The sequence below is a fragment of the Dermacentor variabilis genome, chromosome 6, assembly GCF_050947875.1.
Source record: "Dermacentor variabilis isolate Ectoservices chromosome 6, ASM5094787v1, whole genome shotgun sequence".
Taxonomy (NCBI): domain Eukaryota; kingdom Metazoa; phylum Arthropoda; class Arachnida; order Ixodida; family Ixodidae; genus Dermacentor; species Dermacentor variabilis.
In genome coordinates, this window is record NC_134573.1 from 13913271 (window position 1) to 13985359 (window position 72089).

The following is a 72089-nucleotide window of genomic DNA, read 5'->3' on the forward strand; positions in this document are numbered from 1 at the left end:
GCACCCGCTCAAAGCTATTCCAATGTCGCGCCGATGTGTGGCACGCGCCCTGGTGTTTAAAAATGGCGGGCGGAGTTCAGAGGCCGGTTTGTTTATTGTTGTCGTTCGTGATTTTCTTCGTTATGGCGTGTTTTTTTTTTTTGCTTGTGTGCTTGTGGCAACTAAATGAGACATCTATCCAATCGTAGCAATTGCCACAAAGGAAACCCATACACGTTCCTCGAAAGAAAAGCCTCGCAGTTGAAGAAAAATTTGTCCTGGTCCGGGGCTCAAACCTGGGACCATTGCCTTCCCGGGGCAGCGGCTCTACCATATGAGCTAACCAAGCGGCTAGAAGATGGCAGGGCGAAGTGGAATTTGTCAACAACTCGAAGCAAAGGCAAGAGTTTGCCGCAATAGTCCGCTGTAGAAAAGAAATATTCAAGCTATTGAATTGAGACGACTTAGGGGTAAGGATCAATGGAGAATATCTCGGCAACCTTCGGTTTGCAGACGACATCGTCCTGTTCAGCAACATTGGGGACAAGTTACAACAAATGATTGATGTCCTTAACAGACGGAGTATGAGAGTGGGGTTGAAGATTAATGTGCAGAAGACAGATAATGATCAAAAGCTGGGCAAGGGAACAAGAGTTCAGGATCGCCAGTCAACCTCTAGAGTATGCGAAGGAGTACGTTTACCTAGGTCAATTACTCGTAGGGGACTTTGATAACGAAAAGAACGGAACAATAAAAATGAGTTGGAGCGCATTCGGCAGACATTGTCAGATGCTGAGTGGAAGCTTACCTTTACCATAGAATAAATAGGTGTACAATCAGTGCATTTTACCGGCGCTGACATATGGGGAAGAAACTTGGAGACTGACAAAGAAGCTCGAAAACAAGTTAAGGACCGCGCAAAGAGCGATGAAACGAAGAATGTCAGGCCTAACTTTTAGAGAAAGGAAGAGAGTGGTGTGCATACAGGAGCAAACAGGGATAGCGAATATTGTAATTGACATTAAAAGAAAGACATAGAGCTGGGCAGGCCATATAATGCGTAACTTAAATAAACGGTGAACCATTAGGGTTAAAAGTAAAGGGAAAAGGCCGCCGCCGCCGCCGCCGCCGCCGCCGCCGCTGCCGCCGCCGCCGCCGCCGCTGCTGCTGCTGCTGCTGCTGCTGCTGCCGCTGCCGCTGCTGCTGCTGCCGCTGCTGCCGCTGCCGCTGCTGCCGCTGCTGCCGCCGCCGCCGCCGCCGCCGCCGCCGCCGCCGCCGCCGCCGCCGCCGCCGCCGCCGCCGCCGCCGCCGCCGCCGCCGCCGCCGCCGCCGCCGCCGCCGCCGCCGCCGCTGCTGCTGCTGCTGCTGCTGCTGCTGCTGCTGCTGCTGCTGCTGCTGCTGCTGCTGCTGCTGCTGCTGCTGCTGCTGCTGCTGCTGCTGCTGCTGCTGCTGCTGCTGCTGCTGCTGCTGCTGCTGCTGCTGCTGCTGCTGCTGCTGCTGCTGCTGCTGCTGCTGCTGCTGCTGCTGCTGCTGCTGCTGCTGCTGCTGCTGCTGCTGCTGCTGCTGCTGCTGCTGCTGCTGCTGCTGCTGCTGCTGCTGCTGCTGCTGCTGCTGCTGCTGCTGCTGCTGCTGCTGCTGCTGCTGCTGCTGCTGCTGCTGCTGCTGCTGCTGCTGCTGCTGCTGCTGCTGCTGCTGCTGCTGCTGCTGCTGCTGCTGCTGCTGCTGCTGCTGCTGCTGCTGCTGCTGCTGCTGCTGCTGCTGCTGCTGCTGCTGCTGCTGCTGCTGCTGCTGCTGCTGCTGCTGCTGCTGCTGCTGCTGCTGCTGCTGCTGCTGCTGCTGCTGCTGCTGCTGCTGCTGCTGCTGCTGCTGCTGCTGCTGCTGCTGCTGCTGCTGCTGCTGCTGCTGCTGCTGCTGCTGCTGCTGCTGCTGCTGCTGCTGCTGCTGCTGCTGCTGCTGCTGCTGCTGCTGCTGCTGCTGCTGCTGCTGCTGCTGCTGCTGCTGCTGCTGCTGCTGCTGCTGCTGCTGCTGCTGCTGCTGCTGCTGCTGCTGCTGCTGCTGCTGCTGCTGCTGCTGCTGCTGCTGCTGCTGCTGCTGCTGCTGCTGCTGCTGCTGCTGCTGCTGCTGCTGCTGCTGCTGCTGCTGCTGCTGCTGCTGCTGCTGCTGCTGCTGCTGCTGCTGCTGCTGCTGCTGCTGCTGCTGCTGCTGCTGCTGCTGCTGCTGCTGCTGCTGCTGCTGCTGCTGCTGCTGCTGCTGCTGCTGCTGCTGCTGCTGCTGCTGCTGCTGCTGCTGCTGCTGCTGCTGCTGCTGCTGCTGCTGCTGCTGCTGCTGCTGCTGCTGCTGCTGCTGCTGCTGCTGCTGCTGCTGCTGCTGCTGCTGCTGCTGCTGCTGCTGCTGCTGCTGCTGCTGCTGCTGCTGCTGCTGCTGCTGCTGCTGCTGCTGCTGCTGCTGCTGCTGCTGCTGCTGCTGCTGCTGCTGCTGCTGCTGCTGCTGCTGCTGCTGCTGCTGCTGCTGCTGCTGCTGCTGCTGCTGCTGCTGCTGCTGCTGCTGCTGCTGCTGCTGCTGCTGCTGCTGCTGCTGCTGCTGCTGCTGCTGCTGCTGCTGCTGCTGCTGCTGCTGCTGCTGCTGCTGCTGCTGCTGCTGCTGCTGCTGCTGCTGCTGCTGCTGCTGCTGCTGCTGCTGCTGCTGCTGCTGCTGCTGCTGCTGCTGCTGCTGCTGCTGCTGCTGCTGCTGCTGCTGCTGCTGCTGCTGCTGCTGCTGCTGCTGCTGCTGCTGCTGCTGCTGCTGCTGCTGCTGCTGCTGCTGCTGCTGCTGCTGCTGCTGCTGCTGCTGCTGCTGCTGCTGCTGCTGCTGCTGCTGCTGCTGCTGCTGCTGCTGCTGCTGCTGCTGCTGCTGCTGCTGCTGCTGCTGCTGCTGCTGCTGCTGCTGCTGCTGCTGCTGCTGCTGCTGCTGCTGCTGCTGCTGCTGCTGCTGCTGCTGCTGCTGCTGCTGCTGCTGCTGCTGCTGCTGCTGCTGCTGCTGCTGCTGCTGCTGCTGCTGCTGCTGCTGCTGCTGCTGCTGCTGCTGCTGCTGCTGCTGCTGCTGCTGCTGCTGCTGCTGCTGCTGCTGCTGCTGCTGCTGCTGCTGCTGCTGCTGCTGCTGCTGCTGCTGCTGCTGCTGCTGCTGCTGCTGCTGCTGCTGCTGCTGCTGCTGCTGCTGCTGCTGCTGCTGCTGCTGCTGCTGCTGCTGCTGCTGCTGCTGCTGCTGCTGCTGCTGCTGCTGCTGCTGCTGCTGCTGCTGCTGCTGCTGCTGCTGCTGCTGCTGCTGCTGCTGCTGCTGCTGCTGCTGCTGCTGCTGCTGCTGCTGCTGCTGCTGCTGCTGCTGCTGCTGCTGCTGCTGCTGCTGCTGCTGCTGCTGCTGCTGCTGCTGCTGCTGCTGCTGCTGCTGCTGCTGCTGCTGCTGCTGCTGCTGCTGCTGCTGCTGCTGCTGCTGCTGCTGCTGCTGCTGCTGCTGCTGCTGCTGCTGCTGCTGCTGCTGCTGCTGCTGCTGCTGCTGCTGCTGCTGCTGCTGCTGCTGCTGCTGCTGCTGCTGCTGCTGCTGCTGCTGCTGCTGCTGCTGCTGCTGCTGCTGCTGCTGCTGCTGCTGCTGCTGCTGCTGCTGCTGCTGCTGCTGCTGCTGCTGCTGCTGCTGCTGCTGCTGCTGCTGCTGCTGCTGCTGCTGCTGCTGCTGCTGCTGCTGCTGCTGCTGCTGCTGCTGCTGCTGCTGCTGCTGCTGCTGCTGCTGCTGCTGCTGCTGCTGCTGCTGCTGCTGCTGCTGCTGCTGCTGCTGCTGCTGCTGCTGCTGCTGCTGCTGCTGCTGCTGCTGCTGCTGCTGCTGCTGCTGCTGCTGCTGCTGCTGCTGCTGCTGCTGCTGCTGCTGCTGCTGCTGCTGCTGCTGCTGCTGCTGCTGCTGCTGCTGCTGCTGCTGCTGCTGCTGCTGCTGCTGCTGCTGCTGCTGCTGCTGCTGCTGCTGCTGCTGCTGCTGCTGCTGCTGCTGCTGCTGCTGCTGCTGCTGCTGCTGCTGCTGCTGCTGCTGCTGCTGCTGCTGCTGCTGCTGCTGCTGCTGCTGCTGCTGCTGCTGCTGCTGCTGCTGCTGCTGCTGCTGCTGCTGCTGCTGCTGCTGCTGCTGCTGCTGCTGCTGCTGCTGCTGCTGCTGCTGCTGCTGCTGCTGCTGCTGCTGCTGCTGCTGCTGCTGCTGCTGCTGCTGCTGCTGCTGCTGCTGCTGCTGCTGCTGCTGCTGCTGCTGCTGCTGCTGCTGCTGCTGCTGCTGCTGCTGCTGCTGCTGCTGCTGCTGCTGCTGCTGCTGCTGCTGCTGCTGCTGCTGCTGCTGCTGCTGCTGCTGCTGCTGCTGCTGCTGCTGCTGCTGCTGCTGCTGCTGCTGCTGCTGCTGCTGCTGCTGCTGCTGCTGCTGCTGCTGCTGCTGCTGCTGCTGCTGCTGCTGCTGCTGCTGCTGCTGCTGCTGCTGCTGCTGCTGCTGCTGCTGCTGCTGCTGCTGCTGCTGCTGCTGCTGCTGCTGCTGCTGCTGCTGCTGCTGCTGCTGCTGCTGCTGCTGCTGCTGCTGCTGCTGCTGCTGCTGCTGCTGCTGCTGCTGCTGCTGCTGCTGCTGCTGCTGCTGCTGCTGCTGCTGCTGCTGCTGCTGCTGCTGCTGCTGCTGCTGCTGCTGCTGCTGCTGCTGCTGCTGCTGCTGCTGCTGCTGCTGCTGCTGCTTTTCGAACAAGGTCACCAGCTACTTGCCGACAATGGTGGTAACTGTGGCATTAGTGTGCCTCAGACGATGTATCGCTGAGGACAAATGAAATGCAAACAGCGGATCCTGTGGCCAAAGCATAACTAAAGGTACAGTGCATGTCATTGGCCAGTCATTGTGCACATGCGTGGGCATGTGGCTCTTGCGCGAAGCGCAGAGCTGGTCACCCTACCATGATATATGTCACCTTTATTTTATCCGAAAGTTGTTTTGTCGTCTCTCTGCGGTAGTGCCATTCCCACCTGGCAGTACGTTGTTATGGTGGTGGGCACCATCGCCGCATCTGTACCATGATATAGCTGGCATGTGCCGTTTCCCAACATCCAGTGCTTTACTTTTGTTACTGCCATCAAAGCTGCCAGTGTCTAACAGTAATTTGAGTAGCACCAAAAATGTATTGCGATGGAGAAGCAACAACAGTGCTAGCCACCTTAACCGTAATCGTAGATAGGAATGTCACTGCAATGGCAGGGTGAAAAAACAAGCTTCAAACAAAATACAGGTGACGTAATCGCACTAGGACAAGCATCCCCGCATTTCGCGTCGAAACTACATGCGCATACATGTGTACAATGAGAGTTGGCCGACATCGCACACTGTGTTCAGTTATGCTTCGGCCACACGCTCAGCTGTTTGCATTTCATTTGTATTCGAAAGTACCCCTGCTGTGGCACTTGCAGCATGCGGCTCACTATAGCCTGAAGAGGAAAGATCCATTAGATGTTCTATGAACCTCCTGTATCTCTAAAACGAACATTTATTAGAGATCACTTATGTCCAGCTGCGACATCCTTTCAACATGACAGCAACATGATTTGGATGAGACTTGGATTATTCATAGTACGTATTTGTAGTGTTGTTTGGAGAAATATAGAAATCTAGACGACGCGTGCAATGTTTAAACATGATGTTCTATGGACATATATGGGACATACATAGTACACTGGGTCGTTATAACTGATATGTGGCATCGGGGCATTGTAGTGAGTGGGTTAAATTAATGTAATTAAGTAAGTGGTTAAAGATGCAGAAAGTGTAATTAACAAGAGTGACAAATAGCAGCAAAGGTGAGCATGGATAAATCTTGAAGATGGTTGCCGCCGCTGCCACAGCAGGCCAGCCTTCGTAGGAGAGCACTGGCTGCCCACAAAAGCTTGCTGTAACAGGCCATGCGTGAAGGTTCTTGTAGACATAGGCAAGCAATACCTGCACAGAAGAGGGAAAAAAGGCGAGAGAGGAAATGGGAATGTTGAAATTGGAACTTCAATTAGCAATATGTGCTAAGAAGTTGGGCTCATATTAAAAATAAATTTAAGCGCTCCTTTCTCTTAAATTACGGGTATATAAAAGTACGTATGTGATGTTTAAAGTGACTAGTATATTTCATGGAATATAGTTATTAAATTGCAGAGCAGAGTCAGACAAAGTCAGCCTTGAAATTAATCTATGGTGTTTTGTGGCTAAAAAGATACTTATAAACTTGTCAAACAAGTCTGAGAAGCTTCCTGCAAAATATAATCAGTTTAAAACAATAGTATATTCTGCAAGTAAATGTACTAACTTAGTTAAGAAGTTATATAGCGTTTTATACTGTTAAAGCAAAAGCAAGTTTGGCATTTTGCACTGCCCAGCTGTTGCCTTTTTTTTCAAACTTAAACATGACACAGTACAGAGTAAGCAGGTAGCATGCAAAGGAGGACTGGTGATAAAGTAGTGTTCCAAAGCAACATTCCTAGCTGGATCAACCACTTTTATTGACATATTTTCATGGGACTTTAATTGGCTTAGGGAAATCCCTCATACAAATGACGCATCATCTTGGATGATGCGTCATACAACGTTGAAATTTTCTCATGATGTGATCAAACGGTAACATTGCCCTCTGTCTTGGAAGTGTTGACATGCTGTTTGCACGAGAAAGTGCAAAGTGATTCGTATAGGCAGCAAATTTAGTGCATCTATAGCCTCAGGTAATTCCGAGCATCTAGGTTGACCCGCAATTGAGAACCCACTGCACACAAAAAGGTGTATTCAAGTAATGGTCCATGCTGAATAATTTCCCACATAGTGAAAAGTCAAATGTGGCAGGCTAATGGGCCACGGCAAATAAATTGCTAAATTCTGATAACACCACCAATGATATCATTGAAATAGGTCACAAAAGACAGCACAGGTAAAATTATAGTTATGGCAAAATTTAAAAAGCACCTCTGCAAACTGCTGGAACCCTCAGCATCATGCCTGTTCTACACGCACATCAATTGTAGCGGCAAAGCATACCTTCTACAGCACACATAAATCTTAAATTAGACTGCTTGCTGATGATGTACAGTAAATTCCTCTAAAGAAACAAAATCATACAGCAAACATTTAGAATACAGAACTGATCACAGACTGGCTTGAGTACAGTTGTGCATTAGGGAAGCGGTGTAATGTACAGTGTCGCAGCAAATTTTACTCATGTATGGAATACTCATATGACACAACAGAGTTAATTTGTGAGTTCTTACATAACAGTGACTACCTACAAGTAAATTTTGTAAAGCTTAGGGAAAGTAATTATTAGTAGAACTGTGTATGTACACTGGCACTGAGAAATTGGTTATAATAGTGGCAGCTTAAAGGTACGAGTGCAAGAAAATGCCCGTTTGTGAAGCACCAACTAGCTGTTTTACCACGAAGCGCTCCCTGGCCTTAACGCATATACAAAGCACTGGGAGGACCAGAGAGTGTACAGGCTTACACTGATCATGATGAGGTCCCGTCATCCAGCTAGCGCCAAGGTACAAGAAGGATGTCTAGCCGTCTACGAAGTGAAAGGAACAAAATAAGAGAGCATCAAGTCAGTTGAAAGATAGATTTGCAATTTCAAATGAGGTAACCCAGTCACAGTCATTCATTAACAAATGCCAAGCAGTCGTGATTGCACTTCCAGATGAAGCACCTACTAGGCTAAACAAAACACAAGTGTAATTTGTACATCAGCACACGATTGCATTTGGAATTGTATACATGAAGTAAACATTGCAGTTATATTTTTCTCTTGCCATAAAGTGGGAACGCTACAAGCTGCATAGCCACTGACACACGCGCGCGCGCTCGCAACGCTGTAACCCATGCAAGAACAAAAGGACACAAAATAGGGCGAGTTCAGTCTGGTTGAGGATTACAGCTAGCGCGTCGCCTTCGAATGCACTCCCTTCGGTTGGTTCGTGCTACGTTAACCACAAAGACTAAGAAGCAGGGCAAAGCTCTGACTGGTGCTGCGGAAGTCGTGGAGCGCGGTAGTTCTGAACGGCTGAACACAAGCAGAACCCTCGTATAAAAGTAAAGATGGCGAAAACCCGCAGGGCGGAAGAGCCCATCCATCAAGAGTTATCGCGGATAACGCCTAAAAATATTCACATTGTTGACGAAAAACGAAGTGCAATGTATTTCATTTACCGGAAAAAGTGTTATCCGAACGTGCGACGTACAAAGACGCACCGAGACACGAAGGCGGCGAACGCAGATCCCGCCATTGCGGTAGTAAGCCGTCGGCGAAAACACGCAATACAGCCGATGTCACGAAGCACTGATGCAAAACACACGGCAAACAGCATCAGCACAGCTAAATGACTCCAGTTAAGATCCAGTATAAATGTACAGAACGGCTTAGAATGACGCACAACTGGCATAACGAACCCACGACCCAGACAGTTGCGGGCGGCAGTGGCCGTCTTTTAAAACTTCCTGCCACCCAGTGTTTCCAGCACAGAATGAGATGTCTGACATTTGTAGCTTGCCTACTTGACGGCCGCTGAAGTGATCGCAGCGCAGTGGCTCTGTGACACCGTGGGGTCACTGCCACACCGGCATTTCGCTCTTGCTGCTGTCAGTACCTACGCGAGCATAGAACAGTTTCCAGGCGTCGTGTGCGCGCCCCGTATGGAAAACAACAACACGCCCTTGATTGTTGAAGTGCTGGTGCGAAATTACTTAACATGAAAGCCAACTTATTATGTTGCTTGCAACGACGTCGGTTTGTCTGTGGTGTCTTTTATTCGCTAACGCCAACGGCCGACGGTAAACGCACTTTTAACACGTCGTTTGACATTTTATGCACTTTTAGACAAAAAGATCTGAAAAAGTTTTGGGTTAGTCGTTCTGAATGTGTTTACCAAAATAGACTCTAGTGAGTATATAGTGGGTTTTGCCGCAGATAGTATACTAGCACATTCCAAGTGCTGAGGTTATATGTTGAGAAGAAATTCTATTTTCAGTCTTATCATAGACCAAGACGTCTGTAGCCGTTCGTAGCCATTTCAAGAAGTTTTCAAGAGGTTCTGTGTTTCGTGGGCAGTACGGCAGCCAGCCCTTTCGCCAATACGCCGCGCTCCTTCTCCCCAACTGTACGCTCGTGCTGACCTCCCAGAATATCCTTCGCGTCACTCGCCATCCCCTCGCCGACGCCCGCTCTCCCCAATGCGTCGGCGACCCGCACCACCTGACCAGGAAAACTAAACGTCGCAGTTCAAGAGGCAAGAACTGTCCCATTCGAACTGTCCAAGTCCTCGCGCCTCTCCTGCTAACGTGGTCGAAATTTGCGTAGAAGGTGTTCCTGCACTCGCTCTTGTGGATACCGGCGCAGCCGTTTCGGTGATAGCCGCCAAACTGTGCCGTTCGGTGCGCAAGGTGACCACGCCGCTTTCTGGACTGTCGCTTCGTACGGCAAGCGCTCAGCACGTCACTCCGCTCGCAGTCTGTACTGTACGTGTGCTTATTCACGCCATTGTTTACATTGTCGAGTGTATTGTTCTTCCCACCTGCTCGCATGACATCATCCTCGGATGGGACTTCTTATCCCGTCATAAAGTCGTGATTGACTGCGCAGCCGCCCAAGTTGAATTTTCCCTGTGTGACGCACCCTTGGACGAAGATTGTGACCGGCCTTCTAAACTTACCGTGCGCGAGGACACAGATATTCCACCTGGCTGCTTCGCCATCGTACCCGTCTCTTGCGATGCCATCTGTTGTAATCGCGCCGCTGGCACGAGCTGTTGGGAACTCGGCGCTGACGCCCGTTGTTGCACCTGGGTCGCAAGCCCCAAGGGTAGCGTTGGCCTGGCGGCCTGGGGTACAACTGGAAGCATCCGAAGGTCCCGGCAAAGCCTGAGTCGACTGGTAACAACAAAACAACTTGTTTATTCAAACATCGCAAAGAGTTGGCGGTCAGGTCGACCGAAGTAGAGAGACGGGAGTGCACGTTACTCAACAGAAGAAATCGGAGCCCTCCTTTGGCGTCCGGGGGCAGCTGCTTTTATACTCTCGCAGTTGAGGGCAAGAAGGAACCCCTCTATAGACGAGCACGTGACTGTGCCGCTCGGGTACAATGGGATAAGGTGACGCAGCCGTCGTGCCGGCGCCGTTCGGGCACAATGGGGAGGAGAAGGTGGCTCATACTGTCGTGTCGGCGCCGGTCGGGCACAATGGGGAGGAGAAGGTGGCTCACACTGTCGTGTCGGCGCCGGTCGGGCACAATGGGGAGGAGAAGGTGGCTCATACTGTCGTGTCGGCGCCTGTCAGACCCCCTCGCTTCACAGTTGTTGGGAGCTCCTCTCCCCGGCTGCCGCGCTTCGACAAGCGTGGGCACCAATATGCACATACACTCACACACGCACATGAAGACACGTGGCATCGGAACATGCCTGGACGCGCTTGGCGGGGAGGCGTAGCGGCGGCGCCGAACAGGCCAAAATGTCTGCCGCTTTGTTGCAGCCGCGCCGGCTAAACCGCGCGTCGTAGGCGAAACGTAACAGACCGCCCCGCCGGGGGAAGGAGATCCCGATGGTCAGGGGACTGCATCCGCTGTCCGGAGGGATGTCGCTCGATGATGCTCATAACCGAAGTCGGGCGTCCCTCGACGTTTCTTGAGCGCAGCGCACAGAGAAGGCCTCGTTCTCTCGTTCAGGTTCGCACAGGACACTGCAAAGTGACTTCGGGAGAGTTCACATTTTTGTTCTCGTTCCCGGCAAGCGTTAGAACCACGCTGAAACTCAACCGCTCAGTCAGCAAGCACGGCACAACCCTCACTAAGCCCTGCCAGGCTCTTTCCCCTTCTATACCACTGCCTAGTTCCTTACAGTAGTCTAGCAGCACTTAGAACGCGTCCACAAATTGGAAAATTGCACTACAAAGCATGTCATCACTTTGAAACACTAAACAAAAGCAATATGTTAAAAATCCTGCCTCAGGAAGAAAAACATCAGTAACAAACAATTTTGAGGCTGATTCCTACGTTAGGGGCTTCGACTTAAGCCATCGGCGTTACCGTTGAGACTCCCCTTTTTGTAACGCACCTCAAAGGAATATTGTTGCAAAGCGAGGCTCCAGCGCAGGAGGCGGCCATTTTTGGGAGAGATGGTCTGCAGCCATTGGAGAGGGCAGTGATCCGTCTCAATGATAAACCTCGAGCCGGCTAGATAGCATGACAATTTCTGAACGGCCCACGCGAGACACGCACACTCTTTCTCGGTGGCGCTGTACGCCTGCTCACGACTGGTCAGCTTTCGACTAGCATACAGGACGGGGTGTTCTACTTCTCCATTTTCCCGTTGGCACAGTACAACGCCCATGCCTCGCTCACTAGCATCGCACTGAACTACGAACCCTTTTGTGTAGTCTGGCGATCGTAGCACAGGCTGGCTTGTTAGGGCGCTCTTTAGGGCGCTAAAAGCTCTTTCCTTTGTCTCGTCCCAGACGACTGTTTGAGGCTCTGACTTTCTTAGAGCATCCGTCAGGGGAGCCGCGATATCAGAGTACCTGGGGATGTACCTCTGATAGTAGCCGGCGACACCTAAGAACGACCGAATATCGGTCTTCGTGCGCGGTTGCGGGAAGTCTCGCACAGCGGCCACCTTTATTTCAGAGGGGCGGCGACGACCCTGACCAATCACGTGACCGAGGTAGACAACCTGGGCCTGTGCTAACTGGCACTTGGGAACCTTGACTGTCAAGCCCGCTTCGCGCAGGCGGGTTAGCACTGCCCGCAAGTGTGCCATATGCTCAGACCAGGATGCGGAGAATATCGCTACGTAGTCTAAATACGGTAAAGCGAATTCTTGCTGTCCCCGCAACACTTTATCCATGAGGCTTGAAAAGCAGTATGGCGCGTTCTTCAAACCAAAACTCAACACTTTAGGACGGAATGTTCCCATTGGGGAAATGAACGCCGCATGCCTACTAGCCTCTTCTGTAAGTGGAACCTGATAATAACCCCTGACAAGATCTAGGGTGGAAATAAACTGAGCGCTACTAACTTTCTCAAGGCGCTCCTCGATGTTAGGGATCGGATAAATTTGATCCTTAGTGATGGAATTAAGCCTGCGGTAGTCGACGCAAGGACGAGGTTCCTTGCCCGGTACCTCAACTAAAATCAAAGGGGAGGTATAATCACTCTCACCTGCCTCAATAACACCGAGCTGTAGCATTTTCTCTACCTCAGCCTCCATAATATCGCTCTGGCGGGGTGACACCCGATACGCCTTGGATCGTACTGGCTCTGGGGAGGTAAGTTCTATATCATGAGTAAGTACAGAAGTCCTACCAGGCCTCTCAGAGAACAGACCTTGAAACTCTTCTAAGAGCTGGTGTAGTTCGGTTTTCTGCTCAGGCGACAGCGATGCTTTACTGATTAAGTCACTAATGACTTGATCGGTGTCTTCCCTGTTCGTCACTGAGCCTAGTCCCGGAAGCTCGACCGGAAGCTCTTCAGGAACGTTTACCATCATGCACACCACTGCTTCCCTTTGTCTATAAGGTTTGAGCAGATTACAGTGGTAAACTTGCTGTGCTTTCCGCTTTCCTGGCAGACTCACCACGTAGTTAACGTCCGACAGTTTCTGAACAATTCGTGCTGGGCCCTCCCACTGCACGTCTAGTTTGTTGTTTAGCGATGTGCGCAATATCATGACCTCATCGCCCACCTCAAAACGACGGACCCTGGCTGTCCGATCATAATAAACCTTGGCCCTCTGCTGGGCCTTTGCCATTGCTTCACCTGACAACTCCTGTGCCCTTCTTAAGCGTTCGAGGAGCTTAAGCACGTACTCCACCACGACAGGGTCGTTACCCCTGCCTTCCCATGATTCTCGAAGCATGCGAAGCGGAGATCGCAGCGAGCGACCGTACACCAGCTCAGCTGGCGAAAACCCCGTAGCCGCATGCGGCGCGGTCCGTAATGCAAACATCACCCCAGGCAGACACAGCTCCCAGTCAGTTTGATGTTCAAAACACAAGGCTCTCAACACGCGCTTCATGACGGAGTGGAGCTTCTCAACGGAATTCGACTGTGGGTGGTACACTGAGCTGTGTAACAGCTTTACCCCACACCTTTCGAGAAAAGTTGTCGTCAAAGCGCTAGTAAACACTGTGCCCTGATCTGATTGGATTTCCCCAGGAAAACCAACTCGCGCAAATATGGACAGTAGTGCATTGACTATCTCAACTGAGCTGAGTTCTTTAAGCGGCACTGCTTCAGGGAACTTTGTCGCTGGGCAGATCACAGTCAAAATGTGTCTGTACCCCGTGGCTGTTACCGGCAGAGGTCCCACTGTATCAATAATGAGCCGTCTAAAAGGCTCTGTAATGATAGGTACCAATCTCAACGGCGCCCTCGATTTGTCCCCTGGTTTGCCCACCCGCTGACAGGTGTCACATGTCCTCACGAAATGGTCTGCGTCCCGAAAACACCCTGGCCAATAGTACTCTTGCAAGAGACGGTCCTTAGTTTTCTTAACTCCTAGGTGTCCGGACCACGAACCCCCGTGCGACAAGCGCAACAGATCCTGACGATAGCATTGAGGAACGATCAGCGGATCGAACTCCACTCCCCTGCGGTCTAGATACTTCCGGTACAGGACTCCACCTCTTTCCACAAAACGCGCATTTTTCTTGGCGATACCTTCCTTGACATTGCAGCGCACGTTTTCTAGGCTGCCATCCTTCTTTTGCTCGGTTATCAAAGCCGACCGGCTGACTTTTAGCAACCTATCAAGTCCGTCTGACGTAGGCGCGATGAGCAAATCTGCAGATAGCTCTTCTAACTTTCCCGCATCGGGAATTTCCTCTCCAGTATCTGGTGCCTTTAACGTTACAGACTCAATTTTATTCAGTTCAGGCGTGCTCTGAATATCAGCTTGCTGCGCCTCTGACCCTTTCTCATTGTTCGACAACGTCGGCCCCGCAACTACCGCCTTTGCAGCGAGCTCCCGAACCTTCGATCTGGTTAAGGCCTGAACGCTAGCCTCACCAAACAAAAGCCCCTTCTCGCGCAGGAGGTGATCGCACCTGTTCGAAAATAGGCACGGGTACTGGGGGGGGGGGGGGCAGCATAGATGACACTGCCGCCTCCGTCTCAAGCGCTCCGAAAGGTCCTTCAATAAGCACTTTTGCTACCGGCAGACACACGCTATGAGCTTCCACGGCTTGCTTGATCCATGCGCACTCGCCCGTGAACATATGGGGTTCTACGTAAGACGGGTGAACTACATCCATTGTAGCTGCGGAATCGCGAAGCACTCGGCACTCTTTCCCGTTCACGAGGAGGTCTCGCATGTAAGGCTCGAGAAGCTTCATGTTCTCGTTAGTGCTGCATAATGACAAAAACACAACTTTTGGTGTTGTTTTCGGACACTGCGCCGAAAAGTGACCCGGCTTCTGGCACGTATAACAAACGCGCGCTTGCCTCGTCTCGAACCGCTTTCTGCGTTCGGCTTCGGCTGCCGCCGTCTCCTTAGGTTCGGTCGCACTGCTTTCACTCGCATCCGCACTACGTGTGTTCCCCTTTGCTCTCATGGGTGTGAACTTCGGCCTCTAAACTTCGAGCCAAATTCACCCTTTTGACCGTCCTTAGCTCCGCGAGCCCGACGCGTCACAAACTCCTCGGCTAGCTCAGCGGCTCTAGCCACCGTACTAACGTCTGGCCTATCCAAGACCCAGTACCGCACGTTCTCAGGTAACCGACTATAAAACTGTTCTAGCCCGAAGCACTGCAGCACTTTATCGTGGTCACCGAACGCTTTCTCTTCTTTGAGCCACTCCTGCATGTTTGACATTAGCCAGTACGCAAACTCTGTGTATGACTCACTTCTGCCTTTCTCATTTTCCCGAAACTTCCGACGGAACGCCTCCGCTGACAGCCTGTACTTTTTTAGCAGACTCGATTTCACTTTGTCGAAATCCTCTGCCTCCTCTCTATCCAAGCGAGCGACTACGTCGGCCGCCTCGCCGGGTAACAAAGTGAGCAAGCGCTGTGGCCACGTTTCCCGAGAGAACCCCTGCTTCTCGCACGTTCGCTCAAAGTTAACCAGGAACAAACCAATGTCCTCTCCAAGCTTAAACGGCCGCATCAGGTCAGTCATTTTGAACAATACGCGTTCTCCTGCACCGTGTGCCTGACTTCCATTACGAGCGCGTTCCATCTCTACCTCAAGACGCTTCATTTCCAAAGCGTGTTGACGGTCGCGCTCTTGTTCCTCTCGCTCTTTCTGTTCTTTACGTTCACGCTCTTCTTTTTCTTTCTGTTCTTTAAGTTCGCGCTCCTGTTTCTCTTTTTGCTCTTTAAGTTCGCGCTCCTGTCTTTTTGCAGTCTCCCTCTCCTCAATGGTCTCAAGGCATTCCGACAGCTCGTCATCCTCAGCTTCTAACTCAAGAATAGCCTTTAGCAGTTCAGGTTTTCTGAGTTTGTCTGAGACATCCAGACCCAACTCTCTTGCAAGCTCCAGCAATTTCGGTTTGCGCAACGACTTCAAATCCATGGCTGCTCTGAATGCTGCTTTCTCTACTGCTTACTATTGTCTTGCCGCAAACTAACCCGGCAGCAACGACAACCACAATTACCAGCTCTGTTTCTGACACTAACAAAAGCCTGGCAAAGCTCAGAAGAAGAAAGTCCCGCACTCACCAAACCTCGTAGCCAAGAATTCAGCGCAGTCGTTCCGCTGCAGGCAACCAGTCATCACACAGGGCTCGTTGCACTGCTCCCGGATCGTTGTTGAGCTGCTCAGCATACAGTCAACTGCATATCTTCGCTGCTGGCCTCCGTTGTCGCGATCTCACCGCATGCAGACAGTTGTTGTAATCGCGCCGCTGGCACGAGTTGTTGGGAACTCGGCGCTGACGCCCGTTGTTGCACCTGGGTCGCAAGCCCCAAGTGTAGCGTTGGCCTGGCGGCCTGGGGTACAACTGGAAGCATCCGAAGGTCCCGGCAAAGCCTGAGTCGACTGGTAACAACAAAACAACTTGTTTATTCTAACATCGCAAAGAGTTGGCGGTCAGGTCGACCGAAGTAGAGAGACGGGAGTGCACGTTACTCAACAGAAGAAATCGGAGCCCTCCTTTGGCGTCCGGGGGCAGCTGCTTTTATACTCTCGCAGTTGAGGGCAAGAAGGAACCCCTCTATAGACGAGCACGTGACTGTGCCGCTCGAGTACAATGGGATAAGGTGACGCAGCCGTCGTGCCGGCGCCGTTCGGGCACAATGGGGAGGAGAAGGTGGCTCATACTGTCGTGTCGGCGCCGGTCGGGCACAATGGGGAGGAGAAGGTGGCTCACACTGTCGTGTCGGCGCCGGTCGGGCACAATGGGGAGGAGAAGGTGGCTCATACTGTCGTGTCGGCGCCTGTCAGACCCCCTCGCTTCACAGTTGTTGGGAGCTCCTCTCCCCGGCTGCCGCGCTTCGACAAGCGTGGGCACCAATATGCACATACACTCACACACGCACATGAAGACACGTGGCATCGGAACATGCCTGGACGCGCTTGGCGGGGAGGCGTAGCGGCGGCGCCGAACGGGCCAAAATGTCTGCCGCTTTGTTGCAGCCGCGCCGGCTAAACCGCGCGTCGTAGGCGAAACGTAACACATCCCTGTTGCAACGGTTCTCTTCACACCGTCCGACGTCTTCATGAGCCGTAAATCTCTCCCACTAGCGTTCGCAACGCTTGACATGGCCGGCAGCTGCAGCAATGTATACTTTTACAATCCCCTCTGTGCGCCTATTCCGTTGCTCGTTGGTGAATGCCTTGGCTTCGTGGAACTCCTCGACTCTTTTGATGTCGACTCCGGCCAACTATCTTCGATTTCCACGCTTGAGGAGACGTCCAGGGATGCGTTCTCGAGTGCCATCGCCGATACCCTCACACCTGCCGAACGCGCCGACCTTCTTGATCTCCTGCACCACTTTAGAAGTTCATTCGACGTTTCACAACCTCACCTGGGCCGCACGTCGGAAGTGCAGCACTACATTGACACCGGTTCACATCAGCCGTTACCGCGTGTCTGCCGAAGAGCGTCGTGTCATTACCACCCAAGTCCAAGATATTCTGCGCCGTGACGTTATTCAATTAACCTTCGCACAGACCCTGAGCATCTCCTGTCGTTCTCGTTCGCAAGGACGGGTCTATTCGCTTTTGCGTCGACTACCATCCATTAAATAAGGTAATGCGCAAAGACGTCTATACTTTGCCTTGCATCGACGACGCCCTCGACAGTCTTGAGGGAGCAGAATTCTTCTCGTCCCTCGACTTGCGTTCACGGTACTGGCAGGTCCGGATGGCTGCGGCCGATCACCAGAAAACCGCAATCATTACGCCTGACGGCTTATATGAATTTAACTTGATGCCTTTCAGGCTTTGCAACGCCTCTGCCGCTTTTGGACGACTCATGGACAACACGCTGCGTGGCCTCAAGCGCTCTATATGTCTGTGTTACCTCGACGATGTCGTGGTTTTCTCGCCTGATTTTCCGAGTCATCTGCTCCGCCTCAGACTTGTTTTGAAATTTCTATCGAACCCTGGCCTCCAACTCAACCTCAAGAAGCGCCGCTTCGCCGCGTGAGAGCTCACCATTTGAGGCCATGTTGTGTCCAAGCACGGCGTTTTACCCGATCCTGCAAAACTTCGAGCAGTCGCTGAGTTTCCCAAGCCTCAGACCATCAAAGAACTTCGACGCTTTGTGGGCCTATGCTCATATATCCGGCGCTTTGTTCGGAATTTCGCATCGATCATGGCGCCATTGACTCAGCTTCTACGCGGTGACGCCGCCCTTTCCTCCTGGTCCCCTGCATGTGACTCCGCCTTTGCTACGCTGCGTCGTCTTCTCACCTCCCCACCTATTCTTCGCGATTTCGACTCCTAAGCTGCAACAGAGGTACACACAGATGCCAGCGGGGTCGGTCTCGGCGCCGTCCTCGCCCAACGAAAGCCCGGCTACCCCGAATACGTACGTAGTCGCCAATGCGAGTCTTACGCTGACGAAGCCTGAGGCCAATTACAGCGTGACCGAAAAAGAGCGCTTGGCCTTACTATGGGACTTGGCAAGTTCCGACCGCACCTGTAAAGGCGCCCATTCGACTTGGTCACAGATCACCACGCGCTTTGTTGGCTCGCCAACTTGAAAGATCCCACTGGCCACCTAGCCCGTTGGGTACTACGCATCCAGGAGTACGATATTCGCGTCGTATACCGCAGCGGACGCACACACTCGACGCAGACGCCCTGTCTCGTTCACATTTACCTCCAGACTCAGCCTGCGGAACAACCGCAAATTCCGTGTCATCTCACGACATAGACTCCTTTGCCGCCGCACAACGTCGTGACCTATGGATCGCTTCTCTTGTCGACTATCTATCTGGATCATCGACAATCCCTGTATCCCGAACCCTCCGACGCCAAGCAGTTCATTTCACCATTCGTGACCAGCTACTCCACCGACGCAATTACACTCCTGAAGGCCGTCGGTGGCTTCTGGTGATTCCCCACAGCTTAAGGTTACAAATATGTGCTTCTTTCCACAACGATCCGCAATGTGGCCATGCCGGAGTCTTCAAGACGTACGAACAAATTCGCCACCGCTACTACTGGCGCGGCATGTACAATTTTGTACAAAAGTTTGTTCGGTGCTATCTTGACTGTCAAAGCCGCAAATCGCCACCTTTACGCTCGTCAGGTGCCTTGCAGCCGCTCCCATGCCCTGCCACACCCTTCGATCGCGTCGGCATCGACCTATACGGCCCGCTTTCCATGACGCCAGACGGCAATCGGTGGATCGTGGTTGCTGTTGACCATTTGACACGCTACGCCGAAACTGCTGCTTTACGAAGTGCTACAGCGCGGGATGTAGCCTCTTTCGTCCTACATCGCTTGGTGCTTCGACATGGCGCATCTCGAGAACTCCTCAACGATCGAGGTCGCGCCTTCCTCTCTGAAGTCGTCGAAAGTTTGCTTTCGGAATGGCATATTATTCATAGGACAAGCACGGCATACCATCCCCAGACTAACGGACTCACAGAGCGATTTAACCGCACACTTGGTGATATGCTCTCGATGTACGTGGCATCTGATCATGGTAACGGGGACCGCATCCTTCCATTCATCACGTTTGCGTACAACACCGCGATCCAGGCCACTACGGGATTTTCACCTTTTTCCTCCTGTATGGCCGCGAGCCTACGCATACCATCGACGCGCTCCTTCCATACCGTCCCGACGCCTCCGATTGTTTACCTGTGTCCGACGTCGCCCGACAAGCCGAAGAATGCCGCCAGATAGCGCACTCCTTTACGGCAGAGCAACAGCAGCGCCAGAAAGAAAACCGCACCGACACGCTTCCACCTACGCTCCAGGCGTTATTGTGTGGTTGTCTGTCCCTTTCCAAACGCCGGGGCTTTCCTCGAAACTCGTCCCCAAATTCGAAGGGCCTTGCCGAGTCTTGGAGCAAACATCTCCCGTGAATTTTCTCATTGAGCCACTGTCACCACCTGTAGACTTGCGCCGGCGTGGACGTGACATTGTCCACGTCTTGCGTCTCAAGCCGTACCACGACCCTCTGCCTCCCGCTTCTTAAGGCGCCAGGATGGCTCTTTTTGTCCGGGGGAGATTGTGAAGAAGAAGACGCGTCTCGCGGCACAGCCACATCGCCAACGCGCTGCTCGGCTCTGCTCGCGCTGTTGATTGCTGGCGTCTTTTTTGGACAGTGCTTCGGGCTGTCTCGCCGTTTCCGGTCACTGCGCCTTTGCATTAGGAGCCGCCAATAAACCTCTTCTCAGTGTCCTTTGTTAATCTGAGGTCTGTGGTGTCTGCTTCATCAAGGTGGCATCCTCTTGGCCATACGTCTTTTCATCCCGAATGTGGGTGACGCGCATTGAGCTCACCTTGACTCAGTATTCTGTGCTCGGGAAAGAAATTTGAACATGTCAAAGCCAAGTGAAGTCGCCTCGGCTGCGGTGTCTGGTTTTAGGAGAGAGGTAGACCAATGCCAAAACGGCTTCCTTTCACTGCCTTAGCCTGCAGCACGCCACCACAACTTTCTGATCAGACCCACGCCCACCGTCATTCTAGCACAACCCCGCGACCCAGGAACCTTTTCTTGCACCGACGACAATGATGTTGAAGACTGGCTTCAACTATATGAGCGGGTGAGCTCCAGCAACCACTGGGATCAGACCATCATGCTCGCTAATTTGATAGACTGTTCTGCTGGTGTTGTGCAACTCGCTTTACCTGCTGCTATTGACCCGCCCGATAGTGCTCCGATACGGCTATGTTCCACAGAGCATATTCGCCTCCCACACCGTGCCGTTACCTACACAGGTGTCTCCCTCGTTCCACCTACACCAGACGGTGACTACATCGTATCCCCTAATCCGGATGTCCTGCTCTCGCATAACGTCGCTTTTCCTCACACCGTCATTACCATTTCGGACAAGGTGTTCTGCCTTCCACTTGTGAACTTGGACTTTGTACGCAAGTACTCCCGCGTGGAATATCCCTCGCGCAAATAACGCCGGCCAGAGACTACCACATTTCGACTTTAACTTGTAACAGCTCCTCGTGTTCAACTCTTGCTTCGCCCCCTGTCCCTTCAGACTTGAATGCCTTAACAGAAATGATTGCTCCCGACCTTCCGCCCCAGCGTGCTAATGAACTACGTTGCCTCCTTGCCTCATAGTGGGACATATTCGACCTTGGAGAGCGCCCTCTAGGACAAACATCTCTCCTAAAACATCGAATAAACACCGGTGATGCGAGCTCGATCCATCGGTGACCCTACCGCGTCTCACCTACTGAGCGACAAATCATGGAACATGAAGTTGACAAGATGCTTTCTCGAGACATCATCGAACCTTCTTGCAGCCCATGGGCATCCCCTGTTCTACTAGTTAAAAAGAAGGACAACAGTTGGCGAGTTTGCGTGGATTATCGACACCTCAACAAGGTAACCAAGAGGGACGTCTATCCGCTACCACGCATTGACGATGCCCTGGATTGCCTGCATGGAGCACAATATTTTTCGTCTCGACCTTCGCTCCGGCTACTGGCAAATTTCCGTCGACGACATGGACCGCGAGAAGACAGCATTTATTACTCCCGATGGCCAGCATCAGTTCAAAGTGATGCCTTTCGGTTTATGTAATGCCCCGGCCACATTTGAACGAATGATGGACGCCCTCCTACATGGTTTCAAATGGTCCATCTGCCTCTGTTACTTGGACGACGTGATCGTTTTTTCTTCGACTTTTGCGGCACACCTCAAACGCCTATCGTCGATCCTATCAGCTTTCCGTCAGGCGGGGCTACAATTAAATTCGTCCAAGTGCCACTTCGGTCGTCGGGAAATTTCTGTGCTCGGGCCTCTCGTCGATTCTTCTGGTGTACGTCCTGATCCCGGTAAAATACGGACAGTCAAAGACTTTCCCGTGCCAACATGTGCCAAGGATGTTCGCAGCTTCTTGGGCCTTTGCTCCTACTTCCGTCGGTTTGTCCGAAATTTTGCGAACGTTGCGCGTCCTCTCAATCAGCTCCTCAAGAAAGACGCCGCATTCATTTGGGGCCCTGAGCAAGCTGGTGCTTTCACCGAGCTGACTGGGCTGCTTACGTCCCCGCCCATTCTCGCTCACTTGGACGCGTCAGCTCCAACGGAAGTCCGTACCGATGCCAGTGGCCACGGTATTGGCGCTATCTTGGCACAGAAACAACAAGGGCGAGAACGTGTTATTGCCTACGCCAGCCGCCTTATTTTCCTCTGCTGAGCGCAATTATTCCATCACCGAACGCGAGTGTCTGGCTCTCGTTTGGGCAGTGGGTAAATTCCGCCCCTATTTGTACGGCCGCCAATTCGCAGTCATCCCTGGTCACCACGCTCTGTGTTGGTTTTCGTCCTTCAAAGATCCTTCAGGGCGCCAACTATTCAGTTGTATACAAAACCGGCCGGTTACATCAAGGTGCGGACTGCTTGTCGCGCCATCCTGTCGACCCTCCTGACATTTCTGCGGCCGGCATACCTGTCACCATTCTCTCTCTGGCTTCTTTTCGCGATATTGGAGCCGAACAACGTCGGGACGCCTCCTTACAAGACCTTATTCAACGGCTCACTTCAATGACGCCTGATCCTTCCCTTCGCATGTTTGAACTCCAAGATGGTATATTGTGCCGCTCGAACTTGCGCCCGGTCGGCCCTGCCCGACTCTTCGTTGTGCCTGAGCATCTGCGTCAGACTGTTCTCGTCCAGCTTCATGATGTCCCGACTGCTGGTCACCTTGGCGTGTCACGGACCTATGACCGCGTTCGTCGGAGTTTCTATTTGCCTGATATTTACCGTGACGTCTACCGTTATGTCGCTGCGTGTGACATTTGTCAACGACGCAAAAAGCCGACCACACTCTGCTGGTCGCCTTCAACCACTTGACGTACCATCAGAACCATTCTTCCGTGTAGGTGTTGATCTTGCAAGCCCTTTTCCTACGTCTGATTCGGGAAACAAGTGGATTGCTGTAGCAACAGACTACGCCAACCGATATGCAATCACATGGGCTCTTCCGACAAGCAGTGCAACCGATGTCGCCGACTTCCTCCTAGAGAACGTCATTCTTCACCACGGCGCCCTTCGACAGCTCCTCACCGACCGCGGCCGCTACTTTATTTCTAAAGTTCTCAACGACATTCTGCACTCGTGTGCGACTAAACACAAACTTGCTACTGCTTACCATCCACAAACGAACGGTCTAACCTAGCGCCTTAACCGCACCCTCACTGACATGCTGTCCATGTATGTGACTCCACTGACCATCGCGACTGGGACGTTGCGCTGCCGTTCGTTACTTTCGCCTATAATTCGTCTCGCCATGATACCGCCGGCTTCTCTCCACTCTTCCTCTTCTTTGCCGCGACCCTACGCTACCTTTCGACACCATTCTGCCTGCTAGCCTGAATTCCACGTCCGAGTACGCCCGGGAAGCCATACTCAAAGCTCAAGAAGCATGCCATATTGCCCGACGTCGACTTGTGGCGCCGCAGGACAATCAGCGGCGCTTATATGACGCCCGCCATCATGACGTCCATCACGCACCGGGCACCCTGGTTTTCCTTTGGTCGCCGTCGCGACGCGTTGGCCTCTCGGAGAAGTTACTTTCACGCTACTCTGGCCCTTACCGTGTATTGCGTAAAGTAACTGACGTCACGTACGAAATCGCCCCTCTTGAGCCAACCGTGGTTCAGCATCGCTCCGACGTGGCAACAATACAGAACAATAATCAGCGACTCCAAGACGGCTATTAGGAATTTCACAAAGGGCTAGATCTCCACCGAGGCGGCCAAAATCCTGAACCGCAGAGCAGCAAACCTTAAAAACGGCACAATTACACCCAAATACCTCAAATGGATCCCGGCACATATGGAAGAAGTTACCATGAATGCCCCTCCCAACCTCAACAAGAAAGCCCACCGAGTCGCGCGAAAACTAACCCACTGCGGCACGGACAGTGACGGCCCAACACCCCGCAACCCCCGGGGAAGGGGGAAGGGGGAAGGACGTGGTCCATGTCGCGCGTCTTAAGTTGTATCACTCGAACGAAAAAACCAGTCAAAAACACAAAGGACAAGAGGAGAGGTTCACACCACAACGACTGGACTATCAACTGAGGTTTATTAGAATCGGTGTAGTCCCAGCAAGGCCAGCAGAGCATGCGCAACTGCATCATCGCTAATCACATAGCATGAAAAGACAAGAAACGCTTCTATCGTGACCGACTTAGAAATTCAAATTCTTTTCAAGTAAGCGCACCGAGGTTGTACTAACGCAGTCATCACCTAATAAACTGTTGTAGTACGCTTCCAAGATTTCTCGCTCTTCTTTGCCCTTGCCCCTACCAAGAATCGTCACATTGATAAACAAAGGATAACAACCACACTCTGCAATGGCGAGGCAAGTTTGCACCGTTATCTGACCCCAGGGAGGAGTGGTGCTCACGCAGTCGGTCATTAATACATCGACCGGTTTGGCCTATGTAAAATCTTTCGCACGTGAGAGGGAACTTATAGACAACCCCTGCAGCGCATGCGGTAAAACGGTTTTCATGCTGCGTTGTGCAAACGTGGTTCCTTGCCCTGCCTCGAGAAATGCGCGAGCACAGACCCGAAAGCTTACAAGGGGCAAAAAACACAACACTTAGTCCCTGCTTAGCGACAACCTTCTTGCTATTGTGGCTCACTTTATGCACATACGGCATAACTTCAAGTTTCCTACGTTCAGTTGCCCCACCATCTAACAGCTTCGTACGTTCCTTAATTCCTTAGGAATGTTAGTTGCAGTTCTAGGAACCTGATGGAATGATTGCTAGGAAGTTCATGAGTAAAATTAAGAGTGCGTGAAGAAGCTTCAAAAGCAACTAACATTCTTTGATGACGGGCATTTGTGCTGGATGTTTTCACCTAGGGGCATGAAAGCTCTTTTGCCATTTGGATCTGCACATTCAAAGATTGTAAAAAGAGGGATTGCAATCAATTGTTTCCGCAATGCACTTGAAAGAAGCTGTCACCACGCCATTAAAAGTAGCCTTGACGCACAATCCCAACGTTTACAGGCCGCAGGGTTCCCTCCGCCTCTTTTGAAAGCGGTGGCTGAATCGCTGCTTCAGAGGCAGGAGCGTACGAAGCTGGTAGATGGTGAGGTAACTGAACGTAGGAAACTTGAAGTTATGCCGCATGTGCATAAAGTGAGCCACAATATCAAGAAGGTTGCCGCCAAGCAGGGAGTAATTGTTGTGTTTTCTGCCCCTTGTAAGCTTTTGGGTCTGTGCTCGCACATTTCTCGAGGCAGGGCAAGGAACCACGTTTGCACAACGCAGCATGAAAACCGTTTTACAGCTTGTGCTGCAGGGGTTGTCCATAAGTTCCCTCTCACGTGCGAAAGATTTTACATAGGCCAAACCGGTCGATGTATTAATGACCGCCTGCGTGAGCACCACTCCTCCCTGGGGTCAGATAACGGTGCAAACTTGCCTCACCATTGCAATGAGTGTGGTTGTTATCCTTTGTTTAGCAATGTGACGATTCTTGGTAGCGGCAAGGGCAAAGAAGTGCGAGAAATCTTGGAAGCGTACTACATCAGTTTATTAGGTGATGACTGCGTTAGTACAACCTCGGTGCGCTTACTTGAAAAAGAATTTGAATTTCTAAGTCGGTCACGATAGAAGCGTTTCTTGTCTTTTCATGCTATGTGATTAGCGATGATGCAGTTGCGCATGCTCTGCTGGCCTTGCTGGGACTACACCGATTCTAATAAACCTCAGTTGATAGTCCAGTCGTTGTGGTGTTAACCTGTCCTCTTGTCCTTTGTGTTTTTGACTGGTTTTTCGTTCAAGTATGTACCAACTGGCCCAAATTTCAACCCTTTCGTATCACTCGCCCGCCTGCTAACCAGCACCGAGCCGGTGCTTCCGCCGCCGGTGGTCATGTGACACGCTGACGATGTCAGCTTGGTCGGAAGAACACGACGCTCTGGACTTCGCGCGCTGTCTACCATCTTGTCGGCCGCTACGATTATTGTAAATATCCTGTAAATATACGTCTGACTGTTTTTAACCCCTTAACATTTTGTTTGTTTAAGCTGTTCTTTCCTTCCCCTAATTCAATAACAGCCAATTTTAGGAGCTGCAAATCAAGCTGAATTCAGAAGACTGCTTATTTTGTAGTTAATTCTAGTAGCTTATTGCATGCTTAGTTTTCTAGTTGGGCATGACACGCCTCGTGCTTAAAAAATGAACTGTTTAAAGAATTCTTGGAGTAATATAAGACAGGCAACTCTGAGTGTTCACTGCTTTTGTCGCAAAATGTGGCAACAAGCTAGGCATATGCTTTCACGACAGCGTAGTGTTCAGGTTGTATGAGTATAGAAGAAACAAAATTGGAGTTGTGAAGTTCAAAGCCCTATTCTTACAGCCTATCTTAATACTGCTGACATTAGAGAGCTTTAGAATAGTGGACGGAAGCAGCATGCGTAAGCAAGAACCCTGTCTGCGTATTTCTGGGACCCATGTGGCTTGCATAACCAAGCAGCACACGAGTCGCTTGCATCCTCTTATCCAATACTATTATTTTTATTCTAAAGCAACCAATATCGCAACCAACCTGAATCAGTATGCTACAAATTTTTAAGCACTTATGGTGTGTCGGGTTGAGTGTTTAAAGCACTTCACCACACCCTTGGCCACTAGACTTGTGCTTTCTAGTATTACTTGCTAATCAACTCTTGAAGTGTTTACATTGTTTTTCTGTGCTGTAAGATTAGTTTTACAGTCCTAATAAAATTGTTAAAGTGAAGGTCTGGGTTGTTGTATTGGCCATGTCATTCTAAAAGTGTTATGTCTGACACTGTCAAAGCATTTGGCAACTTTAATAAGCTTCACCTCACTACATATATGTATTGCGGTGAGACCTTTCAGCATGTGAAAATAAAAATACCGGCAAATAGAGAGTTCAAAAGCACCTGACATTGTAGTAAAGCGGGCCGGGCAGTAGCTTCAGGGTAACGGGGACATCAAAGCCGGAACTAGGGCTGCCATACATCCCGTCACCGCAACGCACTGTTTGCTCCATCGCATTACACAAAAGTGTTGCGGTGAAGTTATTGAAGACACACATATACACATTCATTCATCCTAATTTTACACAGAACCTTGCATCCCATTGCTAAAGCTAAGCGCGAAAAACGGGCAGAGATGCAGCTGAACATAACGGCACAGTATTAAGCTCCACTTCACCGTGTTTATCGCGCCTTTAGTACGAATAATATTAAACATCTACTCTGGATTTTAGTTCGTGGAATTCTGGCAGACCATGTGATGTCACTAAAGCTCCGTTAAGTTCACAGCACTACGCGATAACTGTCGTAAAGCCCACAATAAAAGTAAATCACATGAAGTCACGGATGGCGCACGAGCTCTGAACACGATTGAAAACATGCGCTGCCCCATTTCAAGGACGCATGAACAGTTGTGATCAAACACCACCTTAAGCATTATATTACTTACGTAACGTAAGTCGTGGCGAAGAACACGTACAATACCTCCGCCTACGACGCCCGTCAAGTAAAGGTGCATGTGCGATGTGACGACGCTGCTGCACAGCGCCGGTTCGCAAATTGCATTGCCGAGGCGCTACGCCTACTGAATTCTTCAGAAATACGGGTCTCACACCACCAGAGTTCACCGAGACCAAAAGCCGACATGCCAGACCACTACTATTGCACGACTTTTCGCCAACAAATACTGAACCCACTGCGGAGACATCATACGACCAGCGGTCAGCGTGGGCCGAAGATTCAACGTGCCGCAAACCAACTTTGGCGCCACGGCATCACTTGGCGCCATATCATTACAGTGTACTGGAAGAGTTACAGTGCGCTCACGTCGCGGCAGAGCTCAACGCACTTCGTGTCGACGCCGACAGGTGGCGCGCTTCGCAGCGTCACCTGAAACTTTCCTACGCGTGACGGTAAAGCGGCTATCGCGCGTTGCTGTTTTGACCGTAATTAAAGTGAAATGCACGACATGCAACACACGAAACTTCTTTTTGTGTACCTCCGCAGTGTGCACTGAACTAAATTACTATTGTTGCGGTTGATCTACAGATGGTTGGCGATGTTTTGTTGCCGGAAGCACGAATGAACTAACCTTGCTATTAATACTGTTCTGTTAATAGCTTGATACGGGCGCTGCAGTCACCGTAGCAAGGCACACTCGAGTGTTTTCTTTTGCTGATCGACAAAATTGCGAGCTTGGTTTTGCCACAACGACCGTGCATCCGCGTTTCCAGCACCACCGCGCCGAATTTACCCACCACTTCGTTTTCTATTTTTCTCAGGTAGGGCGCGTGCAGCGCGGAAGTATGTCATACTATAAAGCAAACATTTTCACGTTGCCCCACCTATATCACACTCTTACGCGAAGGTACAGCCCTTTGGGTCTATATCTGCCAGACAACGATAATCGTCATCTGCCTTCAATTGCTTGCGTTTCCTTTCTTGAAAACGCCGCGCGCGCTACTTTCTTGTCGGGAATGATGTCATGCTGACAACGCGAATGCCGTTCGTTACTGGGAAGTACTGGGCTCGCGGCGTTAAAGAAAGGAAATACGGATAAGACATGACGATTATTATTGTGTGGCAAGATACGACTCAAAGGGCGTAAACTTTTCTTAGAGTGCACGTTGCCCTGTCCACGCTTTTCAGCACGTTCTCTGCTTATTCCTGAGATTTCAGGCTGAGTCGGACGTGCAATAAAGCACTCCGTCAAAGTCGGGGAGTTGATGTGAACTCTTATACTTGAAAGGAGTCTTTAAATCAAAAAGAAACGACAAACAGAGTTGACGCTCTGCCGTAACGCCCTCCTCTTGCGCCGAGTCATGGTCTATCCCGGAAGCGCCGGTGAAAATTCCGAATGGTTATTGTCCAGTGCGCATCGGTTTGTTTTCTTCGCGGGTGCTTTGTCATTTTCACACCTTTTCCTTTTGTTCCCGGGCTTCGGTGTCGTCTTCGTCAGCTACTGTGGTAAATTCGGAAGTATCGTGGGAACAGCGTTTTCTGATAGCTGTGGCTTCTCACAAGGGATGCGCACCTCTTTGCCGTCTATAAGGTGCACGAAGTCCCTAATTATGAATCGCAGTTGGAAGTTCAGCTCACAGACGGCGCAAGATTCATCCAGTGTCTTATCTACACGGTGGAGGTTCCTCACCCATTCCTTTCGTTCTTCTTCATCACGTGGAGCGCTGAAAAAATACGCCTTCAGTGCATCTTTCACGCGACTGTAGCTAGTTCTGCACCCGGGTGCAAAGTAGTAATTTCGACGGCCGCTTGTCAGTCTCACTCACTCACAGTGCACATTGAGTGAAGCGTCAAGCACAGAGCAAGCACAGAGGATACTGCTGAAAACGCCGGCTGGACTTGCAGTCGACAGCACGTCGATCCGACAGAACACACTCCACACGAATCGAGGGGAAGTCAGGGAAGTTTTCAGGATGGATGGATGGATGGATGATTGTGGCTCAACCCTTTGAATCGGGCGGCGGCGGCGCGCGCCACCTAGCCTTTAATGGTTCTATATGCATGCATACCTATGTATTTACTCCTTTACTTTTGCGTTGATATTGTCCACCAATCAGATAGCCTCCGTTTAGTTATTTCTACCTGTTCAAAGTCTATTCTACTTTCACTGTCTTTAAAACCCAAGGCTTTGAATAGTTCCCCGTTAGATTCAACTGCAGGGTGAAGTTGTTTACAAGCAAGTATCAGGTGTTCCGCCGTTTCCTCCTCCTCTCTACACGCCTCACACACCAAATCTATCTCCTGGTATCTGGCTCGGTACGTTTTAGTCCTCAGTGCACCTGTCCTGGCTTCGAACAACAATGAGCTTCCCTTAGAGTTATCGTAAATATTTTCTTTGGCTATTTCTTGCTTAAACGTCCTGTATGTCTCCAATGCCGATTTGGTTTGCATCTCTGTAGTCCACATACCCCTCTCTGCCTCCTTAACCTTTTTCTTGACAGATGATTCCTTACTTGTTCCCCCGCTACTGCCCAAGTATTTGCTTGTCAATTTTCTAGTTCGCTTCCTCCACCTCGTGTCAACATTCCTCGTGTATAAGTAACTGAAAACCTTCCTAGCCCACCGAATTTCCCCCATTTTTCTCAATCGCTCCTCAAATGCTATCTTGCTACTAGCCTCTCTGCCCTCGAAAGAAGACCATCCCAGATCCCCCTGCACTACAAGATTATGTGTCTTGCCATGTGCTCCCAGAGCGAGCCTACCCACACCACGTTGCCTAATTTCCAACTGTTGCCGGGTCTCTGTTCTAATACATAGAACTGCATTGGCAAAAGTCAGGCCTGGTACCATTCCCCCCTTCCATATCCCTCGTACTACCTCGTACCTATTGTAGTTCCACAGTGCCCTACTCTTCATAATCGCTGCACTTCTGTTACCTTTAGTCGTTAGATATTTTTCGTACTCTGTCAGATACTCAATGCCATTATTTATCCACACCCCAAGGTACTTGTATTTATCGACTATCTCGAGCGTGGCCTCCTGTATCTTATGCTCGCCGCAACTGTTATCATTAAAAATCATGACTGCTGATTTTTCTTTGCTAAACTTCAAGCCTAACCTGTCTCCTTCTGTACCACATATGTCCATTAATTCCTGCAGATCTTCTGCATTGTCAGCCATTAATACAATATCATCCGCGTACATCAGTCCTGGTAATGACTGTTCAATCAATTTTCCTTGCTTGAGAAATGATAGGTTGAAGCCGAGTCCGCTTTGCTGTATTTTGGCCTCTAGACCTTGTAGGTACAGCATAAACATCAGAGGTGACAATGGGCACCCCTGCCTAAGCCCCCGCCGAATCATCACAGGCTCCGAAACCTGCTTTTCCCATTGTATAATCACCCGGTTACCTTTATAGATATCTTTTAAGAAATTGGTTACTCCATCTTGCACTCCTAAAGTTTCCAGAATGCCCCACAAGCCCTCTTGAAGTACACTGTCATAGGCTCCCTTTATGTCCAAAAAAGCCAGCCATAGGGGTCTGTGTCCTTTTCAGCTATTTCAATGCACTGTGTTAGCGAGAACAGATTGTCTTCTAGCCTCCTATGCTTCCGGAACACATTTTGTAGCTCTCCAAGTACCCCCTCGTTCTCTACCCATGCCTGCAGTCTGTCCTTTATAATCTGTATAACCACCCTGTAAACCACTGACGTCACTGTTATAGGCCGGTAGTTATTTATGTCAGCTTTGTCCCCCTTTCCCTTATATATCATTCTCATCCTACTTAGCCTCCATTCGTCAGGTATTTTACCATCCACTAGCATTTTGCTCACCACCTCCCTCAATGCTTTCTTAGATTTCGGGCCCAATTTCTTTATTAACATAATTGGAATACCATCGGGGCCTGCCGATGTGCTACTTGGTACCCTCTTCTCCGCCCTTTCCCACTCTTTTTGTCCAAGCGAAAGCAGTGGGTTGACCGGGCTATCCCTCTCCGACGTACTGCATGTACCATTTGTCTGTTTTGTAAATTTTTCCCTCATCATGGTTCCTATATGCTCCATTGCCGCCTCTCCTTCTAACCGAGTACCTTGAGCTGTTACTATATACCTCTGCTCTAGGCTTGTCCTATTACCCAAGGAGTTCAGATGTTGCCAGAATTTTCTAGCTGCCTGTTTATCTTTTTTATTGCTTATTTTTGACAGCCATTGGGACCCTTTTGTCTTGATTTTCTCGTTGATCAAATAAGATGCTTCCCTTTTGCATTTTATGTAGTTTACCCATTTCCTCTCTACTTCTGCTTCAGGTTCTCCCTTACTTTTGGAATACCTGTGTTCCCTGGAGGCTTCCTGACGTTTCTTTATGGCCTTCTTAACCTCTTCATCCCACCAGCTCTTGAGTTTTCGTATCCCTGGCCTTGTTTTCCTGACTCGCGCCATACCTAGCTCACGCTCAAATAGTCTCATTAATTTGGGTAAGTCCAATCAGTTTCAGTACTCTCTGATATTTCCTCTTCAATTTGTTTGGCCGCTATTTCCACTTCGTCTTCTGAGTAAAAAATCACATCTGGCGTTTCCTCGCGCGTCGTTCGTGCTTTAGTTTCCCTCTTAAAACTCAACTTGATACGTTTGTGGTCGCTACCTATACTTCTGGAGCCCTGTTCATCTATAATCATGGCTCCTAATCTATCGTACATCCTATGTGACATCAACGCATAATCTATTGTCGAGTGTCGACCCCCTACCTCCCATCTTATGATCCCGTCACACTTTTCAGTAGAGTTACAGACAACTAAGTTAAGCCTCTCACACATATCCAGCAGCATGTTACCTGTGGAGTCTGTGTACCCATCCATATCTTCAACATGCGCATTCATGTCTCCTAATAAAATTACTTCACATCCTTTTCCTAGCTCATTGATGTCCGTTGCTATACAGTCCAACATTTTTTTGTTTTCCTCTTTAGCATTTGATCCTGTCCAAAGGTATACAAAGCCCAGAAGTGTTTTCGCCCCTGCTACTTTTCCTTCTAGCCATAAATGCTCCTTGCATTCCTGTTTGACCCTTTGCCAATTTGTATTTTTATGAATGAATGCTCCAATTCCCCCACCCTTTCTGCTACCCTGCACTCTGTTGCAGTATTCCCATGCATAATCAGGGTTACAGGGCGGTTGTTCCATGTCCCTAAGATGTGTCTCTACAAACCCATAAACCATTAAGTTCTCCTGCCTTAGTTGTTCTTCGATTTCCTCCCATTTTAGCCTATTTCTGCCACCTTGCATGTTAATGAACCCTATGTCTGACTTAATTTGGCTCTTGCGCTTATTCCTGTCACCTCTCCTACAGTACCGATGTTCGCGTGTTTGTGGCTCCTGCCTCGAAACGTCCACGCCTACACTGCTTCTTTCAGGGCTCTGGGTCCCCCTAAAAAAGCTGTTGCCTGGCGACCCATCCTGCCCCCTATCCTTTTGCCAGTGGCACCACTGTAGTGAATACCATCCTGCACAAAAGGTCGGAAGCCGGCTCCGTTCACGTCCCTGTTAACCTCCATCACGCTGTACCCGAGTCGTCCCCTCAGACTCCTAATGACCCGATTGGCCTCAACCACCCTCCTTTCTACCTGGTAAGCCTGGCCCTGGACCTCTGGGATAGTGCATATGGTCACATGCACCCTCCCGGAGGCCTCTCTAAGCTTACTCAGCCCAGTCTCAATGTGCCTCTCAAGTTCCTGGCTTCTCCCCTTAAGCACGTCATTGAGCCCAGAATGCATAATGACCAAGCTGTCGCTCTCCGTGCTGACCCCAATTACTTCCCGCGCCTTGGTCATTGCTTCCGCCATACCCTTGCCCGCTTGCACCTCCACCTGTACTCGCCCGTCCGCCTTCACTCTCGCCATCACGCCCTGTTGGGCCCTCCCCACATTGGAGTCCCCTATCACCAGGACCCTTCTACGTGCAAACCGTTCGACTGCAGCCTGTGCCTGCTGCCCCTCCCTTTGCGCCCGCTGGCGCCCCTGTGGCTGCAGCGTCGCCTCACTCAGGGCGCGTTGTGCAGCTTCACTATGACTACGCCGTTTCACCGGCGGCGAGCTGACGACGGCTTGCTTTGGATCCCTGCCTCCCACTTCGCCTGTAGGGTCTACCCTACTTTCCGAGTTTTTGCCAACAATTTGTTGTCCTGGCCATGAAAATAGGCGGCAGAAACAGGCGGCAGCGCCTCTGGCGGGCGCCAGAGCAGTCGACGCTGAGTGCGCCACGGCGACGCGGCGCAGGGATGCGGCAGTGAGCACACTGCCCCTATTCAAGTACACTGTAATATCATCGCGCCTTCGCAAAAGTCCTTAAACGATCCTGTCCCTAGGCACCTAGGATCAGGTCACGTGAAGGATTGCTAGACGCACGCCAGACGGCGCGCATGGTTGCAAGATGATTGACAGGAGCGTGTCGTCATTTTGACGTCACCAAAAACGCGGCCGCGACCCCGCGGCCAGCGAAGTCGGCGCGGCCGAGGCTAATCGCGCGCGCCGAACATGCCGACATGCCGAACAACCATCTCTGATCCCGCCCAAGGCAGTGGGTAGTCAGCGTGGTCATCGCTACTAGATACTTTTCAGTTGTAAAACTCCGCCTGGGAGCGGCGCGAGCATAGAGTTCCTCACTATAACACCTAGAGGGAAATCTGGCGCCACCGTCTATGGGAGTTTCTTACGGGGCACCGTGCCGTCATGGGAATGACGGTATATGTGTCTGCGAGGCTCGTGTTGACTGGTGTTGTGAGAAGCTTCGTCTAAAACGTGGATATGGCTACACAAATAACGCGCTCTCAAAGTACAATCTTCATCAAATGTTTCCATTCACGCATATTACATCTTTACTCACTACAATGCATGACCAAGCGAAGAAAAGCAAGAACAGACGACCAACGTACTGTTTCAAAGCGAGCGCGAACCTTGTCTTCTGTCCTCCAACTTTAGCGGCCCGCTGATACTTTTTACGTAACATATAGTCGTACACGCAATAACAAGTTCTCATAGTTAAACAAAACATGTTTTCGCGTAATAATAAAGCTAAAACAGCTTTTTACGTGCTCTTTTAGTAGAAAATGAATCATTGTGACAGACGGAACGGTACTTGCCAAGGGCGTAAAGTGTCTGCGTTCACCCGGTCGACGGAACGCAGGCGTTAGGTTCACCCAAACGTCACGTCCGGGATGTTGCATTCATTCTTTGTTTTTCGCGTCCATGATGTCACATCCGTCTTTGGTTTTGGCGGCAGAATGGCAAGCTCAAAGGGGAGCTACGCTCAAACAACTGCACAACGATGCGGATCGTTTATTTTGGGGGGCTTGTGCTAGCGTAAGCTATCGTAAGTACTTCCTTTCTCCATTCCATGTGCATCTACTATGCAAACCTACGCTTTCGGCTGCCTGATACTTCATTTCCAGGTTCCTTACCAGCTTATTTTCCTTGTGACGCATCCCACGGACCGCCGCACCGATCAGCCAGTGCTACAGTGTACTAGCGCCGAGAATGCATAGAAATAAGCTTCATTACAAAGTGCATGATCAAGCTGCTTGGTCGTCCGTTCTACTAGAGCGGGACAATCAATAAACGATACAAGCATGGACATACACATGCTGTTTCGAAGTAAACCTTAAGGTGGGTCCATTTAACACTGGTGATGTAATCATGGATGAAAGACTGGGATCTTCTCTTTATGTGCTTGCTTCAAAGTAGGATAAATCGAAACTTGGCCAACCAATTTTACTAGTGTTATAAGGTTTTCTGAGAAAGGGTGTTGTGTATTGCTTTGTAACGAGCACGGTGTTAGAAGTATTTTAGGTGGACGAACGGCGCCTCCGGAAAGGGGGAACTTCGGTCCGCGTCTTGTGCAGAAGGCCCGAGATGGCGCCACAGTACTCGTGGCCGATGTGAGGTGTCATGCGTGGTCGCTTCGGGGCCGTGGAGTCCTGTCTCTCCGAGAACGATGCCAATCCGAAGTCACAATATACCGGCATTCCCATGCATACCACAGCGCAGCAGCGCCAGAGTTCCCTCTAGGTAATGTAGTGAGAAACTCTATGGGCGCGAGAACGTGACCCTCTGCCGTCTCCTCTCGCGAGGTGGCGCTGCCGCCATGGTTGGCCTAGGGCGCCTCGATGCGCGCGCGCCCTCTCTAGGGTGAGGTCACCCTTTGGGAGGGCGAGTGCCGCCTCCTCGGCCGGGACGCGCATTTACATTCGCTCGCCTGTGCAGCCGGTCGACTGCAGCGCCGCCCCCGCGGCACCAAAGGGAACTATATATCTAGGTAACTTTTCGCCCTAGGGGAGTCTAGGTCCCTAGTTGTTGTGTAAAAAACGCGCCTAGCTCCTGAAACGCCCTAGTCCCCATGCGCGCGCCACGGGGCCCATAGAAATATGCGCTAGCGCAGGGTTTGTGCCAACTCGCCGGAGCAACAGGGTGGGAGTTTCATTGCGCGTGCACGCAAGCAGCGCGAACGAAGCGATACCAAGGTGGAACAGCGGATTTTACGGCAATCGAAGCTGTGTGTGTGTGTGTGGGTGGGTGGTGTGTTTGTGACGCGCTTGGTGTGTGCAAAGAGCAATTAAGTTGCGTGTGTGACGAATGTGTATGCTCAAAATAGCACGACCACGAACGAAGGTGGAATATCGCGTTTTGGCGTTTGGTGTGCGCAGAGCAGTCGAGTTGCGTGTGTGACGCGTTTGTTCGCGCAAACAGCACGACCACGAACGAAGCGATGCAAGGTGGAACAGCGCGTGTTGCACAATCGAGTTGTGTGTGTGCGTGCGTGTGTGTGACGCGTTTCTGATGCGCAAAGAGCACGACGACGATCGTCTTCTAAAACTGCGCCAGAGCAAACCGATTGTTGAGTACTACATACGTACTGCGCGGGCGTTAAAACTAGAGAAACACGGGATTGCGACGCGACCAGCCGCAGTGTATAGGACTGTACGTACGTACGTACGATTTTGTAATGTGGTCAATCTTAAAAGGACGATGGCATTTCTGCACCGGCGGAGAAGTGGGAAATCGTGATTAAATTTGGCCGATCATTGTCAAAAGCAAAGGCTTACCCTTAATTAGGGGTTATCCCCTACCTTCTACTGAAACTGCAGCCTCCAGTAGCCTTCATGCACTTTTGTAGTCCTGACACCATACGACGATACCCTCTGACGTGGGGCCCAGATTACTGGAGAGCTGGTTGATCAAGCTTGCACTTAACCTTTTGTTCTTTGATTATGCTACAGTGCTAGAGCGTAGTTTCTTGCTATTAGTAAACAGGCAAGACAACAAAGCATTGCTACTCTACTCCTGTTGTGGCTCTTCAGTCAATGACACTAGAGGGGAAAGGAATCGAGATCCAAGCCAAGTGGCAAATTGTGTTTAGTCAGTCTTAAACACCCTTAACTCAATGTTTTAAATGCCTGTGTGGTTGATACCTTGTCTAGTGGAACTTCTTGCCATCCCCAAAATGTGCATAGCACCAGAGGTATAGTTTGACAGCTGTAAGCAGTGCAATTAAGGGAGTGCAGTACCTGTATTGCAGCTTTACACCGGCTAAGATATTGAAGCTTGGGAGTATGTTCATATTTCTCATCTATAGTGTGGCAAGAACTTGTAATCCGCCCTCAAGTTCTGCTGGAGCACAAGCTACTGTTGCTCTTTTGTGCAGCTAGTGTCAGCAGACAAGCTTGCAGTATTGCTAGGTGGAAAAGCACTTACGCTTCACGACCATCCAAGTCATAAATGAATAAGTGCATGGCTAGAAGTTGTAAATTGCAAGAAACAGTTCAAATGCCATTGAGCATAGTTGCACTATTGCAATGTATCCTTCGGAGCATTGTACGAGCCATGGTAGTTCCCACATTGTGTTGAAGTGCCACACCAGTGACATATGATAATGATGCTAGCGTGATCCAGTGTGGCTGTACTTTAATGTATAAAAACTTTTCATGTGTTTTAGATTATATTTAGTGCAGTATCTGAAAGTTTATGCGCAGAAGATGATAGCTGACCTTACAGCCATGTTTTTTATACAGTCCTTCACTTTCCATCAACTTCAGCAAATCATTGAAGCCCCAAAATAACACATTTAATATTGGTACTCAGATTGAACAGTTTCAGTTCTATGTCTATGTTTCAGAGAACTGGACCAAACTTGAAGAATGAAAATTTAGCTACCTATTGATGCTGTAGCTTTAGGCTCTGCAGGAACCATTTATCTGCAGCACCCAACTTATCCCGTATTTGACGGATCATGATAGATGTGTGAAGAAGCAAGAGTGTTATGCAGAACAGTTTTCAAGAGGTAATGAACCTCTCCCATATAATTCATAAATAACTGGAAGGTTTCTCCTAAGGAAATATTCGTGCTCTGCACTGTAACATTGACAAGTACCTCCCTAAGATAAGGTGATAAAGAGAGCTGGTTTTATGAATCTGTTGTATTTCCACAATTTTGACATGGCATAAGTGAGGCCCAAGGCATAAATGGTACTGCATGCTGCACTTATTGTACAGATCAATAGTAGCCAATCAATAGCCATTTTATTGAAGATGCAAACTGGATCATATCCTAGGGCCAATTCACTGTGAATGAAAACTGTTATACTGGCTTCCTGCACTGTTTATTGATCATGGACTTCTTTTTGAAGTGCGATTGAAGTCCCTCAATATCTTAAACTATGAATTGCAACTGGGAGAATGTGTCCATTCATTAGGACCACACTTTTTGTCTTTAGCTCTCATCATTGTAAACAGCTTCATAATGAGAGGAACCTCAGACGAAATGCTTTTTTTCCTGGCATCCTTCTTCTGCCTTCTTTGTAAGCACAAACTATGGACATGTAAACAAGGTAATCTTGCATTTACCCTGCCTACAAGTGCCTCTTTTGACATTCATGCCTGTATTGCCTTTTCAGTGCCACTGAACCACTGAACAGTAATGACGAAAGCATTGTGCGGAAATATGCAAGGTGATCAGGAAATGTAAAATGAGTCATACCCCCGATTGTAGCAAACTGTTGCAGAGAAAACCCATGCACGTTTCTCGGAAAGTCTTCACAAGCCTATCACATGCTTCAGACTGCTCCTGTGATTCAGATGTCTGCGATAACACGTAAAAGTAGGTTCTCACGGGCACATCTATTCTCTAGTTCATGAAGTCTTCATTCCAGAGAGCCTCACCATGCCGCAACACGAACCCCCGTATTCATAAATGCATCTTAACTTGAAGCCCATGCTTGACTCGATTTAAATGACGCCTGTCATGAACACACCAAAAGAAACGCAATGAGCATCTTGGGCGCGTTCACACCATGCGTCATTTATATCAAGTCAAACATGAGCTTCAATATGTATTGCTGAATACGGCGGTAAGACTTGATAAAGTTTGCTATTATTTATTTGTCCAATGTTTCAGTTTTCTCATCAAGAATATCTAGCTTTTTCTGAATGCTACCAATTTTTGCTTCATTCTCCTTTTCACCACATGTGCTTCATGGCAATCTCTTTCTCCTTTCCCATGCTGTTGGCCAACGTGCAAGTGTTGTCTATGCACTAGACAGTTACGATGTGGTCAGCAGGCTTTGAATTTCTCTCTTTGCTTTTGTGATCAAGTCTGCCTGACCATTAGATTACTGTATACAATGAAAACAAAGCCTTTTTTTTTCATGAAATGGGCAAGCACTTGCATCTCTTGCAAAGGATCTTTCAGTAAAGTTTTTCGTTCCTGCAATCACACTGAACATGCACGTCCATCATAATTTTTATGTATCTAAAACGCACTGCCAGAAAGAGTAACAAAAAGCAGCTATATTTTCAGATAGCACTTGTGGCTAAGAAAGCAACCCAAGACCAATTATGGATGGTCTCCATTTTTTTTTTCAACATGTAAGGAGCATTGTGCACACACCTCTCAAGCATAAAGGCAGCACGTATGAGCCATGATGCCTCAATAGCTCCCATGTCTGATCACCCAAAAGAAGGCAGGCCAAACATAAAATTTGTTTTTTGGAAATTCCGTTTATTATAGCTAAAATTTTATCTTGAAAACACAAAAAGTAGTCTTCATTTCAAGACCGTGCAACCTCTGGCTGTATATTGCAGAGCATGAAAACATGAAAATATACTAAATTGAAATAGCAACAGCAAAGAAACACTGGCTTCCATCTTCTGCAATGCAGAAAAGAGTGACACTGTACACGGTAATCCAAAGTATGGACCCAACTTGGTGGTAGCATACATGCTCTGTGCTGATGTAACTTTAATTAGAACTGAAGTGTGGCATCCACTACTCGCCTGTGTCATCAAAGGCCATTTCATGTTGCCACACATTCTTTATCTGCTACCTGAAAAGATTACATTACACCATGAAGATGACAAAGCTCACATGCATTAAAGGAAAATTGGTTGGCTATCTTGTCTCCCACACAACTCCGCCAAATACATGCAATTAGTGCAAGTATGCTAGTTCCTTGCACTGTTTCCCATAACATCTTTGTTGAATGTACTGGGTAACAATATCTCAATCACTTCACAAACTGTGGAGATTATTGTTAATTTTTAAAGCAAACAGCTTTATTTGCCTCTTGACAGCACATGGCATAATTTGTTTAATGTAAAAGGTTGAAGCAATTCATCGGCATGTGCTTCACAATGTGCCTTGCAAAGATTCCTCATTAACAAATATACTGTTTCGAGAGTTTTCATTTCAGTTTGCTGACACAATGACAAGAGACAGGAGGGAAGCTATGAAGCTGCTTGTCTCTCCACACCAAAAGCCAGCACCTATAGACTCTGCTAAAGATGTACTTCTCAAAATCTGGCTACTCCTTGACCAATCCGTGCAAAAATGTTAAATACGTGAGTCAGAAGTTATGTCAATCAGGCTGCTGCCACTCAAAGGGCAAAGCTCCTTGAAACAGCAAAGCCCAAAAAACAAGGAAATAAGAGCATGTGCGAACGTTTCATGCTTTATAATGTAGAATAAAGATTTCACCAACGCCAGGAATGACACGCATTAGTGCCAGCGGGAACATCGTCTTGAGAATGGCTCCTTGATTTGGATTACATATTTCAACTAACAATTCTGCTGTATTGATTTACAGGTTGTATTTATGAAATCAGCAGCAATTCTGCTCGTACAGTTTGAGAAATATGCCAAAATTGATGCATGGTTCTTTCACATAAAAATTTGAAGGACAAATTCTAGGAAACGTTACAAAGGCAGAAACAGTGTTCGAAGGTGTCAGAATGAGGGCCATGAAATGAGGTCCTTGACTAACCGAACAGTGCCGCTGCTGCAGACATTTTAAGCATGAAATGCTTTTAGCTCCTGTTGTCAGCCACCTTCAATGAACCAAAAGCCAGAGCCATTATCCTGGCACTCAAACCAGCTCATCCAGGCAAACAGTCAAGACTGCAATACATATGCTAGTTACTTCCCAAACATGTTAAAAAAATATTGCTTTTGAGTTCTAAATATTTGCTCACAATATCACTCAAGCTGTAACTTCTAGTATGCTGAAGTTTTATTTGTCACTTCTAATAGCAACGTTCAGAGGCAGATACAAGGCACTGTACACTTGTCATTTTTTGGCACTGAGACACAGTTGCTTGTGCTCTTTTCAATGCCAGCAGTCCGCGAGGTCCACGGCGCATATGGTGGACCGAGACGAGACTTGCAATGGGGTTCTGTCTTTGACAGGGAACTTGCTTCCATATGGACCAGTGTACAGTTGCGTGATGCGGGGGGGTGGGGTGTGCCATTGCGAATGTGCGCTACACCCATTTTAAGATTGTGGCTAGTAACATCTACAATCAATCTGCTTTGTCGGCAGCCATTTCATGCTTACATCTATTCTCGATTACAGGAGAGCCAGTATTTTTTATTGTCACCAGAACAGCCTGAAAATGCTCATACAAAATTCTCCAAAGAGTGCAAGCGCTTCCGAGCTTTTTTAGTCTGTACATTCCAGCTATCTGAAGTGAATCCAAGAAAGTAGTGGATGTTAAGGATATGATCATAGAGCTATGGCATATTACTTCGAGGTAGATGAAGTGGTCCACGAAGGCGTCCTGTGTATTCTATTTCAGTGATAACATCATAGTGAACTGTTGGATAGGAGAGATGCCGCGCTAGTGCGGCCAGCATCAAGTGCAATCAAAACGTGGCTTTGCTGTTGTTCAAAGCAGATATTGCATTCACCCTACAGCAGAAAGGAAACGAAGCAACACCTTCAAGAAGGCAGTCCCCAAACAGCGAAAAAAAAAAAAAAGGTTGGAGGACACTTAAGCTGCGCCTTTAAGAGTGGAACACGATAGCATTAAAAGATCCCTGGCTGCTTCTCATGCTTCCGGGCAACTGCAGCTTATGCTTCTGTAATGTTTCCCTTGAAATGCTGGTGGCAAACGCTATGCGCGAAGGCGAGCTTTCTGGGGCATGCCACTCCTAAGACATACCTGAAATGGCAGCTGGAAAAGGGGTTTGTGTTTGAGTTTCCGCGCAACAGAATGATGTTTTCTCGCATATTCAAATTACAATCCAACGCTATCATGTCTCAAAGTTGTGTGCAAGCCATACTTTATGAAATTTTGACACATTATACTTTGAGAATTTTAATTAGTTCAGTAACGCCTATATGCCACGTGGAGGGCCTGCACGAATCAGGATGCATGGTTCGGGATAAATTTTCTCATATGGAAAAGGTCGCCAACACCACTGCTGGATTTTCAGCGACACGGGGCCCTGAACGCTATGGCTGTTAATACCATTGTGAATCAGTTCCAGGCCAACAGCACATGTGCCATGCACAAAAAAAAATAAATAAAAGTAGATGCACGTGGGCACTTCCCAAAATTTTTTACAAGAAAGGCAGAGGAAAAACCTTCGCTGCTAAGGCATCAGATGAGTAATGTGTAAAACATGCAATATAAAGCTTAATTTTACACCTGACAACGATTACATTGTAACGTAGATTGGAGACAAGAGTCTTGCAAGATATACGCTTCTCTTTAATGGCGGGCCAGAACAAGAGCGTGCAGCTTACGCACTTCATCGTCTTTAGTGGCACCGACCTTTGCGTGCGCCGTCCTGCGGTGCGGGAGCCCCACATCTTTGTGTCAATTGCCTCCCATGAGAAGAGCGACCGTCTCGGTTCAAAAAGCTCTTTCAGCTACATAAGAAATAGAGCTCCTCAGGTGCACCTCAGCATTCAGGTATGCGTATAGTAGGGTTTCATGCGCACTACACGAACAACTTCAGCGGGAGGACGACGACGTAGTGAACTGGGCTCAGAACTGCAGGGGACCACTTCGTAGGTCACGTCACTGAGGCAGCGTGTAACCTTGTAGGGACCAAAATACTAGCGGATCAACTTTTCTGAGAGTCCATGGTGGCGGACGGGCGTCCAGACCCACACGCAGCCGCCGGTATTGTAATGGATGTCGCAACGACCCTGGTTGTATCGAAGGGTGGCGGTATGCTGTTGGCTCCGGATACGATGCCGAGCAAGCTGGCGTGCCTCTTCGGCTCTTTGTACGAACTCTTCTACGTGTTCGCTGGTCGGGCTATTATCAGCCATAGGTAGCATGGCGTCAAGTGTTGACCTGACGTGGCGCCTACACAAGTTCGAACAGCGTAAGCTATGTAGTCTCCTGTACAGCAGCGTTATACCCGAAAGTCACATAGGGTAAGATCGCGTCCCACGTCTTGTGCTCTACGTCGACATACATGGAGAGCATATCAGCCAGTGTTCCGTTCAGACGTTCCATTAATCCATTGGTTTGAGGGTGATATGCAGTGTTCTTGCGGTGAGAGCTATGCGTCAGCTGGAGAACATCCTGCATAAGTTCCGCTGTAAATGCTGTAACGCGGTCAGTGATGAGAACAGACGGTGCACCATGTCGTAGGACGATGCGGCGTACAAAGAACTTGGCCACTTCATATAAATTTACTTGCGAAATAGCTTCGGTTTCGGCGTACCGGGTTAAGTAGTCGGTAGCGACGACTATCCATCTGTTGCGCGAAGAGGTCACTGGGAATGGCCCAAGTAGATCCATTCCTATTTGTTGGAACGGTGCTTGAGGAAGGTCCACAGGATGGAGAAAGCCAGTCAGTTTAACTGGTGCTTTCTTGCGGCACTGACAATCATGGCAGGTCTTCATGTACCGTTGCACAGAAGAATATGGCCGGGGCCAGTAATATTTCTGTCGTATCCTTGCCTAAAGTCTTGGCGAATCCCAGGTGTCCCGCGCATGGCTCATGATGGCAGGCTCGCAAAATGTTGTGGCATAGCGCCGACGGCACGACAAGGAGGTACGTATTGGGGCCGCTTCCGCAGTTTTTCCTGTAAAGGACGTTGTTGTGCAAGTAGTATGATGATAAGCCGCACATGAGCAAGCAGGGTAAAACACCTTCAACTCCTTGGAGGTGTTTGATCCACGGCAGCAGCTCAGCGTCAGCGTGCTGGTGCTCAACCATCTTTATGGCGTCGATAACGGCGACAAATGGCAAGTCATGGTCAGGGTCCAATGAAGTCGTAGGGAGTGGTGCACGTGACAAACAGTCGGCGTCACTGTGCTTCCTGCCAGATCGGTAGACAACTGTAATATCATGCTCTTGTAAGTGAGGGCTCCAATGGGCTAGTTTGCCTGAAGGATCCTTGAGGTTGGCAAGCCAGCACAGGGCGTGGTTGATCGCTCACAGCGTTAAAGGGTCTACCGTACAAGTAGGGTCGGAATTTACCAATTGCCCACACAACCGTTAAGCATTCTTTTTCAGTGGTTGAGTAGTTTTTCTCAGACTTGGTGAGACTGCGGCTTGCATAAGCAACGGGTCGTTCCGCACCAGCTTGCCACTGCACAAGCACCGAGACTCTCATTGCTGGCATCAGTATGGATTTCAGTGTCAGCGTCTTCGTTGAAATGAGCAAGTATCGGGGCCTCTTGCAAACGCTTGCGCATTTCATTGAACGATTGCTGCTGCTCGTCCGCCCAAATGAAAGGCGCATCATCGCATGTAAGCCCTGTTAGAGGCTCAGCAATTCTCGAGAAGCCCTTGACGAAGCGCCCATAATATGCGCACAAACTAAGGAAGCGTTGGACAGCCTTCTTGTCTGTGAGTGGTGAAAACTCAGCGACGGCAGCTAACTTGTCGGGGTCTGGTCGGACGCCTTGAGGACCAACGACATGGCCAAAAAATTTGAGGTCTTGGAACCCGAAGTAGCGTTTTTCAGGCTTGGTGGTGAGGCTGGCAGTATGGATCGCAGGACACCCTCGAGTCATGCGAGATGTTCGTCAAACGTGCTCGAGAACACAACGACATTGTTTAAGTATACGACGCAGGTTTGCCATTTGAGTTCAGCAAGCACGGTATCCATCGTCCGCTGAAAGGTGGCAGGTGCGGAACAGAGACCGAAGGGGAGAATTTTGAACTCATACAGCCTATCAGGTGTCACAAATGTTGTTTTTTCACGATCCTGTTCATCAACTTCGATTAGCCAATATCCTGATTTAAGATCCAACAAAGAAAGAAACTTGGCATGTTGTAGACGATCCGATGCGTCGTCGATGCGTGGCAATGAATAAACATCACGCTTGGTGACACGGTTCAACTTTCTGTAATCTTCACAGAAGCATAGTGTGTTGTCTTTCTTTCTAACACTACAGGGGAGGCCCACGGGCTGGTGGATGGCTGGATCACGTCGTCTTGGAGCATCTCTGTAAGGTTGCTGACGGACAGGACATGCAGACTCGTCCGTAATAATGCGGTGTTTTGTGATACACTTGCGCCGCACTTTGGATGACGTTGAAAAACAGTCCACAAATTCATTCGCGAGACTCAGTAGACGGTCTTTCTTATGGTCTGGCAGAGCGGCGTTAACGTGAATCCGTTCTTTTAGGCTGGGGAACCCAGACTGCTGAGACGATGCGGTTTCCAATGTGGCAATGTCAGTAACGTTAGTGATTTCGTGAAGAAATGAGCTCAGTTCGGCCATGTTGTTCCTCGCGGTACATGCCGATAATCGTTGCTAAAGTTTGTTAGCAAAACGACTGAACATTTGTTTTGCACCTGAAGAAGCCCTCTGGCTATACAAATGTGGCGCTCAAGAAGCAGGGGCATGTTTGCCTCAGCAATTCCTTCGGCGGCGTCCTCCATGTCGCATTGGACAAGAGTAAGCATGCTGCTCTTGGGTCGCAACGTGATGTGATCGTCAGTTACGCGAAGCGCGATGTCACGGTCGTTGTCATTACTGTTCGCTATGGCTTGCGTAGTAGTGAAGCTGACTCTAGACTCTTGCAGGTCGATGATGGACCGTTCGCCTGAAGGAAATCCATTCCGAGTATAAGGTCCTTTGAACATTCAGGAAGATTGACGAAGTCGCCGATGTACGTGAAGCCCCGAATGTTGACTCGTGCCGTGCACCGGCCCATTGGAGTTATGAGATGACCTCCTGCAGTACGAATCTGAGTTTCGGTCCATTGCGTCGAAACTTTGTTCAGTATACGCGCGAGATTCTGGCTCATAACAGACGTGTCCGCACCCGTTTCGATTAACGCCATGACCTCGTGGTCATCTGTGGTAACTGGTACGGAACTACACTGCTTTCTTTGCGTCTCAATTACGTCATATCGCGGTCCTTGCAGTGGAGGATCTTCAGCGTTCGCAACATCAGCGACCTCTTCCTCCGCAGGTCGTTGGACTCGGTTTTCCCGGGAGGCTGGGCTGAGTGAGCGACATCTCGTTGCTCTCAGCTTGAATAGGGGGCTGGAAGACCTGTTTCGGGCGGGTGACGGTGACCGGGGTTCACGGAATCGTGGGGCAAAGCAAACGAGGTATGCGTCAATCTCCAGGGCGCATTCACCATTGCACGGGCACGGCGCATTCAGTGAAAATTCGCGGAGCCCAGCTCATTGGTAGGGACACGCCCTGTAGAGGTGATCGGCTTCACCGCAATGAAAACACAAGGGCCTCCGGTCTGCGGAGCGCCATACGTCGCTCTTGTGGGGTGGGTGTGTTTCAGCCATGAATGGCGTGCAACGAGGCGAGTGTCTTGTTCAACGGCGTGCACACCAAGAAGGTCCAGGACGTCGCTCACATCGCGAAAAATCCGGGACAACGAACTTCGTGCAGCTTCTGTATACGACATGCGAGGTTGTGGCTGCCGTACCTTGTGCTGTGGTGTCTCGCTTCGCTCTGGGACTTGGACTGCCTGCCTGATTTCCTCCCGGACGACCTCAGACAGAGCAGGTCGCTGTACCGATGCTGGAGCCACCTGAAGCTTTTGAAGCTCCTCTCGAACGATAAGCCTAAGGAGCTCCCACAAGGGATTAATATTGTTCAGGGATATAGTGAGAGAATCACGCGATAGGGTCGACACGTCGCGGTTCTGCCTTGTTCGCTGCTGCAGTGCCTTTTCCATCGATACGGCTTCCGCGAGAAACTCTGCAACAATATTTGGTGGGTTGCGTATTAGGGCACCGAATAACTCTTGCTCGACACTGCGTATCAAATTCCTTAGCTTCTTTTCTTCTGGCATGGACGGATCTGCGTGTCGGAAAAGTCGGCACATACCTTTGAGAAACATTGCGACGCTTTCGTTCGGCCTCTGTACTCTCGCCTGCATTGCAGATTCAGCTCGCTCCTTGCGATCGAAGCTGGCGTATGTGCTGATTAGCTGCCGTCGGAATTCGTCCCATGTCGATAGGGCCCTGCCTCACGGTTCTCAAACCAGGTCCGTGCATAGTCCTCGAGGGCAAAGTAGGTGTTGCGTAGTTTGCGCTCTGTAGTCCAGACGTTGAATTCTGCGACACGCTCAAAGTGATCGAGCCAGTCCTCTACATCCTCAAAGGTGTCCCCATGGAAGGACGTGGGGATTCGTGGCTGGTTGAGGACGACCTCGGTCGGGGCGGTCGATGAAGAAGGTGGAACCAATGTATTCATCCTTCTGACTTGATTGCGTAGAGGCTCGTGCTCAGGTGGCAGTCCTTGAAGTCGACAGCTTTCCGTACCTGCACGGGAGTCAGCTTGACTGGACTTCGTACTGGGCTTGTAGACGGCGTTCGATCGGCGAGTGGTAGCACGTACCCCACACCTCCGCCGAAAAATGTAACGTAGATTGGAGACAGAGTCTTGCAAAATGTATGCTTCTCTTTAATGGTGGGGCAGAACAACAGCGTGCAGCTTACGCACTTTATTATCTTTCGTGACGCCGACCTTTGCGCACGCTGTTCTGCAGTGCAGGAGCCCCACACCTTTGTGTCAATATGCACAAATTGCACGCAGAATTGACGTCGACTTGGGGTGAAGGTCACTTTCCGAGTTCTGCCTGGTGTTGTCTACAGGCAACAAACGCATTCGTGAAGAAGCTTACACAAACATTTTTCGTTGTCCTTCACTGTCTTTAGTCTCTGTGTATTTTCTACATATCCACCAAACCTAAATGTTTTCCTTAGGGTTTTTCATGTTTCATCCCTAACAGTTAGTGCCCATTACAGTGTTGAAGATGTTTGCATGTTTTTTTCTTCTACGCACAGCACTTAAAGAAGAGCCATCCTGTCAGCCACCTAGGTCTACTCCTTTTGCTCAACTACATTTTTTAGCCCAATGATGAGAAAGACTTCTCTAGCGTACCTGAAGGTCATGAAGAAGTAGAACAGGATTACCGGCTGCGCGAGATATTTGAAGACATACTAATGATTTTCTTTTCAGACAAGATTCAAAACATGTTACAAATTTATTAGCTTTCTTTTACCATTTTTTATAAGGCTATTGATTAAAACTATCTTCATCCTCAATTACTGACTGAATTCATCTTTGATAGCAGCAACATTCTTGTATCATATAGCGTGTGTTGATGTTGGGCAGTCCTTCCACAATAACAGCCTTTAGGGAGTTTTTATCTATGTGTAGCTGTTCGTTATTCTCCTTCCCAGTAACCCCCACCATACATAGTGGCATGCAGATTGAAGTATTTGGAACTAGGGATACTACATCGAGGTTGATGTGGCTTCAGAAATTTACCACCGGACACTCGCGAGCCATGCAGATGTTGTGGAAGCAAATAAATTATATAGGGTGGTGCCTAATGATATTGTGCCCAAAAAGCTTTACTATGTCACCTGGGGCTGCTTGGCTAAGGCCATAATTGGCTTTTGAGGGTTCTCACTCGTATCACCCCCTACCTCCTGGAGGAACTCAACCACTTGAATGGCACCTTGCCACAGGCATCAGTTATTTTTTGTCACAGATGATAATTAGACATGATTGCTTGTCTCACCCTGAAAACAATGTGGTTCGTGACATTTCGAGAAGGTGGTGATCTCCAAGTTACTGTGGTCAGTGTGTAAGGCGACTAGCACAACATAAAGTTCCATCTCGTGCATCAGGCAGAATGCTGCTATTTCCAAATAAATTTGCTAAATAGGTCACAGAGGTGATTGTGAAGCTGAAGTCGAGTGCTTAGACAGATTGAGAATGTTAATGGTTGTGGAGATTCAAAGCCGCATCCTCAAATACTTTGCGCAGCTTGCATGACAATGTTGAAACTGGAGCCTGTGTCCTGTGCACTAATATTTCACTGTTTTGTATGGCTGCTTTTATAGAAGACGAAAGCCAAACTTCTCCAGGTTTAAGACTGGTTTTACGACTGCTATGACAGAGCCAACTCCTTGGTGCATGCTTATGGTGACGAAGCCATCAGGAGCACTCCACACTTTTATGGATTACACAAAAACTGAACAAGCAAGCCCTATGAGCCAATTCCTGCAGTAGACCATACCCTTCAGATACTACAAGTCACAGCTTGGTGTATGAAAAATTGATGCCCAAATTCAGGGTTTTGGCAAATCCCTCAAAATTACAGAAAGTTCTTGACCACCTTTACAGCACCGTTCCGTTGGTTTCGCTTTAACTGCTCATGCGATTTGGTATCTGGTGTGCCCCAGATCAAACACAATGGTATATGAATGATATTCATCCAGAACTTATATGTGTTGCTTGTCATATGGTAGAGGTTATCAGTTGGTGCTCAACTAAACATGAACACAACGAACTCTGCAGTACATTTGAGGGCACCCACTGTGCAAGAGCTGCCATCCACAAAGAGAAATGTAAGTTTGGCATCACAATAACATCCTACTTGGGGCACATGAACGAAAACAAGCTCAAAGCTGTCACAGACATGCCAAGACCATCCTCCAGAAATACTGCTGCTAATGGGCATGACCACCTATCTAGGTTTATTCGCTCCTAACATGCAAACACTACACCCATTGTCCAGCATGCTGTTTTCAAAGCATGGTTTGTCTGGAACCCACACAGGTTCCAGAATTCTCAAAATGGAAAGAAATACTTTCTTCAGATCCAGTGCTTGGCTGGTGCTCCTCAAAATGAGAGACCAGCTGCTAATCACAGCTGATGCTTTGTGCTGTGGTCTAGTTGCAGTGCTCAGCCAAAAGCAAGACGATGGGCAACATGTTACTAGATACGTCTCAAGATATTTTGCAGAGACAGAATGCCTGGCTATGCCCAGATATAGAAAGAAGTGCTTTCTTTCTTGCAAGCTCGAGATAAATTCTATAAATGGGGCACAATCTATAAAATGAGCACATGATTAATGCATTATGAGGCATAATGTACATCTTAGGCAAAGACTTTCCCGCAGCTGATACACGGTGAAGTTCTCATGTGAAGGAGAATAACAGGCACCACAAGGGCCTACCAAGATTGAAGGCTATGCATGCTGCCTCTCCCCACCTTCTTTACAACAATTGAAGAAAGAACAAGTGCTAGATTAATGCTGCTGCCAACTTTGCATTTTCACTCGAAAGAGCTGGACAAGGTGTTGCAAACTCTGAAAGAATTCTGGCTTTACAAGGACAATGTAGTCCAAGACATGTTGATATTTTGGCAATAAAACCATCGCGCCCAAGAAGCTACAGGAGCTTACCCACCCAGCACTTCTCACTTGAAGGCCACTTTGAAATCAAAAAATGCCTATCAAGATGACGAAGTGCTGCATCATAAATACATACAAACAGCAAATGTCTTCAAGTCATGTCGTACATGCTAGCACCACAGGGCTAAGAGAAGGGTGACACTCCTGCAATTGGGATTCCGAGAAAAGCTGTTACAGAAGTTCACTATGGACATATTTTCTATTGGAGGGGTGTGGTGGCTCATCGTCACAAAATACTAGTAAGGGTATCCTGAGCTAGTACTGGCTAGTTTGACAGGACCTGTGGTTGCGACTCAATGCCTCTTTGTTTTCACAAGGCGTGCAATAGTGTAGTGGTCGTGAACCGCAACAAACTGTAGCTTCCAAAAGGGCGCAGCTCGCTGTTTGCAGAATTCATAAGAATTCCAACAAATGGAGTGCAGTCCACGCTACCAACAGCGCAATGATCTCACAGAAGCCACCATAAACTTATCCAAGAACTCCCTTGAGACGTCAGGTGATGCCTACAAGACACACGATTATAGACTGAGCCTTCTGAAAAATAGCTCCTCGCTAGTGCAAATGCTTACGAGCCAAAGGCTTAGGACTACACTTCCAGCTACTGCAAACAGCTTCTTTCCACAACTCCCGGACCCGAGGAAAATGAAAGTGCATGAGCAAAAGTGCAAGCAGAAACAGAAAACTTACTCTGATGTTGGGCATGGCATACAAGATCTACCCAATTTGTATCCAGACATTAATGTCCGAGTAGTTGACCTGGAAAATGCAGGCACACTTCAGCAGCCAGGAGATAAGCCCAGGTGATAGTGGATAGACACGGACAAAAAGACCATTCATCTCAAACAGGACACAACGAGTGCCACTGCCTCTGGCTGCATAATCAAGGGTTCGATGAAAGTTCGGCTGGTCAGGCATGGAAACGAAAAAAAAAAACGTGATCTAAGAAATAATAGTCACACGACTATTATTTGCCGAGCATGCGCAGGAACATAGTCACAAGATTGACTGGGACAATGCCACTGTTGTTGCCAAAGAAAAGAACATGTCATCCTGGCGGCTGCTAGAATTGCTAATCGTTCAATTGACGCCAGCTACGATGAACCGGACACCAGGGACTATGCCTGCCATTTACACATGTTCATTACGTCACATGCTGGCTACATAAGTGACGACGATTTCCTGTCCTACTCAGTGAACAAGGAACCCGTGTGTAGTTCCAAAACGTCGGGTTATACATCAGACTTGGTCAGTGACCGTGAACCCCCCTTCATGCCTCTGGCTAGGGGAGACGAACACAAGCAGCCACACGACTGTACCGAAGAGGTTCCGCTTTGTAGAGATCCTGGGCATCAACACCATAGAAGTGGACAATGCATAACACCAGCTAAGCAGTAAGCAACATGACCCTTTTTATACAGGGAAGGATGTGCTACAATGATGCTTGTACTACTGTAACGCTAATGTGCATGCTTGTAGAAAATGATCACAATAAAAAACTCACCTCTTGCCTTGTGCTCAATGTTGAGGTTACCATTCTGAATCACAATTACTTTATCCCACCTAGCTAACAGTTTGTCAAATCTCAACGAGGTTTTAATAAGACTCTTGTCTCAACTACCCGAAACGCCAGTCTGTGTAGTAGTGTTACACAGTGTTGGGTTCAAATCTGCCATAATCATGAATCCGAATGAACTTGCCCACATTTCAGTTATTCTGCAAAAGTATTTGGGATCACTTCGTTGCTTCTATATGCACTGCGGCAATCACAGCTGTGAAACACATTTAGGTCGTACTGAAGATGTCAAAGACCATGTAACATATGTGCTGAAAGGAGCAATGACAACTTACGACATTGACAGATGCCATTCAGATGAGTGTTGCTGTGCCAGTCGAAATTGCTGCTTTGACAATGGCTAAACTTGAGACAGAATACCATGAGGCAAAGTGAAAAGAGAACAAAGGTGCATTTTTCAGCTACATCACCTCATTGCTCCAATGCCCATGCATTTGATAATTCATTCATACAATGCGACGGCCTAGGCAAAGCCACGTTTGGATGAACCAATGTCTGCTTTTAAACATCACAAAATTCCACTTTTTCACGCACTAACGAACAATTGGCAGGTTTGAGGATTTACGAGTGTCAAGAAATAGTGAATCTGTCATTCATGTGTTTACACTTTGTCACATTATCTTCGTATGATCAAGTGTATGCTTGAAAGCGCAGACACTACACTGCTGGCCTGCTAGCTAAACGCACTTTCAAGTGGCAGCTGGTGATAGAAATCTTCGAGCATTTGTCTATAAAAACGCTCGCGTAGATTTCGCGGTATGCTCATGCGCTTTCAGTGCAACGCACTGCGTGACACCTGCCTGTCAGGCCGAGCAGGAGAGCGCCAAGGGACGAAACACCAAATTGTTCATTTGGCACTGTAAATACGTATGTCTCTATTATAGTGTGCCTGTATATACACTTCGACGACGGCAATGATGCCACCGCTTGCAAAGTCGGCCAATTTAAAGAATGTGTCACAGCGTTCGCTTTCCATGTGTACAATCTAACACGGCGAGTCTCTTTTTTCATGCGGAAGCAGCCTTCTGGATCTAAAAACATTGATATCGCGAGCGCAACAGAACAAACGGGCGGTAGTGCGCATGAGGTTAAAATCGTAGTCCGCAAAATATGGGCTATAAATAACGGCTCAAACACGTTACAGATGGGTGTCAATTTAAGGCGTGCAGTGCATTTAAAGCGTACTTTTAGCGAGAACTTCAGGCGGCGTGAAAAATGATGCCTAAGCATGCATAAATAACAAAAAAATTATGTACGTCCCAGATGAGTTGAAAGTGGTCGCGAACAGCTACCTTACCTGTCTATGTGAATGACAGGTGCAGCCTCTGAGCTTCTATACGATTCATATTCGGTATTCTATTGGGTACAAGAAAGAGTTATTACGAGGAAATATAAGGAACAGCTGGGGATAACCAAAAAAGCTGAGATGTACCATTGAAGCTCCCATGCTACGCTCACATCCAATTGACAGGAAGCCGCCATGGCACATTTTGACTACCGGAAATAGGTGGCGCTTAGAGCCTTAGAATTAGAGTTACATAAAGAAATGTTGAAACAGTTTTTCGTTTAAAATATTCTACGTGTTGCTTATTTTAATTGCCAGTTTTCGTTTTCATCCCTTGTCTAGAGAATCGCCAACAAAAAGCACAATTTACAAACTGTTGAGAACCGAAACCGAAACCAGGGCGACGCACTCTTTGCGGCTAGTTTTACTAACCTTGATCAATGCCTTGATGATAGTGCGCCGAAGCCAGCACATGCGTGCAAAGGCGATGGATGCTACGTTCATGAGAACAATATCTCGACATCGGTCAATGCTGCATAACATAAGCTTGCAGCTGTAGTTTTCACACATTTTTTTACACATGGTATGCTTCGGTTCTTTTCGGATTTACTCTCCGACACATTTTAAACTGTGCCACTACGCACATGCCAACATTTCGTCACAATTTCTTTAAAGCGGCATTTAGTTCATCGAGTACACCGACAAAACATGCGTGGAAACGCTTTCGAGCACCTGTCTCAGCAATCCCGCCTCCCTCCGCTCCCGCCCCCCCTTTTTTTTCCTATACCGCCGCTAATTAATGCACGTATGAGTTAACCTCCACATACAAATCACTCGTGGCGTGTCCCTTCACTCCGAATTAAGTCTGTGCTGTAAACTTACGTACGTACATGTACAGTGCTATACATCGCGGCTAGTCGCGTCGCAATCCCGTGTTTCTCTAGGTTTAACGCCCGTTCAATACCTATGTAGAATCCAACAATCGGTTTGCTCTGGCGCAGTTAGAAGACGATCGTCGTCGTGGTCTTTGCACACCACAAACGCGCCACGCACACACACACACACACACACACACACAACTAGATTGCGCAAAACGCGCTGTTCCACGTTGCATCGCTTCGTTCGTGGTCGTGCTGTTTGCGCGAACGAACGCGTCACACACGCAACTCGATTGCTGTTTGCGCACGCCAAAACGCGATGTTCCATCTTCGTTCGTGGTCGTGCTATTTGCGCATACACATTCGTCACACGCGCAACTAAATTGCTCTTTGCACACACCAAGCGCGTCACACACACACAACTTCAATTGCTGTAAAACGCGCCGTTCCACCTTATATCGCTTCGTTCGTGGTCGTGCTGCTTGCGTGCACGCACAATGAACCGCCTACTCTGCTACTCCGGCGAGTTGGCACAAACAATACTACCACTGATACATGCTGATACTACCACATACTATCTGCGCTATGGTATATTTCTATGGGCCCCGCGCGAGCGAGCGCATGGGGACTAGGGCGTTTCAGGAGTTAGGTGCGTTTTTTACACGACACCTAGGGGCCTACGCTCCCCTAGGGCGAAAAGTTACCTAGATATATAGTTCCCGTTGGTGCCGCGGGGGCGGCGCTGCAGTCGACCGGCTGCACAGGCGAGCGAATGTAAATGCGCGGCCGGGACAGTCCACCTGCGGCCATTTTCATGCCCTTTCTCGCGGCGGCGCGGCGGCCGTAACACGTGCGTTCGCTCTGTCGCCTTTTCTCTTGGTGCTGACCGGTGGCGCACATCGAAAAATGCCGGGTTGTTGTGTGCCGCAGTGCACCAACCACTCCAGAAAGGGATGGAGAATGGTTCAGTTCCCGAGGGACCCCAAGAGAAGGCTGCTTTGGACAGTAAAGACCAAGCGCGACAAGTGGCAACCGACAAACACATCGTGCATGTGCAGCGTGATTAAAACTTTCCTTCGTATGCCAAAGGATTCGCATGTGCGTGCCGTTGAGGTACGCGATTCATTTTTATTGAGAGAACGTGTGGAAGGTCTGAACAGGGACATGTAAATATGATCGCTCTGAAATTAAGTGCCGCTGAGGATTAGCAACTTCGTGCACAGGGATTGTGTGGCAAATGTTGGGAGCAAATTAGATTGCTCACAGAACGAGTATCGCTGCCCGGAAAGTTCTGCACCTTTTAAGAAAACAAAAATGCCCGCGTTCTCTTGACGAGAGAGACTGAAAAAAGAAAAAGAAGGAGGCGTTGTTCGAGTATTTTCCTTCGAATGAGACTTTCTCGCTGAAAAAAAGCTTGAGGCATTTTTTGGTGCGCCTGCTCTTCTGACTCACTGACTGCATTTTAACTTGAAACAATGAACATGAAATCTCTTCACAATGGCGCACACAATTCCCCTTCATAGTAAAATAAAGGAAAAGTGCAGTCTATTTCGATTATGTTGGCTCCTAAGCAATCATTATGTTGTGTAAAGGCGAGAGCGTTACTTGTTGCTGAGTGTAGGGCTGCGGCGAAATGCTACTGCAATGTGTAGTGCGGCTATGTAATTTTTGCGAGGCTCCGAAAGTTGCTTATTATGAGGTCGCGACAAAGCGAGACGACAAATCGGTCATATTGCGATCTCTCAGCTGGGTTTTATTTGCGGAGTTCTCACCATGCCCTGCCGCCTACGGCCACGCTTTGCTGTCTCGAGTGGTGATGTGGACGCGAGTGATTGAACCTCAGACGGTGAAGACGGCATAGCACCGCAACCTCGCTCTCCGAAAACTGAAGGCCAGCTGATGTTGACCGCGGGATTTTCCTTTTAATGTACTCGGTAGCTGCAGAAATATTCCGCTGTCTGCTCGCTCCTTCCTTCCCAAGAAAGCTATGCTCGATCCCAAGAAAGCTATGCACCAACTCGCCCAGCAAGAAGTTCTTCTACATTCCTTCACCACGCGGACAGGTTTAAACTTGTGCATTGTCACCCCCGCGGTGACAATACACTCGTCATAATCCCCCCCCGCCCCCGGGTTAAATACGGGGGGGGGGGGGGAGGTGCTGCTGCCACGGCAACGGCGGGCTTTTCGCACAACGAGCCAAGGAATGCGAGAGCTGCCCTCGCATTAAAACGTTTAGCGACAGCCGTAACAGTGTACCGACTGCAGCTCACATCACTGATGCCACCTAATTGATTTCATTGCTCGGTATAAGATGCGCGGAAAGCCGCTTATAGTACACATGGCATAATTGTGCTCATGTGCTTGTTACAAATAAAATTAGTGGTACTGTCCTAAAAATTTTATAACAGCTGAGAAAAAGTGAATTTGTTCGATAAGTAATGCATGCGAAAATAAAGCTTCACTTTTTCAGTGCATTCTGCATAGGCTTTTCTTGGTACCTGCTATCACTTATTTCGCACCCTGTCCTTGAGCACATGCACCCCGTCGTCTCTATGACCTGTATTGTTTGCTGCGAGCACATATTCATGATGACTGGAATTTTTGTTCGCACGTTGCTATATTAATTATCTATACTTGGGGTCTGTAAATAAAATCTCGCTCTGGGTGCTCTACGAATGCTCTCCGTCAAGCAAGTGTAAAACAAAGTTTCATTTATGACACACTTGGTAATACTACACAGTTTTGGACATACCAGTTATATGATATACTTGGTTTTGTCTATATCATCTACAGTGAAACAAAAATGCTAATGTGCCTCAACCTTACACATTCATTTGCAGGCTCACTTTGAACCAAGCAGCTTTGAACAGCATCGTTCAGATGGATGGAAAAAGCTGAAGCCGAATGCAGTTCCAACTCTTTTTTCATTCAAACGTAAGTTGTTATTTCTAAAGTCCGGATAAGTACTATATAGCTATTGTTACCTGCATTGCTTACAAGCCGTCTCGAGAACATGCTTGTGGATAGCATTAAATAAAAAAAAATTACCGACGATTACGTTACTTCCTAATGCGAAATTTGAGCGCAGCAAATAAGCTGTTTCACCTTTTCGATAGATTGAGGCAAAGAAATCGAGCAACACATGTATGCGCTATCACAGAATTTTTTTTTTATTTTTCACACGTATTCCTTTAACAAAGACTCCACTAACAGTTCTTGACAGTCATGAAGGAAGCTTTGTGGTCGGAGAAATAGACTGATATATGTTCGACTTGGTACACCAATGCTTGATTCTCAAAGACGAGATCTATACAAGTGCCTCGCGAGGTTGTCACAGCCGTGGGACGCGTTACGAGCGAGAGGAACGGGATGTTCTCCCGCATAAGTGTTAGGAAATTGCTGTTTGTGTTTATGTCAAGCCGCCACCGATCTGGCTCTCTGATTGCCACCGCACAGGGCGAACGGCAGCGGCAATTTCGGCTCGGGCGGTGCACATATACAGATCCGCCGCTACCGATCTGGCTCTCTGATTGCCACCGCACAGGGGTTGCATTGGAGGAGGAGCGAAGAAAGGAATTAAGTTCGAGCCGGCGCTTTGACAACCGGAGACTCGCAGGAAGAGGGGGGAGGGGGCGGCGTGTACACCCAGCGGCAAACAATGGGGGCAGAAGCGCGCGCAGCAAGCGGACAACACGATAAAGGGAGGAGGGAAGAGATAGCAGCGACTGACTGATGCCGCTGACGCCGATAGTGAGTCAACCCCAGCTGCGGAGTTGGTTTCAGGGACAACGCCGCCGATGCCGACACAAACAATATGATACCCTCGCTTCCGCAGCGCTAAGAACCAGGTCTAGCCGTGGGAAGGTGGTCACGTATTCGTCGACGTGCCGGGGCCTACGTGAAATAACCGGCGCGTCGGCAACTGAAGAGCACCCTATCCGCCACACAAGAACAGGGGAGGGGGGACCCTTTCCTCCTCTTTCTGCATGGCGGCGACGGTGTTCTATGCAGTCACGTTATCTTGACTCTCTAGCGGCGTCAGCGGCATCCAGCGGTATCAGTCGGTCGCTGCTAGCGCTGGGGGGATGAAAGGGGGGCGGAGCTGGTTACGAGGCCGACGACAACGCCGACGACGACGCGAAACCCAGGAACGGACGCCGAAGAGCTGCGCTCTAAAACATTTTTAACCTTCTGGAAATGTCGGGTTCGTGCACGTTAGCGTACAACATTAACATGCTTGCTCCAGTTTATGTGCGTTCTCAAGAGTACACTGTAGAAAAGATGTGATCCTTGGCCCCATCTTGCTTGTTGTAGAAAAGAATGTACTAGCTCGCCAGGTCGAATAAAGCGATCTTAAAGTGCATATTTTTTTATGTTGCAGCTTTACCTAAGGAGCGAAAAGCACCGAAGGAGAGAGCGGATTCAGAGATCTCGCTCTCAAATGGTAAATCAGATGCGACCCCCGTGGAAGCAAGCAGCTCGTCATGTGAAGGAATAACGCTCTCTGAGACCACGGAGCAGTCTCAATTCAGACCTCCGCTTCAGGAAGATACATCCGAAATGGACTCGTTCCAGGTCAGCAATGTCATTGCTGAGTGTCCACAGCAGGTTCAGGATGCAGACAGGAGAGAGCAAGCCGGCGAACCTAGTGGGACCCAGACTGCTTCCTCATATTCTGCAGATCTGAAGAAGCAGCTAGCGGACATCACGAGGAAATACACAGACCTTCAGGACCATCATGCTGCCGCCAGAAACAGTATTAAGGGCCTCAAAAATCAAGTTCAGAGGCTTGAAAGCGAAATCAGGAATTTTTCAAAAAATGTCAAGTTCCTGAATGAAGATCAGCTCCGTGCTCTGTCTAGGAGCAACAACCGGGGCAATTCCTGGACGCCTGAAACGGTCAAGCAAGGCCTTCAAATTAAGTTCGCTTGCGGGACAACTGGATATGAAACGCTCAGAAAGCTGGGATATCCCCTTCCCTCAAACAGGACACTGACTCGCAGGCTCGAAGGTTTGAAGTTCCTTCCGGGGATACTTCACGAGGTGATTGACGTCATGCGGTGCAAGGCAATGGCCATGGAGGAGGTGGAGAAAGATTGCATCCTTTTTTTGAATGAAATGGAGATTTCAAGTGAATATGAGTTGGACCGTGCTGAAGGTGCGCTCCTTGGAGGAAAGACGCTACCGCCAAAGCCTGACGAGCCTGCCAATCACGCGTTAGTGTTCATGCTAGGCGGTTTAAATCAGAGGTGGAAACAGGTGATCGCTTATGAATTCACCGGACATCACGTAGAGGGCTCTGTGCTCAAGCACTATGTCCTTGAGCTTGTTCAATTATGCAGCCAGGTGTCCCTCAGAGTTCGTGTTGTGACATCTGATATGGGTGCGTCAAATCGAGCGATGTGGCGAGACTTTGGCTTTTCAAGCCACAGGAACTCCTCAACTGTGTGCTCTATACCACACCCATGTTTGGATGGAAAGCAACTGTTTTTCACGGGTGACCCTGCACACGTTCTCAAAAATCTCAGAGGACAGTTACTAAGTTCATCAGTTTTTACGTTGAGTGACGCCACTGTAAAGGAGAACAACCTGCCATCATCGGAGGTCAAACTCGAGCATGTTCAGGCTGTGCTCGACTATGACGCAGAGCACGAGCTCAAGGTAGCGCCCAACCTATGGGAGGTGCACACTAGCAGTGGCCATTTCACGAAAATGAAAGTTGGTGTTGCCGTTCAGTTTTTCCGCGAAGCACCAGTTGCTATTCGGTTTTTAATAAGAGCATCTGTAATTGAAGAAGAAGCTGAAACCACTGCATGGTTTTTGGAGCTCATTTTCAAATGGTATTCTCTAATGTCGTCTCGCAACCCAACAATGGCCTTAAGTCGCAGGAGTATGGCCAAGTATTATGCCGCCCTAGGCACGGTGCACACGGCAATGGAGACCATTAGAAGTACGAAAATGGGGTCCACATCACTGTGGAAACCATGCCAAGCTGGCCTTCTCATTGCAACAACCGTTGTCATCCACCTCCAAGAAGTGTTGCTGGGAAATGAGGGGTACGATTTTTTTCTTACCAGCAGACTCTTACAGGATTGTCTGGAGAACCTCTTTTCGGTGGTTCGACTAAGAAAACCTGTGCCCAGTGCGTATGATATGAAATGCGCTCTGAGGCTTGTGAGCGTGAGCCAGTTTTTATTTACCCCACGGACGACGAGCTACGATCTCGATGACCGCGAATATCTGGTAGACCTTCTCTCCCAGGCAAAGAAAGAAAGGACAGAAGTGGAAGCTGATGAGATAAACGACTCAGAAATTCTGTTCATTGAAGAACTGTCCACAACAGAGTGCAGCATTCTATACTACATAGGAGGCTTCATTTTGAAAGGAATCTTGCCGTCTGTCAGCTGCCAGCAATGCAAGGATGCCCTACTGGGATGTGCTAGTGACGAACATGCCTCTCTGACTGCTCTGAAGGAATATGTGTCAGAAGGTGACAACCTAATTTATCCCAGTGATGATGTGATGCACATGCTCAAAATCTACGAGGAGCACTTTGTAGGGATAAACTCATGGTGCACAGGCAAACTAGTGACAATGAAGTCACCTGTCCGCTCACTTACAGCATACCTAGGAAAGGTCTGCTGCAAGCAAGCATACCGACCGCGCTTGAAGCTGTGCGCAAGCCATGGTGAAGAAATACGGAAAACGCTGACCGACAGGTACGCAAGATTGAGACTACGCATCTTCCTCCGACACCTTCAGAAAGCTCGTCACAATGGTCACGCAAGCAAGACGTGTGCGGGAGTTAATTTAACCTAAGCTTCTATCCACGCTGAAGTAAACTCATGCTGCTAGCATTAGCAGAGTTCCTATTTTTACACCTAATAAGTGTCCTAAATTGCACTGACTCCAGGTTCTGAAGACAAGGATAATCTGTGCAAACATGCCTTCAAAGTACCCTGAAATATTTTTTTTTCGGGGCAAATAAACAACTTTCATGGTTTTAAACAATATTAACGATTGTTTGTTTTCAACTAACCTCTGATCGCGGCAATAGATTGTTATTTTGTCTTTAAAACACTGTCTTAAGTGCGCGTTGAATATACTAATGCAGTCGACTCTCATTAGTTTGACCTATTAATGACCTCAAAATTTCGATTCCATTCGAGTATAAACGGGTGTATTTTCACTGCGACTAATAACTTTCCTCATCATTTGACCAATATACAGTGGTCCCGCCAAGTTCGAATGGCCTACTACACGCGTATAAAAATGCCTCGAGATATTTGGGGTCTTCAGTGCACAATGCATGCATGCGCGGCTCAGGTACTGCGATATTCGGTTCGTGTACTTGTGGCGAATGCGTTGGCTTTTATTTCTTAGGACAAGGTGCGTAAAGCACATTAATCTTTTTTCTTCTACAAAAAAACCGTCATTCTAGGTTGACAATAAATGTGAATAAGGCAACTGGAGCGTTCTTAATTAGTTACACAATTGAGTAATTGAATGCAATCTACCTGCTTATGATATTGCTGTTATTAATTTATTTTAATCCTCCAGTTAGGTTCCTAGTGCGCTCTACGAACTCTTTCCAATCTAGCACCCGAGTCGCCGTGTGCTAGGAGAAACGACCGTCCAAATCTTAAAATATTTGGACAGTTGCCCCTTACAAGCCTGTTCTGTTGACACTTCATTAGAAAAGGCGTGAAACGCAGTTGTATTGTCTTTTGGTCGCGAAGACAAGCGCGCTTTTGCAGCGGCAAGTGCAAAAAGCCTGTTGGCGCACGCCCCGCGCCTCTGAAGTAGGCATGGCAATGGCAGCCGCCGTAGCAGACGACGCAGTTGTCTTCACCCTCAGCGGAGAGCGCACGCGCATCGAGGCACCCTAGGTTGGCCTAGTGTTCCTATCAAATGGAGGAGACTCGGGTGCAAGGCGTACGAGTGGCCATTCCACGCAGAGGAAGGGATATTGCGCGCTGCGGTTCATCGGCACCGGCCTGCAGCTCCCAGAGCTCAGTCGGACGCTAAGCATTAATCGGAACTGCCTAGATCTCTGCTGCCGGCATTGTCCACAAAGTTGCTCTCGTAATTACTGTGTTGGCCGGTTGAAGGGCTCGGTCAGCTTTGCCGTGACTTCAGCTTCAAAGTCAATGCTAAGGAGATATTTGCATGGTGAGATCGAATTTCCAGTGCTATCGCCAGTGCGAATAGCTCGCAGATCGCCGTTCAGCAGTCAGAAGGGTTCAACCTAGGCTGATTCAGCGCTTCCTTCGTTCGGCTGATAAAACTATACAGTCAGGACGGGAAGGTATTGTGGAGCTCTCTTATTTGGCTGCCCTTTTTTCTCTAGTTCGGGAGTGCCATACTTTGTTTCTCAATTTCACGGCACAGCGCGCACCGTCAGCACCACACTCTTCGATTTGACTTCGCGCAGGCAATGCAGGGCCCGTATACCGTAATGTTCGATTTAAGTTCCACTGCTTCTATCACGCGACGCGCCGTGGGGCAGATCGCAGGGATAGCGGCAGCGCGGCGGCGAGCGAGTCATGTCCGAGCCGATGACGAAGGGCGAAAAAAGAAGGAAAATTGATATAGTCGGCTAGTAAAGGTGTCCCTAAGAACCAGTTCACGGTTTTGTCGTGCTAGCTACTTGAGAAGTGCTGGTAGTGCGTTCCTGTTGCATGCATCGTGCGAGCTCCTGGTAGCAGACGACATAGCCCTGCGCTCTGCCAACTCCGTGGCCAACTCATTTACGCTTACGATGCCGCCTGTGGGCTGAGAATGAAAAAGAATGACATTAAGAAATTACTTCTGCATTGCGTAAACGCCCGACACCACAAGTTTATACTTCAAAACTTGGCGTATAATATTTAATTTATATTTTACATTCATTTAGCAAGCAGAAACATTCTGCGATTCCTCGATTAGCTCGTCATATAACGACGTACACTTCAGAGGTGGCAGCCTCTCATCTATTGGTCGCGTACTCCTCTTCTTTCACCGCCGGCTTGGGAGTGGCACATCTAATGACGTAAGCGGCGAAGCGGACGGTTCGTATTCCGAACCGTTATAAGATTCGGCCCCTGGACATTCCGCCATTTTCTTCGATGCATGACGTAGGCGCGACGCAAACATAATGGCGCTGGTGGCCCCGTTTTGCTTACGTAACGTGACGCCAACTTGACGTTTCGCTTAAGAAATTGAAATGAAGGCACTGAATATAGCGTTATCGGTAAAGCAAAACAGTTTTCCTCCGCAGTGAAAATAAAGCAGCTATATGAAAGCGTATGATTATTCCGTCGAAAACGCTTCTCGCTTCCGTCGTCTGCTGCGTACAAGCCATCGTCTGCTTCAATAGCTGGGATGCGTGTCCCCGGAAAATGGAATGAGTCATCGCATGTTGGCGACAACGCGCTTATTTTCTTGCTTGAGACAACATACGCGACCTACCAGTGGTGATGCGCGCACGTTCTAGGCCACGCTATCGCTATCTCGTGAAACGCAAGTGACTCAGCCCGACTCGGCTCGCTGAGAAACGGCCGAATATCACCGATAGCATTGCGCGCGCCAGAGATACCACTAGAGCGACGCAAGCACCGGCGCTGCCATCTCTTGTTCATTTCGCTGGTTACTCGCACCGAGGGAGGAAACTTCAAGGCGCCGTCTTGCGTACATTTCTTTTTATAAATTAGAAAGAGGCCGTTGTCATAACTTTTGATTCTGCGAAAAGGTATTAATCTTGATTACAATACAAATGCAGCAGTGAAAAGTGGACAACATTGCCGAAAGTTTGCTATGTTCAACCAATATTATTTCGTATAAACGCGTTCTATTAAAAAATGATGGCCCCTAACACAAATGCCAACACCACCCGAGAGCGATGTAAATACTATGAGCACGCGTTATGAACAAAAGATTTTCGTGGTGCCAAACGACGGGGAAAATGTGGCGATACGCATTCCTCTCGGCTGCCATTGCATATGGCTGCTCATTAGCATAATTCGTGCGGCTCGTCGCAGAAAAATTATGGCGGAAAATCTCAGCAATGGCGGCCCAGCGCAACGTCACGCATCGTCAAAATGACGTTTACGAAACAGCCCTTCCTGTGACGTTCCTCATGAGATATTCCATCAGCCAATCAGCAAGCTGGCATGGCGCATATCTTGGATCGCCACCACATATTCGCGCAATTGCAGATGCATTGCACTGGCTTCTGCATGCTACCGCTCACATTCAGCGCTAACATCACAATATATCTGCCAAGGACCAAAAAAATGCATTAGTCCATAAAATTTGCAACTCCAAGTCACGTTTCATCATCTTGATGAAAACGCAAAATGATATTTCGCAAAACTTCCGTTTCCCGGCAGCGCATTTACATTCGCTCGCCAGTGCAGCCGGTCGACTGCAGCTCCGCCCCCGCGGCACCAACGGGAACTATATATCTAGGTAACTTTTCGCCCTAGGGGAGCCTAGGTCCCTAGGTGTCGTGTAAAATACGCGCCTAGCTCCTGAAACGCCCTAGTCCCCGGGCGCGGGGGGCCCATAGAAATATACCATAGCGCAGGTGTTCTGTGATAGCGCTGGGTAGATTGTTTGTGCGAACTCACCCGAGCCACAGGGTGGGCTGTTCATTGCGCGTGCACGCAAGCAGCACGACCACGAACGAAGCGATACAAGGTGGAACAGCGCGTTTTACGGCAAATGAAGTTGTGTGTGTGTGACGCGCTTGGTGTGTGCAAAGATCAATTTAGTTGCATGTGTGACGAATGTGTATGCGCAAATAGCACGACCACGAATGAAAGTGGAACATCGCGTTTGGTGTGCGCAAACAGCAATCGAGTTGCGTGTGTGACGCGTTCGTTCGCGCAAACAGCACGACCACGAACGAAGCGATGCAAAGTGGAACAGCGCGTGTTGCGCAATCGAGTTGTGCGTGTGTGTGACGCGTTTGTGGTGCGCAAAGAGCACGACGACGATCGTCTTCTAACTGCGCCAGAGCAAACCGATTGTTGGGTTCTGCATACGTATTGAAATTTGGCCGATCATTTTCAAAAGCAAAGGCTTACCCTTAATTAGGGGTTATCCCCTACCTTCTACTGAAACTGCAGCCTCTAGTAGTCTTCATGCACTTTTGTAGTCATGACATGATACGACGATACCCTGTGACGTGGGGCCCAGACTACTGGAGATCTGGTTGATCAAGCTTGCTCAATAAACTTGACCTTTTGTTCTTTGATTATGCTACAGTGCTAGAGCGTAGTTTCTTGCTATTAGTAAACAGGCAAGACAACAAAATATTGCTACTCTACTCCTGTTGTGGCTCTTCAGTCAATGACACTAGAGGGGAGAGGAATCGAGATCCAAGCCAAATGGCAAATTGTGTTTAGTCAGTCTTAAACACCCTTAACTCACTGTTTTAAATGCCTGTGTGGTAGATACCTTGTCTAGTGGAACTTCTTGCCAGCCCCAAAATGTGCATAGCACCAGAGGTATAGTGTGACAGCTGTAAGCAGTGCAATTAAGGGAGTGCAGTACCTGTATTGCAGCTTTACACCAGCTAAGATATTGAAGCAAGTATGTTCATATTTCTCATCTGTAGTGTGGCAACAACTTATAATCCGCCCTCAAGTTCTTCTTGAACACAAGCTACTATTGCTCTTTTGTTCAGCTAGTGTCAGCAGACAAGCTTGCAGTATTGCTAGGTAGAAAAGCACTTAGGCTCCACGACCATCTAAGTCATAAATGAATAAGTGCATGGCTAGAAGTTGTTGTAATTGCAAGAAACAGCTCAAATGCCATTGAGCATAATTGCGCTATTGCAATGTATCCTTTGGAGCATTGTACGAGCCATCGTAGTTCCCACATTGTGTTGAGTGCCACACCAGTGACGTGATAATGATGCCAGCGAGATCCAGCATGGCTGTACTTTGTTCTATAAAAAACTTTTCATGTGTTTTAGATTATATTTAGTGCAGTGTCTCAAAGGCTATGCACAGAAGATGATAGTTGACCTTACCGCCATTTTTTCTATACATATGCAGTCCTTCACTTGCCATCAACTTCAGCAAATCATTGAAGCCCCAAAATAAAACATTTAATATTGGTAATCAGATTGAACAGTTGCAGTTCTATGTATATGTTTCAGAGAACTAGACCAAACATCAAGAAAAAAATGAAAACTTAGCTACCTATTGATGCTGTAGCTTTAGGCTCTGCAGGAACCATTTATCTGCAGCACCCAACTTATCCCGTATTTGACAGAATCATGATAGATGTGTGAAGAAGCATGAGTGTTATGCAGAACAGTTTTCAAAATGGACCTCTACCATATAATTCGTAAATAACTGGAAGCCTTCTAAGGAAATGCTCATGCTCTGCACTGTAACATCGACAAGTCCCTCCCTAAGATAAGGTGATAAAGAGAGCTGGTTTTATGAATCTGTTGTATTTCCACACATTTAGCATGGTATAACTGAGGCCCAAGGCATAAATGGGACTGCGTGCTGTTCCGCATGTGTGCTGTGCTTATTGTACAGATCAATAGTAGCCAATCAATAGCCATCTTATTGAAGATGCAAACTGGATCATATCCTAGGGCCAACTCACTGTCAATGAAAGCTGTTATACTGGCTTCTTCCACTGTTTATTGATCATGAACTTCTTTTTGAGGTGCCATTGAAGTCCCTCAATATCTTAAACTATGAATTGCAACTGGGAGAATGAGTCCATTCATTAGCACCACACTTCTTGTATTTAGCTCTCATCATTGTAAACGGCTTCATAATGAGAGGAAGCTCAGACGAAATGCTTATTTTTTCCTTGCATCCTTCTGCCTTCTTTGTAAGTACAAACTATGGACATGTAAACAAGGTAATCTTGCGTTCACCCTGCCTACAAGTGCCTCTTTTGACATTCGTGCCTGTATTGCCTTTTCAGTGCCTAAAAATTCCCTTTTTCCTTCTTACGACTCCATTTTGTTAAACAAGACCACTGAACAGTAATCACGAAAGCATTGTGCGGAAACATGCAAGGTGATCAGGAAATGTAAAATGAGTCATACACCCAATTGTAGCAAACTGTTATAGAGAAAACCCATGCGGGTTTCTCTGAAAGTCTTCACAAACCTACCACATGCTTCAGACTGCTCTTGTGATTCAGATGTCTGCGATAATACGTAAGAGTAGGTTCTCACGGGCACATCTATTCTCTAGTTCATGAAGTCTTCATTCCAGAGCCTCATCATGCCATAACACTAACCCCCCGTATTCAGAAATGCATCTTAACTTGAAGCTCATGCTTGACTCGATTTAAGTGACGCCTGTCGTGAACACACCAAAAGAAACGCAATGAGCATCTTGGGCGCGTTCACACCACGCGTCATTTATGTCAAGTCAAGCATGAGCTTCAAGGTGTATTGCTGAATACAGCGGTAAGACTTGATAAAGGTTGCTATTAATTATTTGTCCAATGTTTGTTTTCTCATCAAGAATACCTGGGTTTTTCTGAATGCCACCAATTTTTGCTTCATTCTCCTTTTCACCACATGTGCTTCATGGCAGTCTCTTTCATCTTTCCATCCCTTCTCCTTTCCCACAGTGTTGGCCAATGTGCAGGTGTCTATGCGCTAGACAGTTACGATGTGGTCAGCAGGTTTTGCAGTTTTCTTTCAACCAATTTCTCTCTCTTTGCTTTTGTGATCAAGTCCGCCTGACCCTTAGCTTACTGCATACAATGAAAACAAAGCCTTTTTTTTCTCATGAAATGGGCAAGCACTTGCATCTCTTGCAAAGGATCTTCCAGTAATGTTTCTCATTCCTGCAATCACACTGTACATGCACGTCCATCATAATTTTTATGTATCTAAAACACACCGTCAGAAAGAGTAACAAAAAGCAGCTATATTTTCAGATAACACTTGTGGCTAAGGGAGCAAACCAAGACCAATTATGGGTGGTATCCATTTTTTTTTTCGACATGCAAGGAGCATTGTGCACACACCTCTCAAGCATAAAGGGAGCACATATGAGCCATGGTGCCTCAATAGCTGCCATGTCTGATCACCCAAAAAAAGGCAGGCCAAACATAAAATTTGTTTTTTGGAAATTCCGTTTATTATAGCTAAAATTTTATCTTGAAAACACAGAAAGTAGTCTTCATTGCAAGACCGTGCAACCTCTGGCTGTATTTTGCAGAGCATGAAAACATGAGTAAAATACTAAATTGAAATGCCAATAGTAAAGAAACATTGGCTTCCATGTTCTGCAATATAGAAGAGAATGACACTGTACACGGTAATCCAAAGTATGGACCCAACTTCGTCGTAGCATACATGCTCTGTGCTGATGTAACTAATTAGAACTGAAGTGTGGCATCCACTACTCGCCTGTGTCGTCAAAGGCCATTTCATGTTGCCACACGTTCTTGATCCGCTACCCGACAAGATTACATTACACCGTGAAGATGACAAAGCTCACATGCATTGGAGGAAAATTGGTCGGCCATCTTGTCGCCCATACAACTCCGCCAAATACCTGCAATTGGTGTAAGTATGCTAGTTCCTGGCACTGTTTGCCATAACATCTTTGTTGAAGGCACTGGGTAACAATATCTCAAACATTTCACAAACTCTGGAGATTATTGTTAATTTTTAAAGTGAACAGCTTTCTTTGCCTCTCGACAGCACATGGCATGATTTGCTTAATATAAAAGGTTGAAGCAATTCATCGGCATGTGCTTCACAATGTGCCTTGCAAAGATTCCTCATTAACAAATATACTGTGTCGAGAGTTTTCATTTCAGTTTGCTGACACAATGACAACAGACAGGAGGGAAGCTATGAAGCTGCTTGTCTCTCCACACCAAAAGCGAGCATCTATACACTCTGCTAAAGATGCACTTCTCAAAATCTGGCTACTCCTTGACCAAACTGTGCAAAAATGTTAAATATGTGAGTCAGAAGCTATGTCAATCAGGCCGCTGCCATTCAAAAGGCAAAGCTCTTTGAAACAGCAAAGCCCAAAAAAGAAGGAAATAAGAGCATGTGCGAACATTTCATGCTTTATAATGTAGAATAATGATTTCACCAACGCCAGAAATGCCACGCATCAGTTCCAGCGGGAACATCGTCTTGAGAATGGCTCCTTGATTTGGATTACATATTTCAACTGACAATTCTGCTGTACTGATTTACAGGTTGTATTTATGAAAACAGCAGCAATTCTGCTCGTACAGTTTGAGAAATATGCCAAGATTGATGCATGGTTCTTTCACATAAGAATTTGAAGGATAAATTCTAGGAAGCGTTACAAAGGCAGTAACAGTGTTCGAAGGTGTCAGAATGAGGGCCATGGAATGAGGTCCTTGACTAACCGAACAGTGCCACTGCTGCAGAAATTTTAAGCATGAAATGCTTTTAGCTCCTGTTGTCAGCCACCTTCAATGAACCAAAAGCCAGAGCCATTATCCTGGCACTCAAACCAGTTCATGCGGGCAAGCAGTCAAGACTGCAATACATACGCTAGTTACTTCCCAAACATGTTACAAAAGATATTGCTTCCGAGTTCTCCTAAATATTTGCTCACAATATCACTCAAGCTGTAACTTCTAGTACGCTAAAGTTTTATTTGTCACTTCTAATAGCGATGTTCAGAGGCAGATACAAGGCACTGTACACTTGATTGTCATTTTTTGGCACTGAGACACAGTTGCTTGTGCTCTTTTCAATGCCAGCAGTCTGTGAGGTCCACGGTGCGTCTGGTGGACCGAGACAAGACTTGCAATGGGGTCCTGTCTTTGACAGGAAACTTACTTCCATATGGACCAGTGTACAGTATGCGTGGTGCAGTGTGGTGGTGTGTGCCGTTGCGAATGTGCGCTACACCCGTTTTAAGATTGTGGCTAGTATCATCTACAATCAATCTGCTTTGTCGGCAGCCATTTCATGCTTACATCTACTCTCGATTACAGGAGAGCCAGTATTTTTTAGTGTCACCAGAACAGCCTGAAAATGCTCATACGAAATTCTCCAAAGAGTGCAAGCGCTTCTGGGCCTTTTTAGTCTGTACATTCCAGCTATCTGAAATGAATCCAAGAAAGTAGTGGACGTTAAGGATATGATCATAGAGCTATTGCATATTACTTCGAGGCAGATGAAGTGGTACACGAAGGTGTCCTGTGTATTCTGTTTCAGTGATAACATCATAGTGAGCTGTTGGATAGTGTTCAGGAGAGATGCCACGCTAGTGCAGCCAGCATCAAGTGCAATCAAAATGTGGCTTTGCTGTTGTTCAAAGCAGATATTGCATTCACAATACAGCAGAAAGCAAACAAAGCAACACCTTCAAGAAGGCAGTCCCCAAACAGCGAAAAAAAAGATTGGGGGACACTTAAGCTGCGCCTTTAAGAGTGGAACACGATAGCATTAAATGATCCCTGGCTGCTTCTCACACTTCCGGGCAGCTGCATCTTATGCTTCTGTAATGTTTCCCTGGAAATGCTGGTGGCGAACGCTATGCATGAAGGCGAGCTTTCTGGGGTGTGCCACTCTTAAGACAGACCTGAAATGGCAGCTGGAAAAGGCGTTTGTGTTTGAGTTTCCGGCGTAACAGAATTGTATTTTCTCGCATATTCATGTCTTGAGGTTGTGTGCAAGTCATACTTTATGAATTGTTTGACATATTCTACTTTGAGAACTTCAATTATTTCAGTAACACCTATGTGCCACTTGGAGGGCCTGCATGGATCGGGATTCATGGTTTGGGATTAATTTTCTCATATGAAAAAGGTCGCCAACACCACTGCTGGATTTTCAGCAACACAGGGCCCTGAACGCTGTAACTGTTAATATTGTGAATCAGTTCCACGCCAACTGCGCATGTACCATGCACAAAAAAAAATCAAAGTAGATGCACTTGGGCACTTCCCAAAAATTTTTTTGCAAGAAAGGCAGAGGAAAAACCTTCGCTGCTAAGGCATCAGATGAGTAATTTGCAAAACATGTAATATAAAGCTAAATTGTACACCCGACAAGGGCTATATTGTAACGTAGATTGGAGACGGAGTCTTGCAAAATATACGCTTTTCTTTAATGGCGGGCCAGAATAAGAGCGTGCAGCTTACGCACTTCATCGTCTTTAGTGGCGCCGACCTTCGCGCGCGCGGTCCTGCGGTGCGGGAGCCCCACATCTTTGTGTCAATTGCCTCCCATGCGAAAAGCGACCGTCTCGGTCGCGTCAAAAAGTTCTTTCAGCGACATAAGAAATGGAGCTCCTCAGGTGCATCTCGGCGTACATGTATGCGCATAGTATGGTTTCATGCATACTACATGAACAACTTCAGCGGGAGGACGACGACGGAGTGAACTGGGGTCAGAACTGCAGAGGACGACTTCGTAGGTCATGTCACTGAGGCGGCGTGTAACCTTGTAGGGACCAAAATACCGGGGGATCAACTTTTCTGAGAGTCCACGGTGACGTACGAGCGTCCCGACCCACACGCAGCCGCCGGTATTGTAATGGATGTCGTGTCGACCCTGGTTGTATCGAAGGGTTTCGGTATGCTGTTGGTTCCGGATATGATGCCGAGCAAGCTGGCATGCCTCTTTGGCTCTTTGTACTAACTCTTCTGCGTGTTCGCTGGTCGGGCTATTATCAGCCAGAGGTAGCATGGCGTCAAGTGTTGACCTAGCGTGGCGACCGTATACAAGTTCGAACGGCGTAAACTGTGTAGTCTCCTGTACAGCAGTGTTATAGGCGAAAGTCACATATGGTAAGATCGTGCCCCACGTCTTGTGCTCTACGTCGACATACATGGAGAGCATATCAGCCAGCGTTCTGTTCAGACGTCCCATTAATCCATTGGCTTGAGGGTGATACGCAGTGCTCTTGCGGTGAGAGCTATGCGTCAGCTGGAGAACGTCCTGCATAAGTTCCGCTGGAAAAGCTGTACCGTGGTCGGTGATGAGAACAGACGGTGCACCATATCGTGGACGATGTGGCGTACAAAGAACTTGGCCACTTCATATGAATTTGCTTGCGGAATAGCTCCGGTTTCGGCGTACCGGGTTAAGTAGTCGGTAGCGACAACTATCTATCTGTTGCGCGAAGAGGTCACTGGGAATGGCCCAAGTAGATCCCTTCCTATTTGTTGGAATGGTGCTTGAGGAGGGTCCACAGGATGGAGAAAGCCAGCCGGTTTAACTGGTGGTTTCTTGCGGCACTGACAATCCCGGCAGGTCTTCACATACCGTTGCACAGAAGAATAAAGCCGGGGCCAGTAAT

At 48.9% G+C, this 72089-nt stretch overlaps 2 long non-coding RNA genes across 6 annotated transcripts; one reads left to right on the forward strand and one right to left on the reverse strand.

The window, feature by feature from the left end:
- Positions 1-35315: 35315 nt before the first annotated feature.
- LOC142584641 (uncharacterized) lies at positions 35316-38848 on the forward strand. Its single transcript, XR_012828853.1, has 2 exons — positions 35316-37420; positions 38034-38848. It is a non-coding gene; the product is annotated as an uncharacterized LOC142584641 (long non-coding RNA).
- Positions 38849-39115: 267 nt separating this feature from the next.
- On the reverse strand, positions 39116-54240 carry LOC142584639 (uncharacterized). Of its 5 annotated transcripts, XR_012828852.1 has the most exons (5): positions 53078-54240; positions 52943-53001; positions 51921-51990; positions 50760-50828; positions 39116-41094 (listed from the first exon to the last, which is right to left on the reverse strand). It is a non-coding gene; the product is annotated as an uncharacterized LOC142584639 (long non-coding RNA). The 5 variants fall into 5 exon arrangements; XR_012828850.1 differs by having other exon boundaries at positions 52943-54240; XR_012828851.1 differs by having other exon boundaries at positions 50760-50975; positions 52943-54240.
- Positions 54241-72089: the final 17849 nt, after the last annotated feature.